Source organism: Dermacentor albipictus, chromosome 2 (assembly GCF_038994185.2).
Source record: "Dermacentor albipictus isolate Rhodes 1998 colony chromosome 2, USDA_Dalb.pri_finalv2, whole genome shotgun sequence".
Taxonomy (NCBI): domain Eukaryota; kingdom Metazoa; phylum Arthropoda; class Arachnida; order Ixodida; family Ixodidae; genus Dermacentor; species Dermacentor albipictus.
Genome location: NC_091822.1, coordinates 178,885,544 through 178,957,632, shown reverse-complemented (window position 1 = coordinate 178,957,632; position 72,089 = coordinate 178,885,544). Strand labels below are relative to the sequence as shown.

Sequence of the window (72,089 nt, the reverse complement as noted above, 5' to 3'; positions counted from 1 at the left end):
CGAGTTCAAAAGCTTTCGCTCCATGCTGGAGATATAAATGATGTGCGGCAGTGGCGACAGCGGGCAACCCTGACGAAGACCCATGATAACTGTGACAGGCTTGGACTCGACAGCTTCAAAGTGCGCCATGACGCTGTTCCCCGTATACAAACGTCCGACTATTGACAACAACGCTTCCGGCATACCCAAAGCGGCAAGGCAGTCAAACAGAGGTGCACGTGGTACATTGTCTCATGCCTTCTCGACCTCAAGGAAACAGCATAGCAGACTCTCCCCCACACCTGGCTTTTTCCGCGCACTGAGTGAGTATAAAGATATCATTCTCCAGTCGGCGACCCGAACGAAAGCCGTTTTGTAATTTCGTCATCATGTGCTCAGTCTCTGCGCGTGCACTGATCCACTCCTTTAGTACTCGGGCGAACAACCGGTAAAGAATGCTTGTGACCGTGATCGGTCTGTAGCTCTGGAGAAACTCTGTCTTGCCTCCTTGCTTGAGAATAAACGTTATGCGACTCTGCCGCCAGTCCATTCGGATCTGTGCGCCTCCAAGGATGCTAGTCAACTTAGCGGCCAGTTGCTCCCGCGCATCGCGCCCCAGGTTCTTCATTAAACATGCTGACATACCGTCTGGTCCAGCAGCTGTGCGTGCGCTAAGACGCACCAGGCCCCGATCCACCATCCGCTTGCTGACCTCCCAGCATAGCTCTGTCAACCCAAAACTACTAGTAAGTGGAGGTGCTGCAGTCGGTGTGTTCCCACGGTCCCTATCTTCAACGTTCTGTACACCAGGGGCGCCCTACACAAGGGTCACGTGCTTTTTGATGTTCTTGTGCTGCCCTCTGCCGCACGCCACTGGAAACGTTTTGGAAGGGTGCCGGGGCTTTCTCCAGTTGATTTATATACCTGCGTCCACGTTGAGTGTGCGTCGGTTGTACGTTATGTGGATCGCGATTGATTAATAATGGCTTCTCCAGGGCAGCATGTCGCTCCTGGAAGTCATGTAGTCGTGTAGGAAGGGATCAAGCCTGAGGGCGCTCAGGCACGCTGAGTTCCGTCTGCCAACGCAGCTGCCTTGAAGTTTGGTGTCGCTGATGCCTGCTCTTGCACCTCGCTTTTTGTATTCCATTTTCGCGATCATTAGATATTTGACATATTCAAGAAGTCTTCGAACGCAGCCCTTCGCGTCGTCTTGACAAAAGCGGTGCATTTGCTCGCATCGGCATCTACAGCCACAGGTGGTTGTTAGCTTCGGATATAGTGGAAACGGCACCTCACTAATATGAAATAATGTCAAAACGTAGGAAAGCATACATATCTGCGCATATTGGCCGCGTTGTTTCGCCCAGAGACCAGCCAATATGAGCGGCCGAGTCACTTAAACAACGGCTACTGTGATCCAGACACATATGTTACGGGCTGTTATTACTGATTCTTATTTTTCTTTAACTTCATCATGCTTACTGTTTGCGCGTGCCATAAAGTACCATTAGAGAAAGCTGTGCTCGGCATGGAGCGCTCACTTATAGGCCATGTAGTTCTCTCACGAAAACGCGGATGCCATCGCTGACACTGTCGGGAACTCAGCAAGGAGGTTGCTTATGCTACTGTACCGAATACACTGTCTCGTGTTTCCAGTTTGACTCATGGCTAAATAATTATTCTCTGGAATAAACAAAAATGTGTCAACTTAACAATACGTAAAGACACACCCATCTACGTAGCGAGTGCTACCGGCAGCCTTCGGAAACGGTGACCTACGTACACATGTTGGCACAGCGTTGTGTCGCCGCTTGCCGCTTATTGTGGACGCGCCGTGCGAAGTCAGCAACAGTCGATATCTAATCGCTATATTGTCACAACTGAACTATAAGAGCAGTTTACTTCGTTGTAACTGCTATTGCGACTATTGCGACGATTGAGACGAAGAGGATATGAAAAGCTTTATACAATATGTACATATAGCAGTCAATTAGGTCATTCCAGCGACTATAGGCGGCGCGACGGTAGGTCAAAATGGCTGTCTCGCAAGCGTGTGCATCTCGAGCAGCAAAGCACGTCAGGCGCTCTAGTTTCGCTGCAGACCATACTTTCTCTCTCGCTAAAGAGACGCGAGGGTGTGTAAATGAAGGCGAAGCTACATTCAACGCCGGTCACATCTTATGCTGCGGCATCAAGTCCATTAGAGACAATTTTTGCAAAGGGGAGCGCAGAAGCGTTGCGGAAAAAGGAGACGCGGACAGGAGAGACCCTCACTTGCGACTAAGTGTATGTTCAGAGACAAACCACCAGGAACGTTATTGCGCATGCGCTGTCATCGATAACTGTAAAAAAATGTTTACATTTTTGGTATATATAATATTCGCCTAACAACGGGACATGCACCACAACATCAATAATGACAGCGATAGTGTAGGTGATCGCAACAACGGCACGTGCAAGTGGGCTGACAGAAGTCATTCCAAAAAAACCTTGGGAGGGAGAGTGACAGAGGAGGTGGCGTAGAAATTTCAGCCAAGGGCGAGGAACGTAAATTCCTTATCCATGAGATGCACCAGCGGGGCATTAATACAACGCCTAGCATCAGCGTGAATTTGACCTGCCACGAGGATTTCCCTTTCGAGTCTGCCTTTGGATCGGCTTTTAATCTCGGTTTTATCGAAAAGAGGCTTACAGACATAATCCTTGCAGTGTGCAGGAAGGTGCGCGGAGTTGCTCAGTTCCTTTAATAATGAAGAATGGTCTCTTACCCTGCCATTTAGACAGCGCCCCGTCTGCCCAATGTCGAGTAGTGTCTAGTATACAACTTCGGTAGCACAGGAAGCGAGCGGTTTCGTGTGTTTTTCACAGGTCTCGTTCTTCTTATGGCCGTTTTGCAAGGGCGCACAACCAAGAAAGCTTGAGAGGAGCTGTGAGGGGGAGGTCAATGGCGTGTTTTTCCCGATCCTTTTTTAGGTTGTGTGAAATTGTTTTGTCCCTGAATATGTACTTAGTTGCAAGCGGGCGTCTTTCCTGTCCACGTCTCCTTTTTCCGCAACGCATCTGCGCTTCCCTTTGCAGAAATCATGTCAAACCAACTAGCCCAACAGCTTACCATTCTATTAGAGACACCGAGGTCCGCGTCGAATCGCTCTGCCTGCAGGCGAGTGCAGTCAAGGGCCCGCGGCACTGCGTTAACGCCGTAGTACGTGAAGGTCGCTCGTAAATGTCAATGTGTCGTTACTAGCTTTGAAACTGCTCACGGGCATGAAGCCATATATCTGTGTTTTCGCAAACACTTGGTAAACGCAAGCGCATACCGGTAACAGACGTTAGTTGTTTTTCAAGCGCTCCTGTTTTTAACAATTTAATCATGTGCAGTAAGAAACAATCTTTAGTGCATTTAGAAACGTAAACTGAAGGTGAACGGGTGTAAAACACAACAATTTAAGAAACTCGTAACGTACAGGGGTGATCACGCTCGTCTAGAGCCTGGAGCAGCGTACGGCGGAGCAAATGAACTAAAATTTAGCGTAGCTATTTGACTAACGACGAAGTGCTTGTGCCTGAACGGCTTTCACGTTTTTCCACTTGCGTTTCGAATCGGTTCTTCGTAACTCGGTACATCCCTTAAAATTTGCTTCTTCCTTGCGCAGAGCTCGGCTCGATCGCTGTAGACAAGTGGGATCACCTCCGTACGCGATTGAGTGCCATGCAAATGTGGTACGAGCTTCGTAACTGGTTCCAGTGCCTCAGGTCGTTACGCCTGTCTTGAAGCACATTTTAAAGATACGTCTGCAGTGAACACTCGCTACGGCACGGATTGAGCACTGCGGCACACTGCACGTGCGATTACTAATCGCTTCTTTTCCTCATCGAATCGTCCATGCACACCGCGAGACCGAACCGCCGAAGTGCGTCGCAGATTTCTATCACCGGGTGACTGCTTCGGAGGAGGGCCGCCTGCGTCGCTGGAATGACCGAACAGGGTACAAGTAGCGGTGCCGAAGAGCGCACCAGACCGACGGGGCCGCTGGTGGCGACTCTCTCATTCAAGCATGGGCCGGAAAAATCCCTTCGAGCGTCCCATCGTCGGCAGGACCGGTGCTGACGTCAACCGCGTCGCTTTCCTCTTTCGTCAAACGAGAAGTTCAAGCTGCGTAAAACCGGTCTCCACGGCAGGGGTCAGCTGTTCTGTGGAATTCTGAAGGCTGCCAGTGGATTGGTCACGGTGCTCTGTGTCCCCGGATTCCTCACTTCGAGCCACGGAAAGGGTTCGGCAGTTTCCTGGTATTTTGCCGGTTGTCATCAAGGGCGACCACTTCAGAAGAACGAGGTGGGGAGGGGGAAGCGTCCGTTGCAACCCATGTAGGCAGGCAGCGTGGCACAACACTGCTCATACTTAAGTTCAGATCCCTCAGTACCGGGTGCACGAACTCGACAGGGCCAGGCCTAAGCCAATCATCGCTAAACAGGATCAACATTGGCTCAAACTTCATGTGCACGGCTTGAGAGGACTGAAGCGTGGGCATTTCAACTCCGAAGGCATGCTTCGACTCAAGGCGCCGAGGTTATCGCGTTGTTCGTTTGACGGCCGATCGCGTAGGGTTCGGTCGAGCGATTATGGTTACTACGCTGAATTTGTCGGTGCCGTCGACAAGAAAACCCGTCGCGCGACGACAACTCGCACCCGTCGGTTGCGTCGTCGTTGGCCTATTAGGATAAAATAGTCTCAGCGACAGAATAGTTGGCGTCAGCGTCTTGTCGGTCTCGTATCGACCAAGTGTTACCGAGCCTCAAACGAGTACCCGAAGTCAGGCACGCACCGCTACCGCCGGCAAGAGAGGGCCGACACTGCAAGAAGACTTCGTCAGCAACGGGGTGTGTTTAACGTGTCGCCCAAGTGCAACGCGGGTCTTATCGTTAAACTTGCTAGCTCTCAGTGCAAGAGGTCAACTACGTATGCACGAAGTCCTGGCCGCTTTTAAAGCGGACGTGCAGCCACCCTACGCACGTCAAGTTTCTCCACCGACGCCAGCGCTTGTCAGTCCCCTACCGGAGTAAGGTGAGCTTTCGCGGGGAGTCACGCCCTCCGCTTATCGCTTCGTTAAGCTGCATCCCGCTCGCGTTGCACGTGGCCGCTTCTTTATTCAATTCACGTGAAAACATCAGCACTGGTTGAAGGAGGGATGTCTCTCGAGCCAGCGTTTCGACAATGCGACTTGTCATCGTAGAGGCAACCGTTGCCACGGATGCTCGATGAAAACACGCAGCCGCGAAATTGCCAAGTGCGCGTGTATAGAGTACGATGACAGAAGTCAAAATGTTTGAGAACGAGAGTGTGCTAGCCAGGGGGCGGAGGAAGGGAGTGAAGCGGCGATGTCCAGCTGATTCTTTCAAGCGGTCGTAAGAATGCAAAGTAGACAAGAGTCCGGACATGTAAGCAGGGCCTGTCAATCCCAGGGGCTTAATTTTTGGTCACAGCAGGAAGTAGAAATATACTGTATTTACAGTCAAAAACACGAGCAATAAGAAAAAATTAACAAGAAGGTTAAGAGAAAGGGAGCTGTATCAACAGACTCATATTGGAGCTCATTGCCTTCATTACACATTCGTTCCGCTTACTCAATGTCTGCTATACCGCGCTGCGCTGCTTAGCACGAGCCCATGGGTTGGATCCCGGCCACGGCGACTGCATTCCGAGGGATTGAACGCAACACATGCTCATGTACCGTACTTGGGATGTGCAGCCAGGAACAGCGGATGGCAAAAATAAATACGGAGGCCTCTACCACGCTGTCCCTCATAGTTCGCTTTTCAGCTCCTGGACGCTAAACCTCGCAACTTAACATAATGACATTTCTCACACTGCTGGTCCCTGGAAGTACAACGCAACGTTGTGCATATCTATAACATGCGGGATAACAGAGGAACGTAGTGTGAATGGTCTGTTAATTTTGCTTGCACATCGCAAGACAAAGGCAGCATAAAGACTGAGAATAATTAAATCACAGCCTTCCATATCTGAAAGCCTGGAACGTAAATTTAAAAGGACGCGCACGAGTTCAATAAACACTTACAGCCGTTCCAGATTCGTGCGGGTGAACATAACCACCTGCTGAGTCGCATTTTAATTGCAAGCATGAAATTATCATAAGAGTCCACGCTCGCCTTCATTTAAGCGACGATTGAGGTCATTTCATTATCCGAGAAATAAAAACAAGAGCTGGCCTGATGCTAAGGAATAATTATTTAGCTGGTAAATTGCTGTATGAAAACATATTTTGCCTTAGAGACATTTAATATGTGCTGTAGGCAGGAAAAAAAAGTTTGACACGCGCATTTCCCTCGCATAAGCACTTCATTTTTTTGCACGGCTTGCTCCGCGCCCTTGACTTAATAATGTGGGGCTTCGCAACGCTTCAACGGCGAAAATAATTGTTCGATACAGATCAGATGGTGTAGATGTCCTTCGACACAATGAACTTGTGGCAAACCACCGCCGTAAGGTTTACGCAGGTGGTCCGGTGGCCACAGAAAATCGTGCTTCGACACTGCACGGAAACGGAGAAGGTCAACGCGCAGTACCCTCGGTCGTCGTAGATTTTTTTTTTTTTTGTGGTAGGTGGCGTCTGCAACTGCCACCGCAGCTGGCGTTATGGTATTCAATGAAAACAGTGAACAGGCAGTGGAGTTACAGAGCCAGGAAATACCTCGGGTAACACAATACAAATACCTCGGTATATGGATAAACGAGGGCAATAGGTATATGGAAACACAGGAAAAAACAATAACAGTGAAGGGGAAGAGAAATGCAGCGATAATGAAGCACAGAGCGCTATGGGGATACAATAGGTACGGCGTCCTCCGAGGTATGTGGAAAGGTGTAATGGTTCCAGGACTTACTTTTGGAAATGCGGTTCTTTACTTTAAATCAGGGGTACAATCAGGACTCGATGGGAACCAAAGGTCAGTGGGTCGCCTGGCATTGGGCGCTCACAGGAATACTACAAATGAAGCTGTGCAGGGGAATATGGGCTTAGTTTTGAAGTGAGGGAAGCTCGCGGCAAAATTGAGTATGAAGAACGGCTGAGGAACATGGAAGAAAGATGGGCTGGGAGAGTGTTCAGGTATCTGTACAGGAAAACATTGATTCACAGTGGAGGAAAATAACTAGGAAGCTTACCAGCAAGTATGCGGCCTGTAGGGTGGGCAACACACCAACAAAGACGGTCAGGCGGAAAGTCAGCGAGGCTGAAATAATCTCATGCGTGGCAGCAATGGAAAGGAAACCTGCCATGAGTGACTACTTAAGAGGAAAAAACGAAATCAGGAAATAAACAATTTATGATAACTGAAAGGGAAGCTGATTACCTTTCGAAGTGAGATCGGGATGCCTTAGAACACGCACCTATAAAGCGAGACATAAGAAGGAAGAAGAAGCATGTGCTTGCTGCGGTAAAGCTAGGGAAACTATGGAGCATGTTTTATTAGAATGTGAAGGCGTCTACCCAGCGGTCGATTTAGGCACCACTGGCCTCCTTGAAGCCCTTGGGCTCAGCAGGAGCAGTGGAAAAGTAAACATGTCCGCAATAGGCATTAGTAAGAGGCGATTGGAGGATTGGTGGACGAAAAGTAGGGAAACGACAAAAAACGGAGACGTAGAAAAGCACAGTTAGCACTAGGGGATCAGAAAATTTGGGCGTGGGAGTTCACAGTGTTTATTTTATTTTTATTTTTTTTATAGTTTAACTTAGGTAGGACGTTGGGCAGTATAATAGCAAGAGCTTGGTGGCGCAACCCACCGCCCCGTTCCAAGGCGGACGCTCATAACATCCATCCATCTAGTGTTCCTGTATATGCTCCCGCAGGGAGCAGAGTTGCGCATACCTTTTCCGGCGCCGCTCGCACAGCTATTGGCCGAGCGCGAAAAATGACGTCAAATGATCCGCGTCGCTGCGAAGCCAGCTTTACGGGCGCATCGCCGATTCAAGCGAACTCGTCGTTTCCGTCAGTGCCATCGCCATTGCAATCAGCGGAACGTCGATCGTGCGTTGAGAGGAGCAGCTGCGGGTTTCAGGTGCGGTATTCGACGATGTGAAGTCAAGGACCTTGGTGAAGTGATACGAAACACATCGTACTGGCACTTGTATTGTGCCAGTACGATGCCAAAAATGTGTTGTCAGATTGCAGTCTGCACTGTGTGAATTCACAGTCTGCACTCTGCAAGTTTGCCATCTTGATATGATAAGCGCAATAAAAATAACCTGTTGTTACTCTTAATAGCTTGTTGCCTTTCCATTTTCTTTGAATTCTGCCCCCAAGGTTCCAAGAACCAGCACACTTGGCCTGCTGCCAGCAGCCGTTCATGCATTCCCTTCTATGAAATAAATTTGATCTAGAAGCTCTTGCATCTTGAATCTTTTTCTACTTGCAGATTTGCTGCTACTACATAGCTGATTAGTCTGCGGTGTGAATGGATCGTAAAAGTAAGCGTTGCTTAAAATGTGCGCATGTGAACATTTGAAATGCGCTTAAATCTGTGTCTGCACCGCATGTATCGAAAACGTGCAGCTGTTGTGAACGATGGTTAGTGATAAATGACGCTCTGTTAACGGTCACTGACATAACTGCAGGCACGATAGCTCTCTTGGCGACGGTCATTAATCGGCTGGTTTCGGCAGCCAAAATGCGCTAAGTGTCCAGCTTACGTGTGTGAAGTTTTAAACACTCTTTAAAACATTTCTTGCTTTCTGACAATCATAAGACAACTTAATATGCATGCTGAAAATCATTGCACCGCCTTTTGTGGCAACGTACTGCGCGTTTGCGAGCGAACTTTGGAACTGTTCGAGCCACGGGAGTATTTTATTTTGGGGAATCGAAGGCGGTCCTACCCCCTATTTGTACGTTCATGTGTGTGTTCGTATATGCGTGTTTACATAGGTACATACAAAGTTTCGGTTGGTTGGAAGCTCACCCCCTCCGACTGCACGAATGACTCATCCGAGCGTAGCTTGTATTAAGAAGTGCCCTTTGCTAAGCGCCTGCGAACAATTGGCCCTTGTAGCTCGCGACCACTGGGCGGAACACCGCGCGGCATTTGGCTCCTGCGCGCGCGAGAAGGGGCTTCGCTGCAGAGCTGGATCACGACGGCGAACCTATGCGCAACTCTGCTCCCTGCGGGAGCATATACAGGAAGACTACATCCATCCATCCAGCAGCGCCCTCGCGCGGCGCTGTGGTTGTCGATAGCGGAGTTCCAACGCGGTACGCGGCACGAGTTTCGCTGCAGTGCGCGTCCGTGGGCATTTTCTTTCAGGGGAGTTTCCCCCGTTATCAGGCTGCGCGGACGCGCGCGTCCCTTCCAAAACGTTTCGCGACTAATCCGTTAGGGCAGGGCGCATGCGCCGCCGCGCCATGAAAACGGCGGGTTGCCTTCAGGGGTGAGGTCCTAACCAGGACGAGCACATCATAACTGGATTTGTCCGCTCTTTCTGAGCATGCGCGAGAAGCAATGGCTGCGAGAGAGAAATGTGGGGACTTTTGGTGCTTAATATTTCTCTCCGCCTAGGTACTACGGGGAAGAAAGTTCTCAGCTCCGTTCGTCCCTAGCCGAGCTGGCAGCACAATCGACAGAATGCGGTGCCGGCAAGGCGAAGAAGCTGTATCCGAGTTTGTTGCGATTTTGTTGCGACGGTAGCATATTACATTTTCATAGTCGCAGGGGGATACGTTTTGAAGTCAGTTGTCTTCTCGGATGGCTTTATTGGCAAACCATTACATCGTGCCGATGCATTGTTCATTAGTGTCGTTGAGCAAGGTCAGCATACCGCTAACTTCGGGAGATTCGCGGGAACGGAAACAGTTTATGAATTCGACTGCCGTGCCGATGCGAGTTCGTTGCTTTTTTTTTTGTGGCAGTAACATATAAAATTATGATAGTCACAGGGTGATATGTTTGGACGTGAGGCGTTTTCTCGGATGACTTTCGTGGCAAACCATTACGTCATGCCGATGCATTAGTTCTTGATGTATCTGAGCATACAACACACTTGGAGATTCGTGGGAACGGAACATCTTGTACTCTGTATGTGAAAGTACTAAAACTTGCGTCGTCATGCAATCTGAGCCTTAGATCGTTGTGAGAGCTGTACAGCCACACTGGCAAAACACTATGCACTGCTGATGAATACGGAACAAATGTATGGTAAAGAACAATGGTCGTCATGCAATTTCATTGCAGTAGACCGTTGTGAAAGCTGTACAGTAACACTGATATTGGCTACGTGGTGCAGATTCGTAGCGACTCTGAGGTGCTTGTGCGCACGGCTAATTATTGAAGGAGCGCGTATTACTAATCCCGGCTGTTACGATGTCTAGCTCATATACGGGGTGCTCTATGTGGGCTTTTGTGGGTGAAACAATGGTTACCGCGTTCAAGAAATGGCACAGAGGGCGAAAAAATGGACCGCGCGCCTCTGCTAATGAAACAAGCATAGTAGAAGCGCCCAAGAGATGCTCGAGTGAGTTTCAATATCTCCCGCTAGGGGCGCCGTAACAAACGCAATTTTTTCTTACAAACTTTCTCCTACAATTACCGAAGCATGTTTATTACATAACATAGGCCATAGAATCATCATTACTTATTAGATACCGTACCTTTCATTAGTAAGTTTACCGTTTTTTGTCATTATAAACGCAAATGGCGTTCAGCATGATCGATCTTCCACGTGACCTCTGGCCAGGTTTTCAAATTTTTACCGGTATTTTCGAGTGCATGGCGGTAAGGATTCATTCGTTCGTACACTTATACTGGTTGCTTCTTTGTTGCTAAAACTGGTTTATTGCGCTTCGATGTCTCCCGTTATTTAACTTGTGGTGAAGGGACATGTTTGCAAGCGGAGATGTAAGCCCGAAAGCTACGTTTCGGTCGTGAGCCAGCATTAAACGGGAACCGTATTCTGCGACGGAGGACAGCAGTACAGGTGAGTCGTTTAATATCGCTGCCTGAATCCATCGAATATTGCTCTCGTTCACGTACAGGAGGGGACAAGTTAACGAACTAGATGCTGCATTACATATGGGCAGTCAGGACCCTCCGTTGCTTTTTGCGAAATAAACTTTTAGTTGCGAATTCGCGAAAGAGAAAGCGATATCGGAACGCGCGTCACATTTTTTATCTCATTGTAGCCGTAGCCATGTGTGACGCAGTAGCCTTATCAATGTATTTTTTTTCGGGTCCGCTTGCAAGTTGTTTCGTCCACAGAACCGAATAACACTTTGATAAACTGAAGCTAAAGTACTGAATTTAATGTATCAAACAGTTTCACGCCTGATAATTCAGCCATATTTTGTACCCGTTGGTTCCAAATGTTCTTGCTATACAGTTTGACTTACCTGAGGACATTTATTTTTGTAGTAGTGAAGCGGTGCATCACGTTCATGCAGAAAAAAAATGCATTATTTCTAATAGCTTCATGTCTTTCACGCATTTGCTTGTGAAACCAGCAGTGTGATCTCTTTTAGTGCATAAATGAGCGCACAAATGTTCTCATTTGTGATCTTAATAATACTTCAGCTGTTGACATGCATTGTAGTTAGGCAGACATCAATTTTATGGAGAGTAGCCATATTTATTTACCATGCTGCTAAGCACCCTAGAACAAACAGTGTACATTTGCATGTGCTCTGTAGTCACAAACCATTACAATGTATATGTCACACCTTTTCGCATATTATATTGCAAAATTGTGCTTATTCAATTTCTGATGCAGCCGAATTTCTGTTTCAGACATGCAGTAATGAGGACGGCACCAGTATAAAGCAACAAACTGCACGCACTAAAGAGAAGTTGCTGCTTGCTACAACAAAGTCATTGTGTGGACTTTGGCTGCTACCACAAGGTAAACAACACCTGGTTCAGGAATAAATATGCTTGATATATGCTGCATTGGCTTGCTAGTACTTAGATACATGTAATTTGTTTGTAGCAGATGATATGAACGTTTGTTCGTATTTGCAGTTCAGTATAATTGGTTCGAACATAAGAGAAAACACTACATGACTTTGGATAATCTCTGCTGTATCTCATGTGTGACTGTTCTGCCCCAACAGAGTCTGTGCCAAGCACATCTTGGTCATCACGGGAGCCCCCATCTACGCCAACAGGAAAGGGCTCAAACCGAATTCGCAAGGCTTTACACCACGAACAAAGAAGTCGTTCTAGAAGTATTTGGATGAGATATCAAGTCTACAGACGACTGTGTCAAGAGTGAAAAGAACCTTTGCCATCATTCCACCAGCACAGATATTGGTTGAGTCATGCAGGTGCCTCAACAACAAAAATTGCGTGTCTTCAGTTGTACCTGCAACCTGTGAACAAGCACAGACGACGCTGGCCAATAGGGTTCTGTCAGCTTGCCCTTCCTTATTGAGCTTCTTGGCCTTGTCAAATACCATTTGTGCCAGGCATAATTTTTTCCAATGAATGCAAGCTTTGTCATTCCACATTCTTGTTAAAGATCATTCCTCTTCCTCGTCCAAACATTAAAGGTAAACCAATTTGCTCATACTTAATACCAGTCACTCTCTAGTAGCATAACATATGTGTAGCAGTATGTTCTAATGTACGTTGCCATGTCCAATTCCTCTCCTGAAATAGCTGATGCGGCGTTGGCGTGTGTCTTGGATTAACATTTGCACTGTGTGCTATGTAGCATTAAACTTTTCTTAATGTTTCTGGCTTTCAGTACTTCCAAGGTAGAGTGGCTTCTTTCTTGATGCATGCTTTCTCATTCCTATATTTAATTCCTATAGTCACGTTCAGAGTTGTTATTCTTGCTCGACACCCTGCGTTCTTGCGCAAGCTACATTAAAGTGATCTATTGCGGAATCTTGTTTCGCTGCTGTCCGACTTGGTATTCGTCACCGTGTTACGTTTCTTGTATGTGGAAGCCTGGTCAGTTGCATTGGGAAACAGTCTCTCGAGGTAAGCACTTGCTCCTGCAGTCAGCGCAGCGACATGGACTCCGAATTTACACATACCGTGATTGGTTCTCCCCGTTCCGTCCTTTTCTGCTGCAGCCGTGTGCAAATTTTGCTTGTGCCCTTCCTCAGCCATGATTTGGCGTCAACGGAGACTATCATACGTGATTACATGGTCCGAAGTGTATGAAGTTGATATCCACATGGGTGGAAAGGCCTGCAAAAGTGGCTGCAAAATGGGGATGCCCACAAAACCGACCATGCCCATATTTGGAGAATGTGGGGCACCAAGTGTGAGTTACACATTAGCGGCCCGCGAAAGAATAAAAGAAATGTGCAGGTTAGAAAGGAGGTAAAGCTGAAATGCCGGGTACTTCATGTCGCTATGTTGGCTGTAGCAGCAGATGCTTACGTCACCCGACTGCTTTGCAACGCAAGTTGCTCATCTTCACTGGCGACTGTCAGTGCAAACAGGTAGGACGCACTGTTCAATCTGCTTGCGCTGCTGGTTGTGGCTTGTTGCCAGACCACCATGTGCGACGAAGGCAAGCACTATGCCTGCAGTCGGACGATTGAATGCGCCGTAAGCGACCCGTGTGTGTGTATGGTCACTGTTGTCATGTGGCTAATAGCCAATGTATAGTGTATACTGCTAATGCGTTATGTCAGAGGTATGCAAGTTCCACATGGGTGGAAAAGCCTGCAAAATGGTGATCCCCACAAAACAGACCATCTCCACATTGAAAGCAGGTGGTGCACCAAGTGTGAGCAAACCATTAGAGGCCCCCGAAAGAACAAAAAGAAACGTGCAGGTTGGAAAGGAGGTAACGCTAAAATGCCAGGTAGCTCATGTCGCTGTGTTGGCTATGGCAGCCGATGCGTGCATCACCCAATGGATTTTAATACAACTTACAAGGACTGTCAATGCAAACAGGTAGGACACTGTCCAATCTGCTTGCGCCGTTGGTTGTCACTCGTTACTAGACTGCCATGTGCGACGAAGGCAAGCCCTGTGCCTCAAGTCGGATAGCTGAATGTTCTGTAAGCGACCTATAGTGCGTGAATGCCCATTGTTGTCATGTGGATCTTAGCCAATGTACGGTGCATTGTCTGAACCTTATGCGGTGATTGAATGCCGAGTCTCGTTCTATCATGGGTGCCATGTTATGTTTCTTGGATGTGACGATCTGGTCAGCTGCATTGGGCAACAGTCTCGCGAAGTAACCATCTGCTCCGGCAGTCCACACAGTGACAATGACCCCCAATTTACACACACCATAATTGCTGCTCCCCATTCGACCTTTCATGCTGCAGCAGTGGGCAAATTATGCTTCTGGGCCTTCATCAGACGTGATGAACGAAAACCGGAATACGTGATTACATGAGCCGAAGTGTATGAAGTTGATAGCCACATGGGTGGAAAGGCCTCTGCAAAAGTGGCTGCAAAATGGTGATGCCCGCAAAACCAACCATGCCCATATTGAGAATGAGAGGCACCAAGTGCGAGTTATGCATTAGCGGCACGCGAAAGAACAAAAAGAAACGTGCAGGTCGGAAAGGAGATAACGCTAAAATGCCGGGTAGTCCATGTCACGTTGCTGGCTGCGGCAGCAGATTCCTGCGTCACTTGGTTGCGTCGCAATGCAAGTTACGGCGACTGTCGATGCAAACAGGTGGGGCACTGTCCAATTTGCTTGCGCTGTTGATTGGCGCTTGTTACCAGACCGCCATGTGCGACGACTTAAGTGAGCTTCTCAGCGCATCTCGAGAGGCAAGTTTTATTTCTGCTCTTGTACGAGAAGGTGCACTGCTTTTCTTCTGCCAATAAAGTTGCACGTCCTGTTCACTCACTTGTGGGTTGTTTGTTTGGGCTTCAGTAGAGGCTCTTCGGTCTCCTGACAATTAGAATGCACCAGCTACGCGGCAGCCTACGCGGCATGCCGCATCGGCAGCAGGGCGAGCACGGCGCGTACCAGCGCACGCGACCCACGGAAAGCGGCTATATTGGATTTTGTTCTAAAAAAAACCACTTCCGCTTCCTGGTTGAGCATCGCCATCTGGCGTCCGCCCCGCTAAGTTCCATGTGCTGCCGCTGCTCATTTTTGTACCACTGCCGAAGGTACACTTTCCCTTCTCTAAAGTTCGTTCTTTATTCTATGGTCATAACTGCATTTCAACGCTGCCGGTGTCGCGGTGAAGCATCCTTGCCCAGAAGGACCGTCAGGCATAACACTATACGTAGCGTACTATCGCCATCGCGTAGTTGAAGCCAAGTTCTTTTGGAAACGCGCAGTAGCCCGTATATTTGTGCTCTTAAAGTGCAAGAAAAATGGCCCGGGAATGGGGGAATGCTTGGAAACGGATGTTTTCATATGTTGTGCACGGCATTGTTTGGGATGAGACGGGTATTTTCTACGCCATGTATGTAAAAGCGAGGTGCTTTTGTTTGTAATGACTCTCATTCACAATTTTCCCACGTTTCGCCTCTACACGCATTATTCCTATAAGGTGCTAATACCAAAATGACATATGGTTGTGATTTACTTTTTTCAGCGCTGATGCCCTCCGGTGGAGCTTCGTACGGGAACTACTGCTGCTTACATGGTGCCCCAGCATTGCATGAACGTGCCGAAAGCCCGGAACGAGCATTAATATAGAGAAAAGTAAACATTTCCTCATTTCCCAGGGCGTCTTGCGTCTTTATGAAGTTGTACGTAGCACATTTTCGATGGAAACACGTAAAGATCGTTCGCCATCATTTTTACTCAATAATAAAACGATTCCGCTCAAAGACTGCGGGCGGTTGAGCAGGACAAGCAAAAAGAAAAAAAAATGGTGCGCTCATCAGCGCAGCCGGTGTAACGCGTTCCAGCTAGCGTTCAAAACGAGCGCGCCCTAAAACCGAAACCGGAAGTGTGGTTCAGGCATTAATTTCAGTGGCTTGGGGCGCTGCAGTCAATTAGGCCGCTGGACTTCGTGGGAGTGTCCGCTCTTCTTGAATCCTTTCTCCATGAGATGACGCCGAGGAGCTCACAAACCAGGAACTTGTAACTCGAAAATTCCGTCTTCTGAACGATTGAAAACAGGTTTTGCACCTAGGAATTTGTCACGAGTGCGAGTAGAAGGCATTCTGCGGGTGTCTGGCTAGGGGCCTTTGTTGTGGCCCCCTCTGTATACGTGGCCTGCCATGTGTCACGTCGGCTGAGGCTATGTCGAAATCGGTTACTCGTCTGTGTATTTGTACTTTTTAATTAAAGATTGCTAAATAATCCTCGGTAATGGATTATGGAGGAATGCTTGGACATCAGATGTGCTCGTCATACTTTATGTATGGCATTGTTGGGGATGAGTATGGTATTGCTTCTGTTTGTAATGTCGTCCATTTACCAATGTCGCGTGTTTCGCTTCTACACGGAGTTTCCCTATAAGGTCCGTGTTTCCGACTGCCCGTTTTCAACTTAGCCTCAGATGACGTGATGGTACGTCATGTATACAGAGGTGGCCACGACAACCACACAAGTAAAATAAACACTTCCTCATTTCGCAAGGCCCCTTCCGTCTACTCTATGAAATTGCTGGTTGCACCGATTCGATAGAGGCTTGTAAAGCTCACTCGGTCTTGTTTTACCAAGTAAAAAAGATTCCTCACCAAGACAGAGCGCGCTTTAGCATGAAAAAAATGCCGCGGCGATCAGCGCAGCCTTCGTACCGCGTAACAGCTTACAGCGTTTAAAACGCGCGCGCCTATAACCAAACCCGGAAGAGAGTTTCAGGTGTTACTCCTACACGCAGAATGCCACTGTCAATGCGGCCGGATGTGCGTTCTTGGCCTTCTAGATGGCTCTACAATCACAATGGACTTGCGTAACCGCTCAATGAAATCGGAAAAGTTATGATGAATTAACCGCGAGTGCAATTCCTTCGTGCCAACGTACAAGACCCTAATGGTGTACCTGGGTAGACTTTAAACTTGCGTACAAAATATTCGTACATTTTTGCAGTGACATTTGGTTGCTTTCGCTGCCATAATGGAACTTAAACGAGCGCGAAGGCCTTTTATGTTGAAAAAACGGAGAAGGTGATCGTTTACAAGTTACTTTAATTCAATAGCTTCAAATATCAACCGAAATTGATGGCAGCAATGTTCTCAATACTGTCACCTGTTGCGATTGTAGCCGTGGTTTGATATGCTTTAACATAATACTTACTATTCACCTCATATATATATATATATATATATATATATATATATATATATATATATATATATATATATATATATATATATATATATATATATATATGTATATATATATACATATATATATATGTATATATATATATATACATGAGGCGCAAACAACATGACTGCGATCGACTGCTGCGCCTGCCATTTGAGGGCATCAGATAAACTTGGCTGAAGAGCTTGAAGCCGCCTTGCCTACCCCATTTCGCCCTTCTTTTATTTGTTCCCATCATCGTGAATGTAGCAGGTTACGCTAAACTTTCAGAGAAAGAATGCTGAATAAGCGCATTTCCACATCGGTCGTCAGACTATATAAGGAGATTGGGAAACACAAACGCAGCATCGCGCAAATTATGACTGTCAATTAACAAAAAACGGTTTGATAAGCTTTCATTGGTGATTTTAGAGCCAATGGCATTCGCAAAATTGAAGCCCGGCAATCATCCATGTTGTAACCCAACAACATCTTTACAAAAGACGTTGAGGCTGCAAGTGCAGTCGTAGGAGCAACAGCGAAAGCCAGCGCCAGTGGCCGTTGCACGTGCACCACGTGCTTTCGTCATCTTTCTCGCCATATAGCAGTCGTGAATAACGACCTGCAAACTGTACATACTGAGTTACTCCCAGAGACAGATCCGACCTTAGCGGAACTGACAGCCATCGCAACCGCGATCAAACACATGCCCCTTAGTAACTCAGCCTACCCAAGAATCATATTTACCGACTCCATGGCGGCTTGCAGGAAATTGTTGCACAACGATCTCCCGGCCCACATTTCGACATTTATTCAAGAGCACCTTCAGGGTCCTCTGGAAATCATCTGGATACCTGGTCATGACGGACTGCCGGGAAATGAAAGAGCTAATCAGCTCGCCTGCGAGACTTTGAACCAGGCACCCTGCATTCCGCGACCAGCCCAGACGAAAAGGTGGGCTCCCCTGCTTCTGCGGCCATATCAAGAGGCAAGACGCAAGTTCCCCAAGCTCAGCAAAGTGCTCACCCGTGAACAGGGTGTACTGATTCGTCAGGCTCAGACAGAAACACTCCCTACACCAGCGCGAATGGACCTTCTCCGTGGTCTCTTACCTGAAGATCCCCCACCCTGCCGATATTGTGGAGAACACCCGAACACATCCCATATCCTCTGGTCCTGTGGACCACCCCCACCTCCCCTTCCTGCCCCCACAAATCTTTCCCCTAAACCCCATGCCGGGTGGCTGACAGAAGCAGCCAGCGCCGACGACTAACGGTACCTTGCGGCGTTTATCAGTGCTGCACTGAAGAATGCCGCAAGCGAGGCTCTGGACTGAGGGCCTTTCCACCATACCAACCAACATGAAAATAAAGTTTTTCTCTCTCTCTCTCTCTCGCCATCGCGAGCCCGCGAGCAAGCACGCGTGGTTGCTCGAGCGCTACACTTCAAAGTTCTGGCATTCCATGCTACCCGGTTACCTCAGGTTTCACACGTAGTACGTCCGAAGCAGGCCGCGTACGGACCGGGTTCCTCACTGTCACCGCGTCTTTCGCTTGCTGACGACAAACACTGCGGCGTTTTTGACGTCACTCTCGATCGGGAGCAAAGCCGGGACGACCGGAAACGACGATAGCCCAATTCCTTCTGGACCCGCCGAAGGACGCCGAGCCCACCACTACGGTGTCGTGCAGCGAGACCCGCTTCTGGAAGCACAGCAAGTGCGTGGCCGCCGAAGGCGCCGCCGCGCTCGACGGCAGCCACTACCACCCGGAGGCACCCTCGGGCGCCGCGTGCGCACACTTGGTCACGCACTGCCACAAAAGCAGCGTGTCGTCGTTCCGCACGTGGTTTACGTGCTGCCTTCCGGCCGAGTTCGCCAACCTGACGTGCGCCCATGTGGCACTCCCATAAACGAGACGGCGAACGATCGACAAGAGCCCGCCTCGGCGGTTCGATCATTCCGTGCTAGCGGCCAACCGCTACACGGTGCTCTGCGACTTGTTCGCCTACATCTCGGCGTACGACCGCACCGCCATCAGCGACTAGAACCTGGTCTCCGAGAGCGGATGGCTGCTGTCCGCCTCGTTCGTCGCTTACATGTGGGGAGCCGCGCTCGAAGCACTGGTCGCCAGGCAGATGGCCGACGAGGTCGATCTCCGGCTGGCCGCCCTCCTCGACTGCGGCCTGTACATCTGCTGCGTCGGCACGTTCCTGACGTTCGCCCACTTGCGCTGCTGGGAGTTTGCGTCGTCCAGGTGACCGAGTACTACCCGCTCCTCTTCGAGGTAACCGCGCGCGCCAAGCGGGCCCGGTACTGCGTCGTGACCACGGGCGCCTGGCCCCTCTTCTGTACCGTCTGCGTGTACGCCTTGGCCGAACTGAGGTGCGGCTTGGTGGCGGTGCCGGCAATCGACACGCCGGGAGTCGTGGTCCTGCCCCACCCCGCTGTCCACATGCTGGCAGCTCGCCCCGTCCGACGTGCATGGGGCCAAGAACATCCTGCTTCGGGCACGCAGCGAGAAAGAACCACGACGTCGACGTGCGGGACGCGCTCTGCTGGAAGCTACCCCCGTTCCTGCAGCCAACCAACACCTGGACCTTATCATCGAGGCTGAAGCAGGGACTTGTCGACATTGCTGATGGCAAAATAAGCACAACATCGGTTGTCTTCACCGAATTTATGTGAAGCTGTGACTGGGATTTACGGCTTGGATTGTGCCGGGGCCATAGATAATGCCGTCGCCATCTGGCCAACATGACACATCATCATCATCATAAAAACTTCATTGTAAGACTGAGGAGTTTGGGGCACGCAGGCTCCTGGGCCCCCGCACGACCCCACTGCACTTAAGCGTTTATGTTGCTTCGCTCCATAACGCTGGCAGCCCGATCAGTAGCGATGATCTGCACGACCGGGTCTCCAGAGTGCAGCAGGGTCTCCCAGTCCTCCCAGGTCTTCACGTGCTCGAGGCCCCGTGGGGGAGGATCCGCCGGGCAATGAGAAAGGAGGTGGAGAGCAGAAGCGTGAGGCTCGGGACAGAGATTACAGGCTGATGTGAGGAAAAGTGGGTGATAGTGAGAAAGAGTCAGAGGAGATGGGAGAGTGTGAGTTTGTAATCGGCGCCAAAGGGTTGCTTGTCGATTGCTAAGGAATTTGTGCGGTGCGGGGTACAGCTGACGCGCCGCCTTGGAGGCATTCGTCAGCTCGTTGAAAGTGTGCGCGCGCTCCTTCGTGAATCCCGGATCGGAGGCCGCAAGAGCCCGGTTTATAAAGAACCTCGGGATAAGCGGTTGGCGGCCTCGTTTCCAGGATTCCGGCAGTGCGCGGGCACCCAAATCAGCTCCACATGACGGGGCGGGGGTGCAACGGGGGAGTCCAATATGCAAAAAGCAGGGACGTGGACTCGGCCTCATGCGAAATTTACGATTTCAGTTTTGGAGTCTGATAAAACATACCGTGCTTCTGCGTTGATGATAGCTAGGGAAATGGCGGCTTCCTCTGCAGCTTCGAGAGAGGTGTCTGGGGGGAGTGTGTGCGTTCCAATCGGAGAGAGAGTGTGATCCACCACGACAGCGACAGCTTCATCACCCTTGCATGCTGCGTCTACCCATACGGTGTCCGGTTCCAAGCCGTAGTAACGGTGGAGTGCTGTAGCTCGGGCTCGGCGGCGCTTATCGTGGTGTTCGGGGTGCATGTTACGGGGGAGTGGCTTAATGACCAGTTCACGGTGTAAGGGTTTTGATATGGGGCGTAATGTCGGATCGTTGGTTGTTATCCGGATTCCAAGGGAGTGCAGTATGTACCGGCCAGTGTTGGTTTGGGTGAGACGGAGGTATTGTGCTTGGCGGTGCGCGTCTACAAGTTCCCCGATCGTGTTGTGGAGGCCTAATTGTATGAGTCGGTCTAGGTGTATTTATGGGAAGGTGGAGGGCGACTTTGTATGGCGTCAGTTTCACGGCGAGAGAGCTTGAGATAGGGGGTGGAGTAGAGTACACGGCTGAGTACAAAGGCGTGAACAAGTCGGCATAGATCACGCTCCCTCATGCCTCTGTGGTGGCCCGAGACCCGACGGATAAGGTGCGAGATCGCCCCTACTACCTGCCTGAGTCTCCGGAGTGTAGTCGTGTGCTTCCCATCACTCTGGATATGCATACCGAGTATCCTGACGGTTTCGACCTCTGGTATCGGTCTATCGTCCAGCTCGATGACGATGGGGGAGCAGGGCAAGTTGCGGTTTTTGGGACGAATGCACAGCAGCTCGGGCTTCTCTGGGGAACAAGAAAGTCCTACGCTAACTGCATAGTTTTGGGTCAGATTGGTGGCTGCTTGGATGGTGTCCTGTATGGCGCCAACACTGCCATGGGTAGTCCATAGCGTAATGTCGTCTGCGTAGAGAGTATGTTTCAGGTGAGGAACGGTTGCCAATTGTCGTGCTAGGGGGATGAGTGTGATATTAAATAAGAAACGTGAGAGGACGGAGCCTTGCGGGGTGCCTACGCTTTTTACTGAGTATGTGGGGTAGGTGAGCGGGCCGAAGTGAAGCTCGGCCGTGCGTGCTGTGAGGAATGCCTGAATGTAGGTGGACGTACGTGCGCCCACATTCAATGGGGAGAGTTCAGTAATGATCGCGTGATGTTCGACGCGATCAAAGGCTTTGGAGGACTGCCTTGGTGTGGCTTGGTATGAGCGGATCGAAGATGTCATGGGTGATTTGCAACATGACGTCTTGTGTGGACAAATGGGGGCGGAATCCCACCATGCTGTGAGTGTATATGTCACGGTCTGTCATGTGCTGTGCGAGCCTCGATGATACCCCATCCTCGAAAAGCTTTCCGAGACACAAGGTTAGCGATATTGGGCGAAGGTTTTGGAGTGTAAGTGGTTTGTTGGGCTTCGGAATGAAGATTACCTTTGCGTGTCGCCAGGACTGGGGGAGGGTGCCCTTTTTCCAACACTGGTTGAAGTACTCTGTGATGTGAGTAATCGATTGATTGTCCAGATTACGAAGCGTTGTGTTAGTGACCTGGTCGGGGCCGGGCGCGGAATTGGTGCGGAGAGTCATCAGGGCTGCTCTGACCTCCGCCTCTGTTATGTCGATGTCGAGTTCGGGGTTCGGCTCTCCTGTGTATGAGGGGAGAGGAGCTGGTATGCCAGGTTGGAATCTGGCCATGGTGTTGCTGCCGGCTGTAGTTCATCGGCAGTTGTGCGAGAGAAGGCGCGAGTGTTGAGCTGCTAACGCCGCCGACAGGCGGTGTTACTTGGGCGCCGAAAGACAAGGCGCTTCCTTTGGTTCGGGACAGCAAGCAGTGCGGACGTGCCGTCCCGCACGTGCGCCGATCCATGCTTCTGCGAGACCGTTTCGCGTCGCCGCCTTCAAACGCGCCACCGTTCGCGTGACCGTACGCGCGAACGACCAGGCGTTGGGATCCAGCATGGGGCGAACATATTCGCTCTCTATCCGTTCGCGGTGAGTCGGACTTCCTAGATTTGTCGCGCGCCCATCGGCATGTTTTGTGGATAGCAACTCGGCTAGCAGGCATTGATCTATGAAAGGTGCAATAAATGCCTTTGTGATTGTTTGCACTACATTGTTGTCGTTCCTTTGTCCCAGGAGCACGGGTGTGAGAACCCCACAATACTTAATAAGCTTAAAGTAACATACGCATCACAGTATGACACTAAACTAGACGTTCCCCACGACATAAGGAAGCAGCTTATTATCACACCGCTACCCAAAAGCATGCATCCCGTACACCACAGGGAAAGGCGGAAGGAAGGGGCAAGGGCTATACAGAGGCGATTCCAACGCTCTCAGGACGTGGTGTACGTCGACGCGGCAGAGTACACGACAAATCAGAATATGTCTATCGTGGCAGTAACTCGGACGGTGCACCATAAGGACAGAGGATCTCTTATAACCTACAGAACCGAGGTGGCTGAGAAATCGGCCATTGCTTTCGCAGTGGCTTCCACACTGGCCATGACAACTGTCAGCGATTCTAAAACCGCAATTTTAAATTACGCAAAGGGCCGTATTTCGCCGGAATCACAAGGAGTCCTGGCAAACTTCCGCTGTCAGTGGGTTGGCCATACCATCTGGGCGCCTGCGTACTTCTCCGTCCCCGGCAACGAGGCGGCCGACACCGTGGCTCGAGGACTCACAAGCCGAACCACTGCGGGGCGCCGCGGCTGGGGCTGACAGGGGACCGGGTGGTTGGCTACAGGGAGATAACTAACCATTACGAATTGGGGAGGGTGCGTTTTCCTCCCGCACTCCCATCACTTTATAAGCAGCTGCAGGTGGTGGCATGGCGCCTCGTTCAAACAAATCCATATCCAAATCCGCTGACATATAATACTTATTATCCAGAACAATATTCGGCCAAATGTAAATTTTGTCAAGAAAGGGGGGACCTGGATCACAGTATCTCGGCCTGCCCTCGGGCGTTCCGACAGGGCCTGGAAAGTAAGGCTCAGAAGCAGTGGGAGACCGTGTTGCTCAGCTCGGTCCCAGACCAACTTTTGACCGTCCAGCAGGCCGAGGATGCCGCTGGAGCTCAAAGGCTTCTGGCCGCCATCTAGGCGGGGTTGGGTCCCTCACCAATATGGCCGCTACACAAGTTATTTCTACCCGCCGTGGTTGCTCAGTGGCTATGGTGTTGGACTGCTGAGCACGGAGGTCGCGGTATCGAATCCCGGCCACGGCGGCCGCATTTCGATGGGGGCGAAATGCGAAAACACCCGTGTACTTAAATTTAGGTGCACGTTAAAGACCCCTAGGTAGTCGAAATTTCCGGAGTCCTCCCCTATACGGCGTACCTAATAATCAGAAAGTGGTTTTGACACGTAAAAACCCCATAATTTAATTACAAGTCATTTCTCTCTCTCATTAGATAGGCAGTGATTGTGTTGTCTCTACGCCTTCCTTCGTTTTCAGGGCGCTCCTGTTATTACCCGTGCTCTAAAGGTCATCGCCAAAGATGGAAGCACGGCTCGAGTGAATACCAACCTCACCGTGCTTAGTCCCTCGTTGCATGCTAATGTCTTGACACACTTGGCGCGTGCGTCGCATCGCATAGCCCACGAGATAGAAAGCGTTCACTTTGCGAAACTGAGAGCCTGCTAGTTTCCCCCCATCCTTTCGCGGGTAAGTCAAGTTGTGCCGCCTTCGGGTTCGGCCAGTGTCGGTGGCCAAGAGGATGCGCCTGTTGTGGCGTTTTGTGTAACACATCTGTGATTCAACTTACGCGATTAATTTTGCGCACTAGCGCGCTCGTCTTGCTGGCATACCTGCGCTGGACTGCAAAGTGAAGCCGTGGAAGAGCCGCACAAAACGACGACGCTTGAACTAGAAAAGAACGAGGAGACAAACAAGCACAGTGTGATACAAAGCAGTATGAGCCTTCGCTTCGATGGGTCCTGCGAAAAATCTTCTAATCAACTTTATTTGATTGCATATGCAGTTAGATTTTCTTTATTACTGCAATCACACGGCTGTATAATAGTGTGCAGCTAGGTTTAGCGTCTTAGAGGTTTGTTTGAATTTACGTATCATTCATAAGGGAGTTTTAGAATAGGGGCCCCAATATTTTGGGGCTTCAAACAGCTTTGCGGGTGTTAGCGTTGGGGCACGCAGGAGTGAAGAGTTTTAGAATAGGGCTTTGCGTTGGCGGATAGCGTCTTGCGCTGACAGCGCCACTACGGCGTCTAAGAAAAAACGATTAAAAATAATTAAATAAAATATTCCATTTTATGATATGAATCGTAATTTTTACTTGCATGTATTTGCGTTTAATTACAATTTAGAGGTTATTCTTCAAGCAGCAAACAATTAGTTGTGCTTAGTTTTGAGCAACAAAACCAACTTTACGTGCCTTCGCCAGCCAAGCTTAGCGGTGTTAGGCCTACGAGCCATAAAATCCACACTCGAATTCGGAATCAGCGGCGTCTAATGAATCAATCTTCATAACATACGCTAGTTGAGAGAAAGCGATAACTGCAGTCACTTCTCCTAGCTTGCGAACTTCACGCGTTACCGCGAATCGAACCCAGTTTGGTGCTAGGTCAGAGCCGTCGCTTCGATGGGTGCCGCCATGTTTGTTGACGCAAAGCTTTTGGGGCCGCTATATTTGAGCTCCCGCTAAATCGGTGAAATAGCGTTCCCAACACAAAACCCAAACGCAGTTTGCGTCTCGCGCGTGCGCAGTGGCTTCGACGCTATTTCTTTGGGGCCCCAAAACGTTTGGGGCCCCTATTCTAAAGCTCTCTATAATGTGCCTCTAAAGCACCGGAGCCACTTGTGTACCTCTCCAGCCCCAAAATATGTTGTAAGGCTTAATCCTGTCTTTCGCGTCGCGTTCCATTGTTTTTTTTTTCCACACACTTGGTTCTTTAATCGTTCTCCTTTAGCGTGCGCCGAGCGTGCAGTAGCTGTTTCAGTGCTGTTCAAGCACCTTCGGTGCACTGGCTCAATATGTCATTTTTTCTCTCTCTCTCTTCTATCAAATTATTATTTCTGTTTTTTTTTCCTCTCGCAATATTTTTTTGTTTTTTCTGATTTGTCCATTTCATCTGCCTCTCTTCAAAGCAGCCAGCTGTTGCACTCTCGTGGAGAAACAAATTTGCAGGCTTCTTCCCTCATTCTTTCTTCTCGTATCTTGAAAACAATGTAGTAGTATGTGCGACCTATAAGAGTATGTAGTATATGGCTCTCCCGTACTCTATTTCATGCAAGGCACACGCCTTTATGAGCCCTTCTGGGACTCCATGCTAGTTCTTGCCATTCTTAACAACTCAATAGTTTTTTAGCATGCTGGGCTTCCCAGCTCTTATGCAGCAAGCTTTTCTTTAATGCAAACCCTTCTTTTTGATGAAACCTACTATAGGGTGATATTTTGTTTTTATTCACGCACCCTAAAGGCCATATTACAAGAATTACACAGGGGGTTACATAACATATCGCGGTGAATAAATAATGAAAATATAGAAGCAAAAGGAGCGCCATTTGCTGATAACATAACTTGATAAAACATACTGAAAACTACACTGCAAACACTGAGAACATACTGGAAAAAGTAGAACTATAAGAATAATACAATTCTAAGCAGTCGGCACGCAATAAGTCCTTCAGTTTTCTGACAAAAGCGTCGTAGTTGTTGACAGAAACGATTTCCGTAAGCCGCTTATTCCAATGGTAAATGACAAAGTAGAATGGCGAATGACGCATAATCTTGGCACGAGCGATTTTTGTTGTACTTTAAAGCCATGGTATAATCGGGGAAAGATGCGATGGGCTGGTTGATATGAGATTCTGTGAATGGCGCAGGATTGTAATAAAGTCGGTGAAAGTGAGATAACAGGATAACAAGTCTTCGCGTTTCCAGTGAACATAAAGTCAGGCGCGATTTGATATCAGTAATGCTGGAGAAATGAGAGTACTTCCTTGATATAAACCTATAGCGACCTTATTCTGCAATGATTCAAGTTGGTGCGAATTCCAGATGATGGCGGCGTATTCTAGTTGTGATCTGACTGAAGTTGTGTATGCTAATGGTTTGGTTTTCTGATTTGCGGAATGTTATACGGGCGATTCTTAAAAATTCTCGGAAACATAAAAATTTTCAGTCTGTATATTGCTAGCAGCAAACGGAAAAAGCGACCAATTTGATCATCAATTATTTACTTTGTAATGATTAAATAAGTAAGTTTTCAATTTTTACACCTAAAGCTGATACAGGTGTGCTGAAAAGTTCTCGGTCCGACCTATTTCGAAAAGAATGTGTATAATTTTGTTGATTTAACAAAACACATACTTTCGGGTAAAAGTGCGTACATTTCTCACGTGTCTGATTAATAGTTTTTTTTCAAGCAGTTTCTTCAGCCATGTCGGAGGTGAAAGCTGAATTTTCGCCTTTTGAACACTGGGCTGTCATCGAGATTCTTTTCCTCAAGAAGAAAACTCCGAGGGAGATTTATGAAATAATGAGCGAAACCTTGAGTGGCAAGTGCCCGTCCTCTTCCAGCGAACGAATGTTGTGCGCAGTGCTATAATGTGGCATATTTGGAACCCGAGATGAGCAGCAAGGCCTAGGAGGCCTTGAACTGTTCTCCTGAAGTTGTTGATCGTGTCCACGACCTGAAACTCGGACGCCGCCCAATCTCGACTATATTTATTGCCCAGAGACTAAACACATATCCAGGGAACGAGTGGCATTCATAGTTCACGAGTAGTTGGCAATGCACACACTGTCAGCGAAATGGATGCCTAAGAGGATGTCCAAAGACCCAGTCAGGAGACTGCCTCCTTTAGTACCGACTCGTAGTAAATACGTATACTGCAATGTGTTGCCTGAAATTTTTCAAAAGAAATTTCAAATTTTATATGTTTGAGCTCAGATTAAGAGCACCATCGAGCGTAAGCACCCAAGCTCATTATGAAGCTCTTCGAGCGATCTGGTGACGACTTCCTCGACCCTAATGATCCACCTATTTTCGGACACGAAAGCAGCGGCCATTTAGAAAAGGGGTAGCATAGGAGAAGAGGCGGTCGCAGACACTCATGGCGCGAAGCGCATGCGTGGTTGAGGTAACACTCTAAGAAAAAAGGTCTAAAAGGGGTGGGAAGGATATTCCTTCTGGGGACTAACTGATTTGCCTCAACCATTGGTCCTTTTGGGGATAAATGACGTCGGATGAACTGTTACTCCCCATACGCTTACTCCTTCGAGGAGTAACAGCTGCCCTTTTCCGATGCTCCTCAAGGGAGTAACGATAATTCTTTCCGATGATCTGTAAGGCGGACTTAATGAAATTAGGCATATATACCCTTATAAAAAATTATTGAGCTGCAACAAAATGTGCCCGAAATTAGGACTCGAACTCAAGTCCTCTCGCTCACGAGACAGGTATAATTTGACCACTTCACCGGTTGACAGGACAGGATTACAAAGCAAGCTTGTTAAGCATCAGAACGCAAATGCGGCCATATAAAAGAGACTCGGCATTTTGTGCATGCAATGCAGTGAAAGTCTAACGTTGAGTGCACTTCCAACCATAAGCGACTGCGAAAAGAAATCAGCCCGAGTATTCTTACTGTGATTTAAACTGAGGCAATATATAGACGCGATGTATACGTGTATACCGAGCTTAAACGGGGCACCCGAGACGGCAGAGAAGGCGAATTTCTCTGTCGCTTAGCGTTCCCCGTTTGAGCTACACACCACTTCAGTTAAGTTCATATAACCTCCTTGGAACGGAAGGAACATAGGTACTATTGACCAATAAAACCTAGCCTTCTATCAATAACTTGCGCGTTTAATGTGTATCGCTCACCTTATGGTGCGCGCATGAAGGGCATGGCTCTTCACATTCCAGCTTTTAAATTTCACGCAATTTTCTCACGAAGAGGCAAGGTGCTGCTTTCCATGTAGTTCAATAGACAGTGCACGAACTTTGAACCACTCACGAGTTATAGACAATACCGTTTTCGCCGCATCGCTCCATGACATGGACGAAAACAGCGGAGTGCTTGGGCAGGAACTGTTATCGTTCGTCCTCCTCCGTTTCTCTCTTTCCGACCACGAACTAAACACTTACTCTCCGAAATTTGCGCACGGCACGCACATTCATGCAGTTAGTCCTTTCAGGGACGAAACCGCCCTTTTTAGGACTCTGAACGTCGAGAAGAACAAGACACCCTGCTTCTCCGCAATGTTTGGCGTCTTCGAGGGTATACAGAGATGACATCGATGAGAGAGTCAGCTGTCGAACGTTGTCGTCGAAAGCCACTGCATGAGTTCAGGAGGCAGGAAGTCCAAGGCGGTATACAATCCATTCGAGGTGACGGAGGCCCATGGCCTCGAAAACGTTTTCCGCGGTAGATGTGAGAGAAACAGGCCGGTGTAGGAGCAGAGCTTGGAGAAGGGTTTTCCTTTTTTAGAAAGTGGAACCACAATTGGTTCCTTTCATGAAGGTGGCAAGACTCTGGAACGCCAAACTTCATTGCACTCTTCGTGGAGTTGAAGTAGTGGGGAGCGGTGGAGATTGCGTAACGTTTGATACGTTATGCCGTCGCTTCGCGGGGCAGAGCGACGTTTGCGGCTTTGAAGAACGTGAGTGAGTTAACCGATGGTGAAGTTGCACAAGGCACGGATTTCCTCTCTAATATACGTTGGGTTGGGAAGAAACGCGAGGGTGCAAAAAGCTCGCATGCACCTTTCGACATCTGGCGGGGTTAATTCTGCGAGATAAGAGGGAGGAAGCGTTTGTACTGAGGCACTGAAGTTATCCGCCAGCAGTTCAGCAACTTGGGCCGCAGTGACGGGACGAGCAACAGCGATTGAGAGCGCTGCGGAGCGTGGCACTTTGGGACGAAGCATTGGGCCAAGGACGCGCCAGCACCTCAATGGGTTTCGCGGGTTGTCGAGGGTGGTGCATAAACTCGCCCATTTCTCGTTGCGGCGTTGTTTCGAGTGTCTGCGGCAAACGGCGTCGATGCGATTGTAGACAGTCCAATGATCGGGGTTATCCGTGCGAATTCCTACGGTGAGCAGGGCGCAGGTTCAGTTGTTTGATGACCGGCGCAGGGATGTTAGCGGGCACTTCACAAGTCCCCGACGCACGACTGGCACAGTCGGCGATGTGCGCGAAAAGGTCCGACGCGACTGGGGCGCACAAGTTCTCACAGCCGAGTTAGGAACAGCGTGTCCCATTTTCGGGCAGTTCGCAGTTTGTGGCACTGTGATACGAGATATAGCGGCCTGGCAGAGATAGCTCCCTTTCGCGTGTCTCTTTAAGGCCGAGAACGTCATACTGGTTCAGTACAAAGAGGAGCTCCTCTGCGAGTTCTGCGTGACGGCGGCGCGGGGAACGGACGTTCCATAGTATAATATGCGCCGCCTGGAGAAAATGTGATTGCCCATGATGCGAAAGGACTTCGTGAGCGGCTGAAGCCGGACAGGTTGTGGACAGGAGAGTCGGTTGGTGCAGTCCCAAGAAGAGCCCCGCGACTGCGGCGGCGAGGGCACCAGTCACAGCATCTTTCTGGGATTCCGTGTTGACGGCCTCCAAAGGCTGGGGCGCACGAGGTGTACTGCAGGCTTGTCGCAGGCGTCAACCAATCGGAGGCTGCGGAGCCTCCGGCTGCTAGGCCTACGATGGCCGCCCGTACGAAGGCGCCGGCACCAACGATCGTCCGAGTTCCTTGGACGCACGACGCGCGCGACAGTGTTCCTGAAAGACAGCGTTGTTACTAGTATGTCGACGATGGCACGACCGACGGCCGTGGGTTGTGGCAGTGCGACGTGGACCCGAAGCGACTTCGAACGACGCCGACTAATCCAACCTGCCCATGGACTGTATGGGTTCCGCCGGGGCTCAGTGCGATCGTCTGCTAAAACAGCCAACCGAATCACGATTACCGCAACGTCTGTGCTTGTTGTGTGTGCATTTTGTTGTGCTCAAAACGAATGGAAACATGTTTACGAGTTCCGAAGTCTGGATAATCAGCACTCGCCTATCGCCGATGTTGTTTACGTTACGCGTAGGCCTAGCGGGTCCATCGAGTTCGTAACTGGCGAGTGAACGAGGCCAGCTAAGAAACTCTGTCGAAGGAAGAGAATTTTCAGGTCCGTTTGGTGCTGCAGTGATTTAAATTATGGCACTTCTGACTTCGTGTGATGTGTGATGCGGTGAATGAACCGTGTGGAAGTTGGGTTGGTCAACCGTGGCGTGTGTCGTGTGGTGTCGGTTGACTCAAGTTTCACGGGCAAGCTCTGCGCTGTTTCCAGTGGTAAAGATAACTTCCGAAAGCGAAATACACTAGTAGCCGAACTATTGGAAGTACTTACATAATCAGCCGTGCTGCCTGTTTCAGCTGAAACTGCGCTCTTCTATTGGGCATGTGAATCCAGTTCAGTACAAGTTCACTGTACTCATTCACTCACTTCTTTCAAGTGCGTCCGTCTTTTGGGCTAGTTGGGGATAATTCGCTCGTGCAGCAATCAAGAACACTGACGCACTGAAGCATACGTGACAACGCAGTCATGTTTGAGTCAGTGTGTCCTTATAGTTGAGCACTGCAAAAAGGAATTATCTATTTGCAACGTTTGCCCTGTGTGCAGTGCATAGCAGGACCTGCATCATGCAAGACCTATGCATGTAGCAGCGTATACCACGAATGCTTCGATGCCCGCTTCAGAAGCAGCAAGTACTGAGTCAATGAAACTGTAATTGATTTTTTATCTCACTTTTTGCTTATGGAAAGTGTAGATGGTGTGAGTGCATTGTGGGGAAGGTGAAAAGGTGTCATCAGTGTTTTGTGCAGTCGGTATGCTTAGACTGCTGGAATCCCTTCTGCTTCTACTAAAATGTTTCTTGCTGCAATGCTATATATTGTAGTCAGGACAAAGATCTACTCAAAACCAAGTTACTAATGCATCTGCGCAGAATGTGTTTGATTAACAAGTTAACACTTCCACAACAACAATATGGCGATGCACAGCATATGTGCTTACAATAAATACATTCTGTAAAGGTGGACTGGGCCTACAATATCAAACTTTGTAGTAGCACCGTAAAAGGTGCTGCCATGCGTATCAGCCACAATGAAGCTGCTGCATGTCCAACCTTCTTCCTTGGAGGCACCTCTATAAAGACTGTTCGGGCCCTTCCCATTCTGGATGTAACATTTAGCTCTTCTCTCAACTTTTCAGCATATGTCACCAGCACTGTATGTAAGCACCGGCCCATCCTAGGGTTTGTGTCCCGTGTCTCCCTTTCCTGATGACCTAAGGTTTTCCAAGCACTCTACACTTCTATCATTCTGTCACGACTTGAGTACTGCTCATTAGTATAGTTCCCGTACCAAACTCGCAACGCTAAAGAACTTAAGCTTGTTCAGCGCCGGACAATACGCACCCTTTACTTCCGTCTTTTTGGTTGTCACAAGCTCATGCCAGCCTACGAGGATTGCCTCAAACCCCTCAGGTAGCACACCCTGCAATACCAGCGCAACATTGCACTAGTCTATACTGCAGGGTGCTTGACGACTCTCTGGACAACACTAATATTTCTTCAGTTCATCTGAACAAGTGGTCAGCACAGCCTGAGCCCTCATCGCGCCTCTATGGCCCGACACCACAACTCCATGATTATATCTGGCACGCAGAGCTTTCTCTCCACCCCCCTGGCGATTTGGATTTTCCTTCCTTGGAACCACACTGAATTGGCACTCCTGTGTGTTGTGCACCTGTCGAATGTGTGCGTGTGTGCCGTGCTTTGTTATTGAGCAAGTGTGTGTGCACGTGCAAGGGAAGGAAGTGTCTTCTGCATCCTGCTAATTCCTGCTCTAGATGGCGGGTTACCAGATGCTCTAACATACAGGCATCAGCCTTCTTTTTAGTCTAGTGTGCCAAGTTACCACTAAGATTATTATTATTATTATTATTATTATTATTATTAGAATCATCACTTTGACCACATTGATTGCGTTGAAGCCAGCGTGACACATAATTCAAAATATGTCTGGAGCTTTGTGGGCTTTGTCTTCTAAAAAGAGTGCCAAAGATGTACGTCTTCTTCATGAAAGTAGTGGTGTTGTCTCGAACACTGCTGATGCCTTTGCAGAAAATTTCTGTTTGCTATATGGTGTGAAATATGCTTCAAGTAACCTTCCTTCTCAGTCTGGCACAGTGTATGCTAACAGTCAATGAAAACATTGTATCCAAGTATATGAAGTGCCTTAAACTTTGCCTTAAACATTCCCTTTCTTGTGGTGTTGATGGTATTTCCTCCATAGAGCTTAACCCTTTGAGACGCTGTCTACACAATTGGGCACAGCAGGAGCGTGCATCAATAGCAAAAGCACTGATGACAGTAGAGGTATTTAAAATGTGTTTCATGCATGTTGAAACACTTATTATTGGAACTGTGCTGCAATTTCGAATAACGTGCAGAATGTTTTAACAAAATCAGTGGAGACGTCTGGGTGTTGTTACTCTGTGTCAGTATTGTTGTAGCTTCGACGGGGTGGCCGGACGAAAGGTTTACGGCATGAGGCCTAAACGGCCGGGGCGCGCAGCGCCATAAGAAAGAGCCGGACTGCTTCAGTAGGGGACCAGACAAAGAATGTGTTTTATTTTCTCGAGGGGAAGCAGGAGACAACTTGCAGCGTTTGGCGCTGAGTGGCGCCCTGACGTAAACGATCCAAAACCGAAACCAAAAGCTAACACAGGATACCACAAGTATGTTGTATGTAGCGGGTTCACTTCTTTCATTGTTTTTTACAATGTCGTGCACCAGGAATAATTTTCAATTGGCTGGATAAGTGCTTTTCAAGCTTTTCAAAACATGAAATAGTACATGTTCTCATATTTTGCGTTCCTGTAGTGAGTTTTCGCATGGAGTCGAAATTTTGTAAACTTGACAAAACTCGCTAAACAATTGAAAATTCTTAATATTTGCTGCAGCTGTACACTTTCAACGATTATGAGGATGCAAGAGATGTGGTGAAAGCAACTTTCAATCAACAGGATAAAGTGGTGTCTGAAAGGGTTCAGACGTATGGAAGCATACTTGTTACTCGTTCTCGCAAGCATCTTCAATAGTTCCCTAAAGTCTAGTACCTTTTGTAGCACTCGGAAGGTAGCATGAACATTGCCCATGCACAAATCAGGTGCTAGATGTGCAGTTACTAACTGCCGACCTATATCTATCCTCTTCAGTGCGTCAGGTGTTTGAATCGATATTTGATTCCTCGCTTTCTGTTAGTGCTAAGAGAATTTTAATAAATGAACAGCATGACTTTGTGTGCTGAAGACTTAAAACTATTTCAGACTGTCAACAGTGTTCACCACTGCATCAACTTCCAAAACGACATTTTTTCACTCTCAAACTGGTGCAGAAACAATAAGTACTCTTAAATGCTTCCAACACTATGGCATTAAGTTATATGCACAAAACGCACCATGTGAAATTTTGATACACCCTACGTGATGCTCCACTCCTTAGGGTCGATGAAATGAAAGATCTTGGTGTGTACTTCGACAAAATGCTAAGCTTTTCTTCACATAGATAATTACACAAGATGCCCTTCACACTCTTGGAATTGCATGATTTCCACTCGCCTGTTTTGTTTCTGAAATTCTGCTGTGTGCCTCCAACTACTAGAGTATGCTTCTGTAGGAGGGGGGTGCAATGAGCAAATCTAATTCTGACCTCATTGAACGCATCCAGAATAAATTGATATCTATCTTAAAGCACTACTTTGCCATTCTGGCGACCACAGTTGAGCCTTCTCAAATATACTTCAACTTGCACCTCTAGATTCAAGTCTTAATTAATCACACCTTTTGTTCCTGTATAAGGCGGTCCATGACATTGTACATTCCTTAAAGCTTCTTGATCATATGCATTTGTTTGTGCCGCAATAGTATACCAGGTAGAATTCCACATTCATTGCCTGGGCTTGTTACAAGATTGTGCTAATAAGACTCGACTCCAAAACGTACTTCAGAATTCATTTCCTGTGTTTTGTGTATCTGTAGATAATCATGTAGGATTCTCTCCCTTTTACTTTTCCGCGTTTCCTTTTTTTCCTATTTGTTTCTCTATCTTTCATTTTTTTTGTCTACTACATTCATGTTTTCTGTACATTTTGTCTCACATGGTGCTCGTTAGGTGCACCTGTACAAAGGCTCTCTAGCTGTTTCTGGGCACTACAATAAAAATATGAATGATTGATTATTATCGTAGTATAAAATTGTGCTTTTTAAGTATGTGCTAGTATACTATTTCAGTGCAGTAGCTTTTCTGCAATTAAAAAAGGGCATGAATTGAGAAGAGAGAGAGAAAATGATAAATGAAAGGTAGGGAGGTTAACCGGGACTGAGCCCGGTTGGCTACCCTACACTGGGGGGGGGGGGAAAGGGAAAGGGGGACTGAAAAATTAAAAGACGAGAAAGTCCACTGGGGATATCAGTCGGTCACTCAGTTTGGATCACAGACGCTGACTCAATCCGATATGTTTCAAATATCGCAGCAGCGCTTTTGTGGCCTTTTGTAGCTGCGATATTCGAGGCCATGGTCCCAAGATCTTGTTCAAGGTGAACGGCTTTCCATCTAGCTGATTGAGAGCTGTGCAGAGGTCTCCTTTCATCTTCAAAAGATGTGCAGTAGCACAGTAGGTGTTCTATGGTTTCCTCGACACCGCAGGCATTGCACTCGGCGCTATCAGCCATTCCAATCAAAAATGCATATGCATTGGTGAATGCGACGGCCAAACGTAAGCGGCACAGCACTGTTTGCTCATTTCGCGGAAGACTTGGTAACAGCCGCAGTCGCATAGAGGGATCGAGGGAATGCAATGGATGTTGAGTGAATTCAGGTGTGTGCCACTTTTCCAACGTCAAAAGAGTGCGCTAGCTTGCCTAAGTGTTGGGCTGCGTCGCTCCACGATAAAGGTATAGAAACAAGGGTTGCTCCTTCGTGGGCTTACCTAGCAGCTTCGTCAGCGAGGTCGTTGCTGGAGCTACCGCTATGAGCAGGCAGCCACTGAAACACGACGTCGTGTCCTTTCATGATCATGTGATGGTGCATTTCTCTTATCTTCGACACGAGTTGTTCACATGACCCGCGACGAAGAGATGACAGAAGACATTGTAAGGCCGCATTTGAATCGCAGAATATTGCCCACCGACTAGCCGGTTGGTTATTAATATAATCAACGGCACCTCGGAGGGCAACAAGCTCCGAACCGGTCGATGTTGTCAAGTAAGAAATCTTGTATTGGATGCTTAGAGATCGTGATGGTATAACCACTGCGCTTGTGGAGCTGGTCTGAGTAGAAGAACCATCCGTATATATGTGGACTCGATCAAAGTAGAAAGTGTGCAAACAATCCAGAGCTGCTTGCTTTAAGGCCAAGGTAGGCAGGTTGGTCTTCTTTCTTATCCCTGGAACCGTAAGACGCACTTGAGGTTGTTTTAAACACCACAAAGCTGAGGTTGAACATGCTGAGGGTGTGAAGCCCGATGGTAAGGAGGCACGATGGATGCTGACCTTGTTGGAGAAGTACGCCTGTGGTCATCGTTCTGGCATGAATTAAGAAAGTGCAATAATATGCTATGTGCCTGATCATATGCATTGTTCTATTAATTTCTTCTGAGTTTTAATAAGGGCTGGCTACTGTATGCAGTGTTGTGCAATAAAATAATGTGCCACAGCAATTATTGCGTGCCTTGCAGAACAAATTGAATATATCTTTCTCAGTCAAAACATCATAGCAGGCTGAAAACAATACACTGCAATTTTTCTTTTTGTAGTGACGAAGTGTGTAAAGTGTGAAAATAACTTGTTTATATATTTCTTATACTATGCAAATGAGCTGCTCCCATACATTCGAATAAGTGCTTCAATAGTATGACTTGGCAAAGGGCAACGAAAGACTCCTATTAAAACCCTCTAATTCTCAAGCTTGTATTATCTGACGGTATGTCATTTCATTAATGAGAAGAAAGGCAAACTTGATATGTGGAAACCAGTTACAATAGAACATGGCCCTTACACTGTGAAAATGTTTTGTAGCAATACACTCAATGTGAAGGCCTCCGGATCCGGTGTTGATGCATCAAAACAACCTAGAATAATAGAGGTGCTCCATGGGCTAGATTTGGCAGAATCAAGAATTGGGGGGAGACAAGATACGAATTACATACATTTTAGCTATTCTAGTTTTTTTTGTGAGTGCTACAGGTGTTTCAATTCTGTTGTGCTGATTTTCTCAGAAGCCACTTTTTCACGTTTCTCTCATGCACCAACAAGCATAATTATATTGACTGGGATGCTTTATCTGTATCTGCTTACCATATTTCACCGGCTAAAAACTAAACGTTATCGCTCGGTGCAGGACGCGCCTGACCGTAGCGGAAGTTTCGCGAATGTTATCGATGGTTCTGTCTGTTGTCGACGAACCTTGCTAATCTGATTGCATACGCGACACGAACTGTGTTGTAGTTTCTGGAAGGCGCGCGGGCACCAGCGAATAGGCTGTAACTTTCGACGACTGACGTATGCAAACCGAAGCGCTTGACCCGCAGATGAGATTTTCTACGATTACCGACATTGCTCGCCGCTATCGTTGCGATTGAGGCGGCACTATTTATTTACCGTCACTACTACGTGGAAATATTTCCAACACAGATTTTTTTCAGTTATACACATTGCACGCCTAATTCTTACATAGTTGGCTGTGCAATAAGCCACCAAAAAATGAAATGGTACAACAGTTTTTGATATATGCCATCGTCGTGCAGGTGTTTGCAAAGCGATCTTGCAGACAGACGACGTGCGAGCGCTGATGTCGATATTTTGTAGAGTATTGTTACTTCAAAAATAAAAAAAAACTGGTGTGGCAGGTGTATATTCACTATTCAAACGTGTTTTTTATGTCTAAAAGCACATACAGATCACTAACTTATTGTTTCAAGCTTAGTTTACAGCAGGCTGTTTTAGGCCGGACTTTGACGGATGAAGACAGAATAGTCCAGCAACAGTGCGCCGCTGCCGAGGAGCGAGCTTCGGCGCGCGTCGGAGCTTGTCTCCAGTGGTTGCGCGCCCTTTTCCTCCAGCCGAAGCGAAGCGACGCGTTCGCTTGCTAGCGCGCGCCGAAGCTTTCGGCGCGTGCCAGTGGTTGGGGCATAAGTCGTGGTGGATCGTAGCTTTCTCGCGCGTTACAGTGATGTAACTTGTAAATAACCGCACAGATGTTTCTGTGGGAGCAGTAATGAGCGTAGTAGAGCCCGGGCCGCATGTGTTGAAAATCTAGAAGGCAGAGCGCCTTAACAACCGCGATGAACGCAAGTGGTTGAAAGGCCGCCGGCGACAATATTGACTGACCCAGTACCAGCGCCGCAGGCGCGAGAACGTCTGTCCGACGGACCTTCAGAGTGTAAGATCCCTCGGACGATCTCGCCACTGCCACCATTTGTTAGAGTTGTCGGACGATCTACGAGCTGTAGGCCGATCTCACCGCTGCCATTCAGATGTAAGATTTGGCAATCGTAGCTGTAGGAAGGAGCTTGACTCTTCGTTGGGACTTAAGACAGCAGGATTTATTTACATGTTATTTACAGTTGAACATGAGATATATTTACACAGTCTAGCGTGACTCCCAAATGGAGCTCGCAAGATGAGCATACAGCAAACAGCTTACGAGCACACAGCTCAAGAGTACATTTCGATCACGACAACGAGCACACTCTAGCAGCCGACAATCGCTGCTTATAAACACTCCGCTCGACGTCATAGTTTGACGCCATTGCAGCTGACCCGCCCTTTTGGAGGAGGTGGGCTCTCGACTTGAAGGAGGAGGAGGGCTCACACGCACGCACACATAGGTGCAATGGTGCGGAGCCGACGTAAGAGGGGCTTCGTAGAACTCTGAGCCGACGCGGGAAGCGCGGCCGAGTAGCACATTGTCTTGCATCTTGGTCGACGCGTGGGAAGGAGCCCTCGTCAGCGTTCCCGCGGCAACTCCCCCACTCATAGCAGAACAGGGCGGCGTTGTCGTGTTGCACACAAAGCCTGCTTCATCGAGCTCGGAGCCATCCCGGGTGCCGCGACCGGGTAGCACATTGTCTGGTGTCTCTAAAAGCGCATGGCGAGGTTCCGCGAATGACCTCCCCTCGAGAACTCCCCTGAGCTGACCCCTCGCCACGCGGCTGCCGGTTATCCGCAGTTCTCTGAAGTGCGCCACCGTCCCGCTTGGATCGGAACACGTGCAGCGGGCTAAAATAGCTGCAGGCCGATCCTAACAAGAGGCAAAGTTCTGACTGGTGTTGCAGTAGTCGCGGGGCGCGGTAGTGCTGAACCTAGCGTCACAAGTTGGCGGCTGGATGTAATTATATTTATTCAATCGTGTCTTTCGCTAATTGCAACAACGTGTCAATTTTTCGCGACGGCGCCTCCAGGAAACGAAAGCGGCAAAGGGGACAATAAAGCCAGCACCGTGACTAGTCCGTGGGTTGGGGCAAGCTTCGGCCTCCGCGGCCCCAACCCACGTGCCGCCCTGCTTCCAGCTTTGACACCCCCGCTAGCCCTTGGGTGCCTCAAAAATCTTGCGCCGCCTGCTTTACTATAACCTCAGGTGCTCTCCTGAGGACTCCGTTTGCCGGTAACATGTGGCCTCCTGGTGCAGTGCTTGTAAAAAATCGAATCTATCGTCGCGACGAAAAAAGCGCCACGTGAGTTGTACAACACAGTCAGAAACTTGCCCCTTAAGTCACAGCGATCACCAAATGGGGCGTCCGTGCCCATTGCCTCACCGCGCTGGCAGCCAGCGGCGGAGCGAACTAGGGGACAAACGCATGCAACACGCGCTAAAAAAACCTTCCCCGTAGTGCCTAGGCAGAGTCATATATTCAAGGAGCTGGTACTGGGTCAGTCGTTGTCACCGGCGGCATTTCAGCCACTTGCGTTAAACCGCGGTTGCTAAGGCGCTCTGCCTTCTAGATTTTCAATATATGTGGCCCGGGCTCCACTATGTACGTTACTGCTCCCACAGAAACATCTGTGCTGTTATTTATAAGGTACATCACCGTAACGCGCGAGAAAGCTACGATCCGCCACGACTTTGCCCGCTGTTTCACCTTCTTTACCGCGCCAGCAGCCAGCGTCTGACAGTAAACAAACTCGACTCCACTCCGCAATGATGGCATGCCGGCACGTCTAGGGACGCACGCCTAGAACACGCGATAAGAAACCTCCCCCGTAGTGCAAGGCAGGGTCACATATTCAAGGAGCAAAAGCCCCCAGATTTTCTCTCTCGCGCCCACTCTTACTCGCGCCTGCGTGCAAATGACTGGCGATCCCTCAAATGTACGTCTCGTGTGATCCTTGGCTTCCGCGGCGCGCGTTTTGCGCCGCCTCCTTCGAGAGATGGCGCCACGCTTTGTGACCATGCCGGCAGCGTCCGGCGCGTCGCCGATAGTTGGGGTGGTCGTGAAAAGGTTGTGGGTAATCGTCGTATTTACTCCAACTAATCTGCTTTGCCGGTAGCCATTCCGTGCTTACATCTGCTCTCGGAGACAGAAGAGCCCGCATATTTTTTTTATATCCGAGAGTGCATTTGGAACAACCCTGAAGGCAATACATAGACGCGCCCTCCATAGGTATGTCCGTTTTCTTTTTTTTTCTACCCTGTTTTTTCAAAGCACAGATATTTACCGAAGGAGGGAAATTAAAATGCCGGAAGCATCAGCTCGCAAGCCAAGAGCGCGGCTAGCAGACGACGAATGAGCCTCTACAGTGACGTGTTCGCGCGCCGAAAAGACCCTTTCACCATACGTGTACTGCGCATGTGCAATGCTTCCAGCGATTGCCGTTACGCAGCGTTGACTGTGCCCGTGGTCTAAACGGTTTAAAGACCTTACGGCGGACACGCCCGTCACATACTCGCTTGATCAGCGGAGCTCAGCGCATCGGTGTACCAACTAACCAGTCCGCTCTCGCGAACGACAGTGCTTGCGACAGATACGGTCAGTGAAGGCATTTTATATTCATATTGCTGACGCCGTCTTACAGTGCTCCCTTTAAGAAGTGTTGCTGTTTGTGTTGTAGTACGTGTATTGTGGCCGTGCTAGAGGTGTTTTACGTCTCGAGGTAGCGCGCTGCTTATGTTGTAGCCGCCGTGCTTGTTAGTGGCTGTGGTGTCACGGGATGGAATCCCGGCCACGGCTGCACGTGGACGCAATAGCGAACGGCCTGACCTAAACGCAAAGCGATTCTAGGCCGACACCACTCCAATTTGGGGCTGCCCAATTTCGTGTAGTTCAATTATGGCCATGGCGATATAATATCAACGACTTTTCACTTCGTATGGTGCGCACTCAAGCGAGGTTATGGCACGAAAAGCAAGAACTCCCTATCAGTCTGCCGAACAGCTGTTTCCAAAGACCGGCCGCTTATATTCACTCTTCCACGTGTAATGCGACGCTACTCATTTGCGCAAATCTGTCTGGCAGCATTTTGCTGCGATTTCATGTGAGCACTACATGGTTTATACCGTACTTGAAGCGAACGACCAATGGCGGCACTATATAACTGCAGATCGAAAAAAAAACGCAGGAAGTTACGCTCTGTCGGAGGTTACTTCCAGACTATTTACGATTTTTTTCAAATGTTTTTGAGGATGGGTAAAGATAAAAAAAAAAGCGAGCACCCGTGCAGAAATGAGCAACCATTCTGCGGCAGGCACGGTGATAGGGTGGCCGTCTCTTGAAGAAACTGGTCTAACATCTGCAGAGAATTCAGCCCCTGGCGAAGCGCCGCTTGCGAATGATGTGCAGGCTGTTGGCGTCGCACAGTATGATAGGGCCACTGAAATTTTGGACAGCTGTCGCAGTGAGTTGGCAGAAAAAAAAATGGTGTACTGTCGGCGTTGTGTGACTGGGCCGTTACTGAGTGCGTGGTCGCAAGTCCCTGTCTACCGGGGGCCGAACTCTGGTTGGCTTGAAATATCAATGCCTGTATGTTTTTGAATTTAGGTGTGCTATAAAAGAACATGTGGACGCGGTTGTCAGCTTACCTCTACATGCCATATGCTCCGTTTGGGCGTTCAACCAGGTTTTTTTAATTGAACGACTTGCAGTTAAAGCGGAAGATAGCAACTTCATTCGAAACAGAGGCCTCTTCCTCATATGCAATTCATTGAAAGGTCTCCACTTATGCATTTGAAGGGGAAAAAATTTTTATGCTCGTGCTGTTGGAAATACAAAGGATTGTGCCGGAACGAATTGTACGTCATCGTCAGCCTGGTTACGCCCACTGCAGGGCAAGGGCCTATCCCATACTTCTCCCACTACCCCGGTCATGACCATCGGTTATCTTCCCTCTTCATTACATGTCCTGCCCATGCCCATATCTTCTTGATTTCAACTAAGATGCCATTAACTCGCGTTTGTTCCCTCATCCAATCTGCTCTTTTCTTATCCCTTAACGTTACTCCGATCATTCTTTTTTCCATAGCTCGTTGCGTCGTCCTCAATTTAAGTACAACCCTTTTCGTAAGCCTCCAGGTTTCTGCCCCGTACGTGAGTACTGGCAAGACACAGCTGTTATCCACTTTTCTCTTGAGGGATAATGGAAACCTGCTGTTCATGGTCTGAGAGTGCCTGCCAAACGCACCCCAGCTCATTCTTATTCTGATTATTTCAGTCTCATGATCCCGATCCGCGGTGACTACCTATAATAAGTAGATTATTTCTCTTACCACGTCCAGTGCATCGCTACCTATCGTGAACTGCTGTTCTCTTCTGAGTCCATTAAACATTTTAGTTTTGTGATTAAATTTTAGACCCACCCTTCTGATTCCCCTGTCCAGGTCAGTGAGCATGCATTGGAATTGGTCCCTTGAGTTACTAAGCAAGGCAATATCAGCGAATCGCAATTTACTAAGGTATTCTTATACTCTAATACCCAATTCTTCCCAATCCAGGTCTCCGAATACCTCCTGTAAACACGCTGTGAGTAGCATTGCAGAGATCGTACCTTCCTGTCTAACACCCTTCTTTATTGGGATTTTGTTGCTTTCTTTATGGAGGACTACGGTGGCTGTGGAGCCACTATACATATCTTTGAGTATTTTAACACACTGCTCGTCTACGCCCCGAGTCAGTAATGGCCCCATGACTGCTGAGGTTTCGACTGAATCACTCTTTCTCGTAATCAATGAAAGCTATATGTAAGGGTTGGTTATATTCCTCACATTTCTCTCACTTAACAGTCTGAGTGTGGTGTATTCTTGTGTAGCCTTTACGAAATCCTGCCTGGTTCTTTGGTTGACAGAAGTGTAAGGTGCTCCTGATTCTATTTGCGATTACCTTAGTAAATACTTTGTAGGCAACGGACAGTAAGGTGATCGGTCTATAATTTTTGAAGTCTTTGGCGTTCCCCTTTCTTATGAATTAGGATTATGTTAGCGTTCTTAAAATAATTCCGGTACGCTCGAGGTCATGAGGCATTGCGTATACAGGGTCGCCAATTTTTTTAGAACAATATGCCCGCCATGCTTAAAAAAATCTGCCGTTACCCCATCCTTGTACGTCAGACCTGCCCAATTCGTCAGTAGACTAGTCGGTATTGTGACCATTCTGACTCTGGGAACTATCCGTAAAGTTATGACTTTGTTGGTAGCATAGTTGGTCACATTTGTCTAGCGCGCTTAATCGATGCACTGCGGTGCAAAGAAAGGAGTTTCTGGTCGGTTTGGGACATTTTTGCAACTAGACAGAGCCCCAAAGTGCTCTCGGGAAATGGAGTGTTAAGCAAGCACGTTGGCAATAGCACAGCTGCTGCTTTGCTCGTGTTTTGCTTGCAGTCATGCGCTCCAGAAAAAAGGGTTGATGTGCCTCCTATTAAACACCAGGTGGTAGCTTGTGGCTCGTCCTTTGGTGCACCACGGCAATGACGCGGAAGCGTGGCCTACTTGCAGTCGTGTGGTTTTTGATAGGAAACAGGATGGCGCATGACTCTTAATCGATGCGCGGCCTAACCACGACACGTTCCGCCGCGCATGTGCACCGTTCTGAACGCGGAAGCCCTGCCTATACTCGCGGACAACATTCTGTGGCAATGGAGGGACAGCTACTCGCGCATACAAGCTGCGCCTGTTTTACCGCACCATTTGCTGTGCTTTTGGTTTCTCGCAATAGAGGCTGAATCGCCGCTGCTTCCGCGTGGACCGTTTCGCGTTCGTTCTGACGCAGGAGAAAGTAGCAAAAGTGGTCCTTTGACACTTGGTGGTGTGCTTTGTCTTAAAAGGTGCTTCTCCCTTCCCCAGTTTAACCTAAAACGCGGATGAAAATGTCAAGCGCACGGACTTGAGCATGGTTTGCCTTCGTGCTTATCTAGATCGACAAAAAGTGGTGCGCGAGTAGATACGTATATGTACTGTGGTGAGCAAAAACAAGACCACTGCTAGCGCTAGCCGAATTGCAACATTGCGCCGCCCAGCGACTTGGCGCTTGGCCTGGAGTCAAGACCCGCTCGTGTTAATCCAAAAGTATAGTACGCACTGGCATATCAGCTGGTGGTGCCCGACGCGCCCCGCTATTATGGGCGAGTTTTGCGTGAGTCATCGCTTTATAACGAGCACGGCTCAGCGTATCTCGGCCATATTACGTCGCAGCTAGCGCCATTGGTGACGGTGCGCCAACTGGACGTTACCAGCGTTACTTTACGTGGTGCCGCTACTGTGAACTCTTGTCGAGCAGTGCACGTGTCCGGCGGGGAGGCATCTTACGCGACAGTGACAGCTGTAGGGGAGGAAATCATGAAATGAAAGGAACGTTTAGGCAAGCGAGAACGCGCCTGCGTGATTTCTCGACGTTAGGTGACCCCGGCGGCCATGTTCTAGTTGATGGGATGGTACAATTCGGGACACGCTCGCCATCAAAGTGTAAGCACGCATGGTAGCGATGCGGCCACAGCGCATGCGCCCTGCAATGTTCGCTTGTGGAGGCACGGTAGCGTCAGCTGCATCTCGCGGGGTTAACCTTATCGGTGGAAAAAAAAAATATTCAAGATTGCGTGATTGCGTTAAGAGCATCAGACGAGTATAAACTCGCGAGACTCATTTGAAGCGTCAATCATTCGACTTCCTGATGCTCCTTTGGAATTTCCTGATGTCTTTCTGTTGAACACTTTTTTTGCAAGCATGAGATGTTTTCCTAATGTGCACTCCAGAACAGTTTTCTTGTGGCTGTCTCATGCCTTCCTAACGAACTTCTAATTAGCCAGCACGTATGGTAACATATTCTGATGTATCCCGATGTCAGTCGGATCTTATTTAAAGATGTTGCATGTGCCTAACTGTCTTTGGTGGATTCCCGTATGCTCGGGGTCATGAGGTTTATATATTATATATTATATATATATATATGATAGAGAGAGATAGAGAGAGATAGAGAGAGATAGAGAGAGATAGAGAGAGATAGAGAGAGATAGAGAGAGATAGAGAGAGATAGAGAGAGATAGAGAGAGATAGAGAGAGAGAGATAGAGAGAGAGAGATAGAGAGAGATAGAGAGAGAGAGATAGAGAGAGAGAGATAGAGAGAGAGAGATAGAGAGAGAGAGATAGAGAGAGAGAGATAGAGATAGATAGATAGATAGAGATAGAGATAGATAGATAGATAGATAGATAGATAGATAGATAGATAGATAGATAGATAGATAGATAGATATAGATAGATAGATATAGATAGATAGATATAGATAGATAGATAGATATAGATAGATATAGATATAGATAGATATAGATAGATAGATATAGATAGATATAGATAGATAGATATAGATAGATAGATATAGATAGATATAGATATAGATATAGATATAGATATAGATATAGATATAGATATAGATATAGATATAGATATAGATATAGATATAGATAGAGAGAGAGAGAGAGATATGGTTAGAGGGACCCCTTGCCCCCTGTGATAATGCTATCTTGCACGCAAATCTTATATGGTTGATGCACAGTGGTTTTTCGGCGACCGATCCAGATCTGAATCGATTTTATCGACGATTGATTTCCCCTTGCGTGATATAAATACATGTTATGCTGGTGGTTTGCGGCCAAGGCATAGTGCCCAGCTATTGACAGGCGATACTAGGATCACGTGGCTGCCAGCACTTCTTGCGCCAGCAAGCAGTGCCGGCAGCTACGTCCATCGTCACACTCGTCCAACCAATCGTCAAAACGATTGCAAAGCGCGCACCTCAATTGGTGGGCCTTACGCCCAATATATGGAGCTTTGGATTGGCGCTTCCGCACATCCCATCCTAGCTACCACTATGGGAAAACCAGGGACAATGCGTACTCCTGAGGAAGAAGCTGGCTACCGCGAACGTCGGAGAGAGTTCGCTCGTGAACGGACTCATCGTCCTTGGTCCGACCCCCGAGCTGTGCGCAAGAGGTGTCCACTTTAAACGGCAGCGCCGGGAGTTCCAATAGTGAAACATTTACAATATAGACTGCTTGGGAAGTTTCATTAGCATGGTGTAACACTTGGTGGAACTAAGAGCTTCGCCGTTCGACCATCTTCACGGACTGGGATGGGTGGTGGTTTTTTCCTCTAGCTCGGGAGTGCCGCTCTTTGCTCTTCAATTTCATGGCACAGCATGAGAGCAGCATTTCGGGCAAGTTGGTAATCCATTGCTTAAATGATATTCGTTAATATAAACGATGGCGTTGTTTATATTACCGCTTTTATCATTGACGCTGCATTAGGGCGCATCTACCGAACGAATAAGGCTCCAAACAAAAGGCGCATGTGCTCGAGAAACGAGGATTGCAGGAACGCATGGAAAAAAAAAACAGAATAAGGCTTCGGGCATGCTACTCCAGTCTCCAACAACTGAGACTCAATAACAACAGTCCTAAGGAAGACGAACACAGTGCATTGATAGAAGAGAAAGCTAAGAAAAATACGCCTCCAGAGTTAATACCTACAGTCCAGGAGGTGTATGAAACCGGCAGAGAAAATTAATAGGCCGTCAGCCTTAACTTTTGCCTAAAGTTGATGACCAAGTCAAAGTTGAAGACCAAGCTAACCCCCTTAGGCAACATTTCAAGCATGTGTCTGTCTGCGAACATTATTCGTAGCACTAATTGTTTTTCTTGTTTGGCAACAGTCCGCTGAACAGGCAGTGTAATGAAAGCGAATCCTGCAACCGTTCATTGAGTGTTGCCGATTTCAGGGCTTCCTTAAACAATTGTCGAGGCTCTGCTCCCGATGCTGATAGCATCACGTACGATATAAGGAATCTTCACTCTATTCAATGGCACTGCCGTTCATATTCAACACGGCGTGAATACATTCGCTGAATAAATACTTATATAAATGCATCTTTTGAAAAGCAATAGACGGGTGGAAGAGCCTCTTCGAGTGTACTTTTACCACGCCGCCTCAGTTTCCGGTTAAATGACGGCATTGTTTCCACCTCTCTGATATCACAAGCAATTGTCCTTCCTCTATGTTTTGGCATTTTCGTTATGTTGCATAGGATTTACAGCAATTGCCTACAGCATCTTATATGATCGCATCACTGTGTTTTGGTGTTTCTTCTACCATACAGCAATGTCCCAAGCGGGGGCTGCAGGTACCTCATGTAACTAGATAAATACCAACCCACTGCTGCTCATCGAAGTCCCCATATTCTTGTGAACCATGCTCTGTCTTAATGGAAATAAACAGTGCAACGTTTACGCTGACCGTAGGACAGGAAGACAGGTACAAGCGCTGCCCTGTAGTGTCCTATAGTTTGCAAGAACGTTGTGCTGTTTATTTCTGTCATGTATCTGTCCCAACTCCCCAAAATGTATGCTCCTGTGCTCTTGTTTCTATGCCACATAAGTTTTAGGCTGTTGTCCAATGTAATGCCTAGTGGAATTTCGTCATCTGTCAACCAAGCTTGTCGTCCCAACCGCCTTCAAATTTCTTTCACCTTAAAGATCACATATGTAAGCACGCTGGCACGGTCACTACTGCTGATCGGGTACACGTAGCTCGCAGAGCACGAATTTGCGAGTTCAATTTCTCGTGACCTAACTCGCGCTAACAGAAGCGGTATCAAAAAGCACATTGTGAAAAAATGACTGGTGCGCGTTGAGAAAATCCACGTGGTCAACGTTAAACCTGGTAATCCTAGTAGAAAGGTTATCCTCTAAATATCCACTCGGAGAACATGTCCCTTTCAGCTGCTGCTGAAGTGCTGATTGGCTGGGTTGCGTAACCAGCTACGAAAAAAAAAACAGGCACCCTCAGCCAATTTCTACCTAGTCTAAACGGACAGTCCACTAGGTGGACACATATAGAATACCCTCCCCCCCCCCCCCCGCACCCCTCCCTTATGTCCTGCACGGTGGCGCCTCTGATGTTTTGCGTTGTGACGTTGAAAACCCGAGCAATGAACTTACGACTGTATGTTCGACGCAGCCATGTCACCTGCTTGCGGCTTGAAACGCAAGCGCTGTCTGGAAGCTTCGCCTCAGCAGCGTCCGCTCAGGCCTTCACGCTGCATGCCTGTAATTGTAAGCCCCTACACTCTTCTGGAAGCATGAGCGATGTTTCGAATGTCTGAATTGTATTGCTTCTGATTAGTTGTTACAATAGCATTAAAATTTTGTTTCACAAGTACTTGAAGGATACCTCTATTTTTGCAACTGCAGATACAGCCGTGGAGGGTAAAAATCTTTCACCTAAAGTAAAAGTGAACGGGTTGTTAGTCTAGAGAAGGTTCAGAATTCCGCAAGCAAAACTCCATTATATGTGTGCACAACCTGCCGTGTAATTGTGACAGAAAGGGTTGCGTTACGCTCGCAAGTGAGTTTATTTTCCGCTACTAAAAGAGCTGAAGAATTTTGGCAAGCTAACAGAGCTTCAAATGTTTTAAGAACAGAGAAGTTGCAAGAAAGCTTCGGCAAATAGGCTTGCGTAGCTTATGTCCCTGAAGTTTTAGAACTCTGTAATAATCTGCTCTTCATGTGCAGTTCCAAGGCGGCTTCTGTTCAGGCGGAGCGCGTCCAGATAAACACGCTGGCTGCAGGCCTGCTGCTTCGTCCTGCCAACGCTCCCAATGGAACGACAGCACGAAAGTCCCGGCTACATTTGACAAGTTCTGCACGAAACAGACGCACAAAAGGGAACCTGCTTTTGCCAAGGCACCTAGGAAGTGAGTGGGAAAGTGGAAAGGATCGCCACGTTGTCATTGCGGATTTTTGCTACTTCACAAATTATTACTCTCATGTTATCCGAGGACTGCTCAGGGACACAATCACTTTTGAAGTTGCTTCTTACTACCTGCAGGTATGCTGTGAAGGATGTGAACGATTATATCCCGATTAAATAACCAGGTTAGGTGCTGAAAGCAATATCTGCCTGTAAGTTGACAAAGTAGCTTTCTGCTAATAATTATGGCAAATTTGTTTCGTTTATCTGAGCCAGCAACGAAAGTGTAAAAGTGTTTGGTTAGCATGTTGACGCTGGATCGGATATTTTCATGCCATATCCTGATATTCAAGGTGCACTTCAAGGGGGCTTTTTAATCGTTAGCATTAGGAGTGGAAGAAACTGTGAGTGAAGTGTGCGGAGCCGGTGGTGTGGTATAGGTTAATGGAGGATGTGAGGGCTTAGAACAGCGCACGCGTGTGTGTGTGGTGCAACTGACGGTGGTCTGCTCTGGACCCCACTGTGAGTTGCACTTCGCTCCTCGTAGGTGAAGGATGTGTCCAGTGCACTCCTGACCAACCTTGCAAATTGGTTCTAAAGCATGGATCAGGCACCTCCCAATGGGTGCGACGTAATGCTCGCGTCAATTTCTTTAGCATTGCCGTTACAACGCCACTGACATTTTTATCTCTGCCCGGCTTCTCGAAAGCTCGCATCAAGCAGACAGTAAAGGCCACTTCGATACCATTCAGCATGCATCGAGCTTTATATGCGTGAACGCTATACCTAATCCTTAGCGAGTGGAATACAATGAAAACGCATTTCCACTAAATTGCTGATTGCCGCAGAATTAAGGTGTTCACTAATGTAAAAACCACGTGACGGAGTTTTGCTGCACCAGATAAAAGGACAAAAAGAACAAAACCACTGTTAAACGAAAATACCTTAGTGCTCTTCCACTCTGTGAAGGATGACCAGCGAAGCTGTGTATGTGGGCCCCTTAATGGTGAACTGCACCTGCGCCGCGTGTCAGCCCGGCGTTGCACTGTCTTCTGTATCGGCCCACGTATGGGGTGTTTTTTTTTTTTGCGTACGACACGAAAATTTCCTTCGACGGTAGAGGTATGCGGCTTCACTGTGAAAACTGATGTCGTTTGTATCACTGTCACTGAACACGCTGAACCCACTGGCATCGATATCGGCTGGGCCCGCGTCTGCGTTGAACGCCGTGGGATGACCCGTCTTCATCTAGCAGTACTACATTCCAACTACTGCGAATACGCTGACTCGCAGTGACCGCAGCCTTACGACTGGCAATACTCGCATTGCTTGCACCACATTTCCATTTTTTTACTTATCTTGCCTCTAAATTTCAGTTGTCACGAATACGAAAGTTATTCCCGTGTGGGAGGAAAATCTTCGTTCGTTTCGGCATTCATGTTTTTGCAAAACTCTTGCTTATCCCCGAACGGACGAATAAGCAGCACGCTAGATTTCCGTGTTGAAGTCGGTGTCGACCCACGCTTGTTGGCTGCATCGTTGTCTCCTATCGCAACACCACCTTTGAACGAACACTGTCGCGGGCGGCATGCGTCAAAAGAACTCGCACGATCGTTGGTATCGGCGTCTTCGCATTGGCGTCCATGATGGGTATAGCAGCCGTAGACTTCGAAGCCTCTGATTTGCGGACGCCGTCGATGTTTCGCCACGCCTGGGCAATCTCCTAGCATCGGTAGTCGGTAAAATCTTTGTGCGTCGCCACGCATCACCCTTTTCGCCACCTACGCTTATGACGCATTACACGCATTGGCGCGTGCCGACGCATGCCCGTGCTTGCGCCTTCAGAGGTGCGCTATACCATGAAAGCGACGTTCGTGAAAATACGTTACCCCTAGTCCAGACGTTTCCTTTGGTGGACCAGCCTTCGCCTATTTTGGCTGAAACAGCCAAGATGCTTGGATAGTGACGAAGTGTTTCCACGTACGTAGTTTGTCATTTGTGATCCTACACCAATGGAGCCAGCCTGCGTTTTTGCCTCCTCTGTATATAAACGGTGGTTCACGTAACTTGAACCAAGGATTTTAAAGAAAAGTGGTTAGCCGCAACTAATTGAAAGCAACTACAGTTTGCCGTCATGTGGTTGTTCTTAACTTTACGTTTTCCTTAATTAGCTAAATAACTCGCACCAAATATGCGAATGTTTTAATGTTTGCTTTAGGGCGAAGTCCGTTTCGTTATGTTGTAGAGGGCATTTCAAAATGACCGAGCCAGCTTTTGTGGCAACGTAAATGCTGCGTGCTGTTCCGGCGTTTAAAGAAAGCCCGCGAAATGTGAAATAAAACCACGTGACTGCGCTCGTATGCTCTGGTAATGCTACGCGTTCAACCGTGCGTCCAGCGTACCTCCCTTATCAGGACGACGGTGGTTCCTTTCCGAGTGCCACCGTCAAAGATGCTGACGCACTGGGAAGCCGGTGCCTGGAGCCACGGCCGCTCAGTTCGCCCCGGTCCGCGCTCACGGTTCTTTCGCACGATGTGCGGTTGAGAGCCCTGCAATACGGTAGCGCGTGAGCTCGCTCACGTGGTTTTATTTAATATTTCGCGGGCTTTCCTTAAATGCCGGAAGAAAAATGGCCACGCGGCATGCACGTTGCCGCAAAAAAATTGGACCGGTCGTTTTCGAACGCACTTGGCCCTAAAGTGAAGTTTCAAACATTTGCAGAATTGATCTTGGCATTTACTTGCGGTTAGTTACGTTTTAAAATGGTTTGTTCGAGTTGCGGTAATCACCCCGGATAATCATAACCATATAAAGCCAACAGATAATGACATGAAAGCATCGATAAAATTGGCTGTGGTTGATAATGAAATGCAGCAAACAAAAGGGGAAATGAAAGTGGACGAAAAGATAACTTGTCGCTCGTTCCAGCCGAACCCACAGCCTCCGCATTACACTTGCATTGCACTACCAATTGTGCTATGCAGATGGGAATCAATCCGCCAACGAACCTGTGTATGTATATTTACTGGATCTGAGAGCACGGAAGCCTGATGCCCAAACCGTTAAGCGGTTTGGGCATCAGGCTTGGGACACTTAGCACGACTGTCCAGTCATAGGTCATATTAAAGAGCGATCATTTCCGGTGCTGCATCCTTTTCCAGACATTTCGCGCCTCTCTACATCGCACACGTCGAATGTAGACTAACACACTGTCGGTCTGCAGCGGGCGATTCGGGATAATTGCACGCTCTGGAATGCCTTAAAAAAACTTTCTGACAGATCCAGAAACGTTGTCGGCAAGAACCGCAGGCTGTGTTTATCACGAATAACGAAACACGTCGGCCATGGCGAATATGCTTCGGCAAACGATTCCGTGCGAAACTTTAAGCTGCCGGTTTACGCGGACCAACCGCCGAGTCGTGGGTATAGTGGAGAGTGCGCGCCTCTCCCCTCCAGCCCGGCAATGCACCGCCCATGGCCACCATTACTGTGTACGTTGCGTACTGGTCTCGCTGGGCGAATACCTTCGCATAACATTCGGATGTGCTGAGCGGTCGCGGCATGTTTGCTGCGCTGTGCACGTGCCTCATCTAATTGCTAATATACCCTTCGGTATGTCGGCGTCCTTAGGCATTCAGCTCGAGCTACAAATGGCAATGCACTTCCCTTCACTCTACCTCACAAGTTCTCCCTTCTAATTTTTTTTTGTTGTTCTTCGAAGTTTCCATGGTAGTTTTCATTTCCATTCTTTGCACCCAATTCGCTGCCTCTGTTTCTCCCACTTTCTTTTCGATTACTGCTGCTTGTTTATTTAGGCCTTCAATTGCCTGTACTTGGTTGATAACATTACTTACATTTTCCTTCATTTTCTGTCCACGCTTTCAGGTGCAGATACTTCTGCGCTTTCGCCGCTCATTTTGACCCATGTTGCTGAGCCTTTCTTAAAGGGCCTCTCAGCAGGCCACACAGCAAAATTTCGTTTTACGCTGGAACTTTTTACCTATCCTCAAGAGAGCGTTCTGCTGCAAAAATTTTCCAAATTGGCTCAATAGTAGCAAGATAGAAATATTTCAGTGTCGCGAACCCATAATTTCAGGAGCCAGCTACACCAACACCCCCTCGAGAACTTAAGGCCTTGTGGCCATAACCTTTCCTCTTGAGCTACGTCACGCAAAAGAGGCGCACATAGAAGTTCCGTGCAGCGCGCCACGAAGCTACGAGCGGCGCATCTGTGTTGAAAATGAGAGGCGGAATAGCGAATGAGCGACGAGGGCGATAACAATTCGATTAGATGCTCCTGCTGTCCCTTGGATAGCTTCGGGGTTACAAAAGTCCTGGCATGCTGCGACATGCTTCCGAGCGCACATTTTCTGTACGTGAACCGCGGTCGTAGTCTCTGTGTTCGTGCTTCGATTCGGTTATGCGTCCGGCAAGCCTTCATTGCCATGGAATGTGGATTACGTTCATGCCCGGATATGCCTAATAACTGCTGCGTGTCCAAGTGCTGGAGCAATTAGAAATCGGGGCCGGAAAATCATGCGTTCGCTTCCGCAAGATCAATGACAGAATATTGGGTGCCATGTCTAAGGCAAAGAAGAGAAAAGCTGGAGTTCGCAGAATAAGCCACCTGTTTCTTTGTAAGTAGTTGCACGAATGTTTTGTATCTCCATTGATACACTCATGTGAGGTGTTGTAAATATGTGCAATGCTTTACTTTACGTAATGAGGCCTCGAAAGCGAAATTATTCATTTAGACCCTAATATAGACTGGAATAAATACATGTGTCCCCAATGTGAAAAATGGCACACCAGTGAAGTTGTCGTGAGATGTGTTATGGTGCAGTAATAAAATTTTGTGGAACTTTCGTGGTCGCATGAAAGCAAACTCTGACGCCGACGATAAATGAAGGGAAAAAAAGCTACTCTGAAGAAGAGCGCAGCACTGACGTTTCGACATAAGCCATGCTCCCTGTCATCATTTACCCGAAATTCGTTCCCAAACCTAAGGTTGAACCATTTCATTTTTATGCACGGGTTTTTTAATAATTGGGTGCGTAAGTAGTTTTGCATAAATCTTGGAACACGAACACCCTCTGATTGCTGCAGGCCATCCGCTCAACTACGCCGAAAAGAGAATAAGTGGCCTCTGGCTAACATTGCCCGTAAGGGCTCGTTCCCTTCATTCAAACCGTATCCCCTAGCTCGCCGCCGGCTTCTTCTCCGTGACGTCACTCGCCGAGCGCTCAGGCCTTCTGTTGTGTACGTTGTGCTGGCTAGACTGGCAAGCCAGATACCCTCTCCACTTGCCCCATCTAGCCTCTACAAGTGAAAGTTATTCCTCGTGTTCTCCCGCACTGGACCTAGAGGATCGCGTGACGCATACTTAACGGGCCCCGCCTTCTTTCTTTGTTTCTCTGTTTCTTTCTTTCTTTCTTTTCTTTTTCTTTTCCGCTTTTTTTCTTTTCCGCACTTCCGCTGACGGCGTTCGCGCGCGAGCACTTCAGCAGTTTTAGATTAGGTGACGCAAGCGGCTTGCGTACGCAAGAACTAGGGGCCACGGTGCTGCGCATGCTCAGATCCCTACGTCTGGGTCTACGCAAGCTGCTTGCATTCCCTAACCTAAAGCTGTCTATTGTCTCGCTTCGTGCAGCGCACGATAATGCGCGCTGCCCCCGAGGACACTTCACTAGCGGAATAAGTCAGGGCTACACGGATACTGAGGATGACACAAGCGGATCACAAAGCACAATCCCCCGCTAGAACACGGTGGAAAACGAGTTTCGGTGTCTGCGCGCACCGATTGCACGACGTGCGGGCAAGGAGACGAAGTACACCTCTTTCGCTGTGTTGGGATGTAAAGCAAAAACACGCATTCCATTTGCGAGTTTTATTTCTGTAAGCTTTATCTCGTCTATTCAAGCAACATATTGCACAAATAGCCGATCTTGCCTTGAATATTTCTCGAAGTCGTGCCACCACGAGCAACGTCACAGTACAAACACGCGTACGCAGGCACACTACCACGTCATCCTCCGGCTTGGAACGCAGCGGCGGCGAGTAGCCGAGAAAACGGCATTCGGTTTGAAACTTCATATCTTTCCGGGGCGCGTAGCGATGTAATACTTTGCCGAAACGATCGTTATCGCGCATGTATGCGCTGCGCTTGTCAGCTCGAAATGGCCAGACTTGTGAGGGGCCCTTTAAAGACCAATTGTGCTCTGTGCTTCTGACTACGATACGAGGCCCAACCAATGTCCGTTTGCAATGCCTAATTTGTGGTTTTTACATGGGCTCCCAAAGACAACCAGCCCACCGACAGTTGGTGGATTCCAACCCAGACAATTTATCCGATTTTTCGCAAAAAATGGTATTTCTGAACGTCAGCGCTTCCCCCATTACTTCTTTGCAGATCCCATGTACTAAGTCATATATATTGTGGCCCCAAAGTGTCCTATGTTTCAGTATTACTGCATTCAGCTTCCCTTCATTTTCAGATTATCTTGGTTGGTGCTTCAGTAAGCCGTTTATGTGTACGCCTAGGTATTTATATTGCTTGACAATGAGTATGAATCGCTGTTGAATTGAGACCATGTAATTACTCTTCTCTTCAATAAAGATCAGAATTAACGGTTTCTCTGTGCTAAATTTCAAGCTTGGATTTGTACTTGTGTTGCCACACGTATTGGACGCAGTCTGTGAATTTCTTGCATTGTCCGCGAGAAGCATTATGTCGTCAGTGCGGGGAACTTCTGTTGCACAATTTGTCCATCACGCGCGTGTGATCAATTAAAGCCTAATTCGCTGTTTTCCAGTCTTCCTATGCTTTTAACATATAGCGTGAACAACAATGGAGACAGAGCACATCCTTGCTTCAGTTCTTCGTGAATTTTCTCTACTTCATTACCTTTTCGACCTACAACTTGCACTCGGTTGTTTATATATCTCTCCTAGCAGCTCCATGAAATCGTCCTCTATACCTTCGTGCTTAATATCCGATAACAATTCTCGGTCTATGTTGTCATCAGCTGCTTCAATATTTAGAAATGCCGTCGGGAAAGTTCTATTCTGATCATCTTTAATCTCTACGCACTGAGTTAGTACGAACATATCATGCTCTAAGCGTCTGCCTGGCCTGAACCAATTATATATTTCATCCAGTACCTAATTTCCTCCACTGAATTCGACAGCTCCAATTTTACGGCTTGCATTACCATTCTATATATTGACACGCTGACGAAGACTACGACGCTCTGGACTTTGCGCGTTGTCTACAATCTTGTCAGCTGGTACAATTGTTTTTTTATCCGGTAAATATACTTTTGACCTCTTTTCACCTTCTAACATTTTTGGTGGAAGTTGCGGCATCATTGTCAAGGATTTACGTAGCGGGCGCTCCTTGGTTGCACCTACAATGCCAGATCAAGGCGCGGATGCTTCGGGCACGTCGGCAACCACGCCCACCGTCATTCTAGCACAACCCCGCGACCCAGGAACCTCTTCTGGCACCGATGACACTGATGTTGAAGACTGGCTTCAATTATATGAGCGGTTGACCGCCAGCAACCACTGGGACCAGACCATCAGGCTCGCTAATCTTATATATTGCCTCGCGGGCACGGCGGGCGTCTTGTTTCAGACCCACGAGGAGGAACGCACTAGCTGGGACATTTGTAAACAGAAGCTCAAGGATTTGTTTGACAAGCCTGTTGGATGGCAGGGTGCCACCAAAAAAGACCTTCTTCGCCTGTCGAGACGTGCACTGAATCCCACCTCACGTACATCCAAGACGTGCTCGCTCTGTGCCGCAAGGTGGATGCGAAGATGTCCGAACCTAATACAGTCGCACATGTCATTAAGGGCATAGCAGATGATGCTTTCCACTTCCTCGTGTTCAAGAATTATTCCACTGTGCAAGCCATTCTTTGTGAACGCCGGCTGTTTGAGGAAGACAATAGTCGCCGCGTTGCCCACCCATTTTCCCCCCCCCTTCCAACACGGATGCTACGTCTACCTGCAACGACATCCGCAGTGCGCCCACGCCCGATTGCTCTGCCATCGTACCTATCATCCGACGCGAAATTGAAGCCGCATCTCCTGTCACTACCCGAACCCATGCCCCGAGAATTGCTAGGCCACCGTCTCATTGATCCAGTACGTCGTGCGCCAGGAATTTGCCAACGTTGGCTTGACAAACGTCTGCTCAATTAATCGGCCTGACTACACTCAGCCCAACACTGTCATACGCAACCGCAGCCTGAGTACTCCTGCGCGGTATGGCAACCCGGCCGAATGGCGCACTCCAGACGACACACCTATATGCTTCACTCGTGGCCGTATCGGCCATATTTCATGTCGCTGCCATTCCTTGTGGAATTCGACCCCCTGGCTCTACATCCCATCCCACTTCCTTCATGCTGCTCCTCGCTTCCCTCCGAAAACGCAGCCAGTAAATTCTGGCGACGCTTCTGTGCCTACCCCCTCTAGCTGCTCTCCTTCGCATCGTCGCCGCTTCTCCCAATCGCCCCCATCTCGTCAACCACTGTCCCCTAGCTCCTTCCGGAAAACTAACAGGTGCAGCACCTAGAGGTGATGCGGCCAAACCGACCAGACGCAAAAAATCCTCTTCTGACCTTGCCCACACATCGGAAACTTATCCGCGAACGTGGATGATATACCTGTTACAGTTCTTATTGACCCAGGCCGCGCACGTATGATGAATGCTCAGCTTCGGAATTGCCTCAAGAAAGTCCTCTGCTGCACCGTCGCCTGTCATCCGAGTCATCGACAGTGGTACACCAGCCCTTATTGGCATGTCTGGCTCTCGTGAGTGTCGCCGGACATCATACTTCTGTTCTATTTTATTGTTCTAGAGCACTTCCCTCGCGACCCAATCCTGGGTATTGACTTTGTCGACACATTCCGCTTTGAGAGGCTCTTCTGCTGGTGTTGTGCAACTCGCTCTACCTGCTGGTGTTGACCCTCCCGGGAGTGCTGCTGCACGGCTGTTTCACAGAGCATATCGCCTACCTCAACATGCCGTTACCTACATAAGTATTTCACCCGTTGCACCTGTAACAAACGGTGACTACATCGTATCCTCTAATGCAGATGTCCTGCTCTCGTATAACGTCGCTATTCCTCACACCGTCGATCACTACCGTTTTGGACATGTCGTGCCTGCAGCTTGTGAACTTTGGACTTTGTACACAAGCACCCCCCGCGCGGAATATCCCTGGCGCAAATCACGCTGGCTCGATGCTACCACATTTTGGGTTAACTTGTGACCGCTCCTGGTTTGCAACTCTTGCTTCGCCTCCTGTCCCTTCAGGCTTGAATACCCAAAAGAAAATTGTTGCTCCCAACCTTCCGCAACAAAGTGCTCAAGAACTACTTTGCCTCCTTGCCTTGTAATTGACCATGTTGGACCTTGGAGAGCACCCTCTAGGACAAACATCTGTCGTCAAACATCGAACACGGGTGATGCGAGTCAGATCCATCGGCGACCCTACTGCGTCTCGCATACCGAGCGATACATCATGCGACATGAAGTTGACAAGATACTTTCTCGTAACATCATTGAACCTTCTTGAAGCCCATGGGCACCCCAATGGTACTAGTAAAAAAGGACAACAGTTGGCGATTTTACGTGGATTGTGGAATAGGCAAGGATCAGATGTATGCGTTATAGGACACATCCGGCAATATCGTTACTAATATCGATGGGATAGTTCACGTGGCTGAGGAGTTCTATAGAGATTTGTACAGTACCAGTAGCACCCACGACGATAATGTGATAGAGAATAGTCTAGGGGAATTTGAAATCCCACAAAACGCCGGAAGGAGTAAAGAACGCCTTGGGAGCTATGCAAAGGGGGAAGACAATGGGGAAGGATCAGGTAACAGATTTGTTGAAGGATGGTGGGAACATTGTCCTAGACAGTCGTACCACTCACCCGCCTCCTTACCAGCAGTGAGCCGATGCTTCAGCCGCCAGGGGTCATGTGACACCTGACGAACACTTTTCAGCTTGGTCGAAAGAAGACGACGCTCTGGACTTTAAGCTGTGTCTACCATCTTGTCAGCTGCTACAATTGTAAATATACTTCTGACTACTGTTAACCCCGTGACATTATCACGGACGTTACTGTAACTGGCCTGCACAAGCTGGTCTTATCCTTATAAACTTTACCTTTGTGGATGTTCATTTCATTTTCATGCCATCTGCCGGAATTTTCTTGGTTCAAATCACTTGCTCTATGGCATTAGTCATCAGTACCTTGCTCTTAGGACGGAGCTTTTCTTTATTAGCCTTATTGGAATTTAACTGGGTCCTGCTGCCGTATTATTTGGAACTATGTCAGGCTTCTCTGTTGTTGCTGGATCTGTTTGGCACGAAAGAAAGGGTAGTTCAGACAAAGTCATACCTCACAACGTCTGTAATGTACGCCAGCGCATCGTCAACTTCGTAGTTGTTACCGTCTTCAGCTCTTGTAGCTCAAACTAAAACTCGCAAACGGCTATGAGTGCTGTTATGTTGTTCAAGAATCTTTTTTTGGGCGCCTTTGTCCCTGATGTAAATGTAATTCACCGAGCGTTCGCTTTTGTATTTAACTTTCTGTTGCACAAGGTCACTCGCCGCACTTTTTATCGGTATTTGTTCCAGCTAAGCAGCAACTCTTCTGCGCGTAATCCCAACTTTTCGCTTCTCCTTGATCCCTAGACGCCTGCTTACGCTCCTTTCAAGCTAGCTTTATTTCCTTGTTCCATCAGTTACGTGGTTTCCCCTTTGTGATTGAGCAGTTTTTAGGCATGTCTGTCTTATCTCCTTCCGTGTGACGTCCACAACTTATATTCTGACTGCTGTAGGAAAAGCCTCTTATTTCTTCTGTTCATACAGCGAAGCTGCTTACCTGACGAGCCTGTAAGGATGAGCCGTATGTGCGGTGTCGCAGGGAGGGGGTGACTATCTGGGCTAGGTAACGCCATTAAAGGGGCCAAAAAAGGCAACGAACTATAGTACGGCGCAGAAGAACGGACACGGCATTTCACGGCACGCCGCACCTGCGCAGTAGGGGGAGTGCACCCGCGCTGGCAGCCGTTGCTGCCGCCTGCGTGTGCGGTCATCTGCCCTCAATGCAACACTGCAGCAGTTGTGCGAAGAAAACACTGAGGTGTGCGTCGCGGTTGCCGCCGTGCTGTGTGATAACCGGATTATGCATTGCAGAGGTAGATCACTGCAACAGTTGCAACGCCAGGATAAATGGAATCTAGCCGAAGAACAAGCAAAGTACGAGAGGCGCGAGTTGCAACCTCCTTCGAGTTTCACCGGTGCAAACTCCAGATTCAAGATGTTTCTGGCCGCGGAGTTTGGCATAGTTGCTCTGTCTGCGATCGACAGCTTCGATGGCTAATGCGCCACCATATGAATGGGTCAGCCCGAAATTTCTCTGCTTGTTATTTGCTGTTCATTTATTTTTAGGAATTCTGATGCTATTGGTTCGTGCTTTGCGTTAGTACCTCTCGCAAGATTTGAAGTTAAACGTCTACGATCGCTACCACGCGAATTTTTCCATGTTAGTCTGTTATCATTTGGTCTAGTTTTTAGGCCATTTCTGACGCTACATGACTGCCTGTTTCCGCATTGCCACGTTACCTGTCCATGACTTCTTTCCCCTTCATCCCACAGATTTAACATTAGAGACCCATTGCAATCAGTATGTCCGTCAAAATCAACTGTGTCCGTTCATAGCTCCCATCGCTTCTAATGCAATAAATACCCTACCCGCCGCTGTTGCTTAATAGCTATGGTGTTCGGCTGTTACGGACGAGGTCACGGGCTCGAATCCCGGCTCCGGTGGCCGCATTTCGATGGGGGGCGAAATACGAAAACACCCGTGTACGTGTCTCAACGTCTAAACGGGGCTGCTACATTTTCGCTAAAGTATATCCCATGAACTTTGGGCGCATAGCATACACAAGTGGACGTTGGGCGCATGACCTTTGCAAAAAGGCACAAAGGCCCACCGCAAAGATTCTGTAGCCACGTATGACCACGCGGAGCTCGAACTAACAATATGCAGACAGCTATAAGGGATGAAGAGGGTAAAATCTTGGAGGAAGACGATGCGCTGTGGTACACCAGACATACGTAATGCTAACTTCGGCATAGAGAAAGCCTAGTTCAATGTTCTAATACTTTTATACATCAAGCGTCTTAAAGGTGCAGCTCGTAAACCTGCGTGCCGTTGTGCCACAGGAGTCTTAATGTAGAAATGTCTTGAACAGTGAAGCCACTTATTACTTAATGTCACCAATTACGTGCAGTGCACCGAGTGTTGTCGTTCGCGTCAGGCAGCCATAAATGAGGACCAGCAGAAAAGATCCGCCTTTGATGGCGCTACTCTCGTTGAATGAATGCGCCATAGGTTAGCAGAGCACGATAGGCGAGCACTGCTCCGTTCTCTAGAACACGTAGCAGGCTTTCGTCGTGGATCGGTTAACGCAAGCACTGGCTGTACTTGAGGGATTTGTTATCGCGACGAACTCTCTGCGTGTAGGCTTCATGTGCTGATACTGTGAATAACATTTATCATCGTGTAGTTATATTTACATATGACGTGTGCTTTTTTTTTTCAGGACAGGACGGGGTGCGGATGCTCTGGTGAAGATGGACCCAAAGGGAGAAGGTGGCTATCACTACGTTTCAGTTACGATTATCCCTTCTACGTTGCAACAATGAGAAACACATACAGAGACGCAGGTTTTAAAGCCAGAAATTTTTTTTGCAACGACTCATGCTGAAAACATGCGGTCAACTTGTTGAATTAGAAAACATTAAGGTTATTCTTTAGCTGCGCAGAATCTTTATAAGTTGCTTGTGGGAGATAGCACAATTCGAACCATTGATACAAAAACGCTGTATAGCGGCTTTTACTTTATTCTTTCGTAATGTCTCACAGAATTAACACAATTACGCTAATTATCATTTTGATTTATTCCTTTACTTCACATAAGCTTGCGAGTTGCGGCTAGTGAGTCTGCACAGCTCATCGACTCGGGACAAATTCTGAGGATAAGCAAGTTTGGAAACACCAATTTTCAGACTGTCTGATGAACTGCATTGACGTTAGACTTATTTTTGAACTTCAACGTACAAGACGGTATTCTGTCGAAAGTAAGTTTTACAGCAAGTTTTACAGCGCACATCTGGACATCGGTGCAATCCTCAGAATTCGTTCTAAGTCTTGCACACCGCTAGCTGCAATACGTAGATTGAAATGTGCGGCAATGTGAATAATTAAGACGTTATTATGCGTAATTATGGTCATTTTTATTTGAGTATTTCAATTTCTCGACGCAATACCACCTCATGGAGTAATTTCGATTAATGATTAGCATAGTGTTAGAGGCCACAGGGAATAATATACTCAATATACAGCAATGATATACTCACTCAGAAAGCCTTGTAAAAGCGTTATTGCCTTCACAAATCCTGTTTTTATTGAACTCTACTCACTCTTGTTCAACATGATTTATCTCCTCATGTAATATGCTGGGTTCCTGGACATTGAGGTGTCGAAGGTAATGTGCTTGCCGATGATATCGAAAGGTATTAATTGTTCTGCTGCTCCCCCTGCCACAGATCTGAAGGCTTTCCTGCGAAACAAACTGCGACGCCACTGGCAACGCTTGTGAGATGCTGAAACGCGCAATAAGCTTCACGTGATTAAGCCGAAGTTGGGTTTCTGGCCCCCAACTATGAAAACACTAACAGATGTCCTATTCACTCGAGTCAGAATAGGACACATATTTTGCACTAATAACTTTCTCTTGACTGGTAACGCGCCCCAACGTGTGCTAGATGTGACACGCTGACCGTCCTCCTCGTTTTCCTGGAGTGAGGGGAAGCCGAAAGAGGAAGAAGCATTTTCCTTTTGCTTACCGCTATTGCGTCCCTCTTCATCCGGCTATGTTCGTTGGTCAAGAACAGCTTTTCAAGAGCAAACAGTCCTCGCTATCTTGATGTTGTCCTACATGTTATAAGCCCAGTAGTTTCGTAGCACTTCCTCTTTCCAGATGATGCCGCTTGTGTAGTCGTTTTTTATAGCGCATACAATACAGTTCAATCCTTATTGTGCATAAATAAAAAATACAAATAGCGGGCCTGCAAAAGCCAGCGCCTCCAGGCCCTCATGTTTCAAGGGCACTGGTGGGGTAGTAGTGCTCAAGCCAATGTTAGCGTCTTACGTATTTCGTATATCGCATTCTTTCGCAACGCATTTTAATGCTCATAGCACACGTCATTAGTCATTGCCATAATGTTATTACACACAGATTTTACGCAATTTACCGGCCATGTTTAGGCCCCTTTACAGCCACGTCACATTAATTTCATAGAACTTATCACACCACTTCGACCTCATTAACACTGGCATGGTGCTGTTTAGCTATACCTGGCGCTTCCGCCACTAAAGACCACACATTCAGTCAACGAATTTGTTTTGTTTTTTTTTTCATTTAAAATGAAAAGATCAAGCCTTCTGATTATCCGAAGCAGATATTCTAGGCCGTGAATGACATTACAAAAGTTGAATTACAAAAGTAAGCACTGTTTTCAACTATTCACTTTGGTTGTAAATATTGCTCTCAATTCTCTGAAGAGCACCTACAGAGACACTAAAGCGGGCAAGATAATGCATTATAGACTGTTCCGAACGGAACAGCTAGCTTGGGAGTTCGGATTTTGCTAAACACTCGTAAGCATTGCTACAGTACTGAGTAAGTCGTGAAATTGTATTAACTTCATGCGCTTTAGTTTCTTTGACAGGTACAGTTTACAAAACTGAGATCTGGTTTGGTGCAGAGTTGTAAATTTGTAAACATTCTGCATAATCTGCGACATTAATATTCGGCAACATTTGGGGAAAGCATGCGTGGTTCTAAATCAACTCTGTATCCCCTGTTGCTGGATACCTAGATGTATGGTTGGCACGAAGAAATTCGAAAAGTACACGAACGAGCGTCGTTATCAGCAGCAGTTTATTTTACGCAAAAAAAAACTACACTTACGAGTGCACGCTTGCGTATCTTATCGTACAAGATGCACCTGACGCGGTGTCGAATCTCGGATTTGACTCCGACAGAGGAAACTCAGTGGCATACAAAGAAAGAGACGTACCGCGGACAACACTTATCACCATGTTTCTTAATATCAAATGCTCAAGTGTTTCTCTTGCGGCAGAGTTCCTGCTCCTGCCCAGAATTCGTACACTACCGAATTGCAGCTCCCATCCACGAGTGTTAACATGCATCACCAATTGTGCGCAGTCAGTCTAATTCAAATTCTACGCATGCTCCCTCATTTTGAATCGCGCAGTTCCCTGTCTGCCCAACATAGCACTTGCCACTAGACAATAGAACCTCATACACCACTTCTGTGCAACATTGCGTGAATGTCATAGAATGTCTCTTGTGGTTTCCTCCTTTTTACGTCATCATAGCAAATTGGAAAATGTATTCTTGAGCTTGGTAGGGACGGAGAACACAACAGGGACACCGCGTCTCCGAACGACTTTCTTGATCTTTTGGGTAATCTTGTACTGAGAGGGCACAACTTCAGACTTCATATTTTTCTTGTTGGGTCTCCGTGCAAGTCCAGCTAGTTCTACGTTTTACAAGCTTCTGTAGGGGCGTTTCAGTAAGTCCTACTCATGGAAAATGAGCGAAGCAAGAATTCGAAAACTAAACGAAATTAAATGTCGCCAGGAGTTCTTGATGGCAGGATAAAGGCAGTTGCCAACAATCGGCTTTTGAGTCTTCCAACATGCAAATCAATCGAACAGGTCCTTCTCTGTCGCCAGGTAATAGGCCCAGCTGATTTGTTTGCTAAAAAACTGCAGCTTGATATACTTATAAAACTTAATATACTTCATATACTTAATAAATATACTTCATAAACTTCATAAAACTGAATAGAGCCGGACGGCGGGAGTTCGTGTGTATAGGGCATGTCTCGGTGATGTCTAAAACAGTTGAAATCTACGCAACCATAAATATTTCTGAGATTCCGCTTCTTAAATATTAAAACATTATGCACATATAAAAAATGAAATACTCCTTGTTAAAATTCTTCTCGAAATAACGGCCGAATCCCTCTAGCGAGTGGGGACCTGTCCACGTCGCCTCCTTGTTGCCTTTCTATGCCCATACGTCTACATGTATACTTATCCATTCTACGCTCCAAATAAACTTGATTAGTGAGACATAGCTTGCAATTTCCTTGTAATGGCTATAGCATGACATCTAAGAAACAACCTGCCGAACACAAGGCTGTGATAGGCAGTTGCTAGAAATTAACTATCTCCCAAATACCGCAAACTTCATTGAATTCAATCAAGCGATCGTGTCCCCAGGGAATTTCTGCGCTTTTATCTCCAAGCCAAAGCTTAAAGGGACACTAAAAGCAAATACCAAGTCGGCGTGAATTGTTCGAGTACAGTCCCAGAAACATCGCAACGCTTTTTTCGTCCCAAGATAAGTTTACGAAGAAATTACATCTGAAGGGTGCGAATACCTTTTTTAGAAATTAAAATCTCCGGGCACCCAACAGGGGAGTCGTAACGTTGCATGCGCCGTCAACACAGTTTGCTGCCTCCGGTGCGTAAATCGGCGCCCGACAGACGGCGGTACCGAGCCAAGACACTGCGGTGGATTCCCCGCGCCAGCTGCATGTCGGTCACGTCGCGTAGACCGTAGCGGGATGCCCGAACATCACATGGAAATTGAATTCTCTGCCACAGCAGTTTCGTGAGCCAGAAAAACCATTGCAGCACTACGCGATAACGAAACTACTGAAACACGAAAGTGTCGACGTTGCGGACCCGCGTCGTTTTCAAGGGGCATTTCGATGAGCTCTTGTTCTGAACATGAAATAGAACTAGGCAGCTCGCAATTTAGTAATACACCATACAAGGAATATTTCGGCAGTGAGTGGTTGAGTGCTAGTCACAAAATTTAAATGAGTGCTTTCGTCATCGGGCAAGTACTCGAATGTCCCGTGGGAGTCTCTTATGTCATTTACCTCAACGTCTTGATGATTAAGGCTCTCGTCACGATAATATTGGCACCTTACATATTCTCGAGCACTGATCTATCACTTTAGCTTGACGTAGCATTTGTCTTTAGTCTCCTTTTACTAAATCGGCTGTAGTTCGCAGTCGTGTACTGTGTGTTGGGTCGCCAGCTCTTTGTTGGAACGCTGACCTAGCAGTTTTGCGGACGGAATAAATGTGCTGTCACCCTGATCGAATAACTGGGTCCTACATTAAGTTGCATGTACAAGCACTGCTACAATACATGCTCTTCTGTTCCTTTCTCCAATAGCGACCACATCGCGTACGCCCGGCGGGTTGGCCCCTCTCAAGCTGCCGGACTACTCTTTCCTCTTCAAGAAACCATGCTTCTCCCCTCTCTGTTCCGACCCCGACGCTCATTTTCAGTGTTGGCCTGTAAAAAAGTCTCGCAGGTTGTAGCAGCCACCTCATGGCGGAACCCTTTTAATTGACATCCGTATGCTTACGTGTTTTTAAGTCATTTTAAGAGCGATGTGATTTTATACCAGATCCCTACCTGATTTTTACCTACGTTTTTACTTGCCCGATGCCTATACCTGATTTTACACATGATGTTGACGACGGCTATTGAATTTCTTCTGGTTTTATTGTACTAACAGTCATGAGGTGGCGGTAAATGCTACCTAGCGTGCAGCATTCCTGTTTGCGTACCGTGCAGGACGCAATGATTCCAGTCGTGGGAATGTGGCGGACAGGAACTTTTGACCATATTACAGCCGGTAGATAATCTCTTGATGCGCATGTTGCTCTACTCGTGGGTGCGGCGCGGCAAAGATGCATGTCATCGTCTCCTGGCGTTGTTTAAAGCTAATATAGCAAAAAGTCTTCCATAGAATACTATGACTTGATGACGCTTCACTATGCGTCTTCCTTTCGGGACTTTGTGGTGTGATGCGAACTCTGCGGATGTCTAAGCCTCTGACAAACGCTGTTGTGCTTGCGTTTTAAGTAGAGCTGAAGAATGCTACGTAAAACATTCTTATGGCATATTTCAAGAATTGCTCTTGGTAGGCTGCGATCGTTTTCCTTCCAGAAGTCAGCCGTGCTAATTTTTCCACTCCTGGGCTCTTAGTGTGGCTCATACGCTACCGTGTGAAAACGCAAACAGAAACCGTACCACTGATCAGAAAAATATCTGTTGAATACTGCAGTGGTCAGCATTTTCTGCTTGTTAATTGCCTTACCGCCCATGTGCTCTACTCTAGTGTGACAATATGAACGTGCTTCTAATAGTACAACAGAAGTTTGACATCTCATGTTTGACTGACATTCCCAATGTGTAACTCGAGAAGTAAGCGTGGCATTTGTGGTTGACTTAGATCCTTTGAGATTATTGCTTCCCATGTGTCGTATACTTGTAACCACCTATGCAATTGCTTTGAAATAAACGCAAGTGATTGCGAACGTGTCTGCTTTGTTCCTTTTCTTTTCCTGGACAAAAGTTGCTTCCCAAAGACAATGGGTCATTAAAAACGGATTTCAACTTCACCAAGTGGTGTAGCTTAACTTCCACTTCCTTTGCAAAAAAGTATCGTAAATGTTGCTACCGATGTGCTAAGCAAATCAGTTGTTAATTATCACTCTGCAAGACCGCTCGTGCAAGACCGCTCGTGCAAGACCGCTCGTGCAAGACCGCTCGTGCAAGACCGCTCGTGCAAGACCGCTCGTGCAAGACCGCTCGTGCAAGACCGCTCGTGCAAGACCGCTCGTGCAAGACCGCTCGTGCAAGACCGCTCGTGCAAGACCGCTCGTGCAAGACCGCTCGTGCAAGACCGCTCGTGCAAGACCGCTCGTGCAAGACCGCTCGTGCACTTCGTGTACGTGGTCAATATTCTACCAGGGTTCCACACTACGGTGTACCTGATAATTAGATGGTGCTTTGGATGCGTGAAACCTAAGCACTGGTTTTCGTTATCATCGCAATGTGTAATATCTTTAGGATAGTTTTAAGAGCCAAGGATATAAGCTGGCGTAGCGTCGATTAATACCGATGTAACACGGGACTACCAATACTCCGCACATAGACCATTCAACTTTCAGAGACGAATTATTTCAAGGGAGGTGGGTGAATGCCACATGGTTTCCACTTCAGCTCTTAGCAGAAAGCGCCACATATCCTTGGCGCTTGCGTTGCATCGAAAGAAAGGTTTAAAAATCGCCGTTCGAGCACTCCGTACAGATGGTTAACCAGCGAAACTGAAACGTGTGGCCCCGGTGTTTATCACTGCATTAATCCGAACGGTTCATTTAGCGATGGCTTGGTAGGCTACCGGATTCTCGGTGCGCAGTTGCCGATTCCACTCGGCTGCACGAGCCTGTTCTTGTGCCCGGGCTGCTGCATCGTCACGGCATCGACGAGCTCGTTCCCGGTTCTGCTGGCGGCGTTCCTGATCGAAAGCTGCCTGTTCCTCAGGAGTGGGTATGACGCGTGGCCTTTCCATTTCGGAGCCGGAGGGAAACTGCTGCGAGCGCAATCGGCTGCGATGGCGAGTAACGACGTCACTATGGCGCAGCCAATCGCGCGCCTCTTTTCGCTTAAGCGCTGGAGGAGTTTTCGGCCTACAGGTGACACACGGACGGACGAATCAGCTAGCCACGTTTGCTTGATATACCCTCAGGGCCGAAACAGTAGAGATGGGGGTGTGAAACAATAAATACAAAGAATAAGATCGCTGAATGAAAGCAGCATGTGAAACATAAATCAATGCATGATTAACACGGCTTTTATAAAAGGAGGTACGAAAATTGGATGTAACATACAAGTTCGCTATTACCAAATAAACAATGAAACTAAATAAAACAAGATTGAACATTAACATAACCATAGCAGGTACAAAAACAGGCTCTATAAAATATTAGCCATGGGGTTTTTAAGTTTCATGATTTAGAATTTTAGTGACATTTTCGGGAAAGTGATTCCACTCGTAAGGTGTGCGTAGGAGGAAGGAAAGCGACAATGAATTCCTTCTGAAAGAAGGTATGCCGACCTTATTAGCATGGTGTAATCTTCGGTATGTGCAGTGCAGTGACAGCAGTTCTTTGTGTAATTCTGGGTGACGAAAGATTTTATCGAAAAAAGAGCTCTTTCGCGGTTCTGCTCGCGGCGTTACTGATCAAAAGAGTCCTGCTCCTCAGGAATGCATATGACGCGTGGCCTACGCGTTTCGGATCCGGAGAGAGACATCTGCGAGCGTAATCCGCTGCGACGGAGAGCAACGACATCAGTACTGGCGTAGCCAATCTCGCGCCTCTTTTCATACATATGCATGGGGTTGCGCCGGAGGAGTTCTCGGCGTACAGGCAGCAGACGGACGGGCGAATCGCCTAGCGATTTACAGCTTCGATGTAAAAATGAACCTAACTGCGCCTTAGAATGAATTTACGCCTTATTTTATTCTGTAAAATGTGTTGTAATTGTTTTTTTAGTTATGACCAAACAGCGCGCTTGCACAGCGTCTGTAGGTAGCAGTAGCCAAGTGTAAATGTGGTAAAAGCGAAGTAAGACGCAACAGTGACGGAGGAAAGAAATTCTGCCGATCGCACTCACCGTAGGAAACAACGTTGTGCGAAGCACACGGTCGATACAGGCAGCTAGCTATGCAGCATTGTTTGGGGCTCCTAAAAGCGTTACCAGGTTGACTAGTGTGTTTTTTGCAAAACCGATGTGTTATGTGTGTGACGCGCGTACAGTGAAATATATTTGACCCGAGTGCGCGCGTTTCACGACGGCAGCAAGTTGAGGACGACGGTAACAACGATTGCATGGTTTCTACGAACGACCCAATTAATGTGAAAGAGGGGCATGGAGAACGAGATGGGTAAGAAAATGCAGAATATAAATGTTCGCTAACGGCTGCCCGTGGTATCACTTGGAGGACTCAAATGGGTGTCTTGACGGCCATACTGCAGTTCAATCTGAAGTCTCTGTCCTTTTTAGCCATCCGAAAGAGTGGCATGGTGCAAGGCTGCCTCGTTCAGCCTTGGCCGAGCCGTGATGACGCTGCCAGGGTGGAAGTTCCTGTAGCGTTTTCGTACTCGGACACTGTGCTCCAGGAACGAGCGCGCCTCTGTTTAAGTGGCCTGCTAACGACGAGAAGGGCTGTCAATGTCCGGTACGAGCTTTGGTAGGAAAGAGGAGCAGGCGCGATGTTGTGCGCCGCTCAGAAATCAATGCTCACGGGAAACTTGATTTTCAGACGCTGTTTTAAAAGGTGCAACCATCTCCCGGCACGTGTGCTGCTGAGGTGTCATGTGCAACATGAGATTGTTTTTTTAATATGTACGTTTTTTTTCGTTGCGCTGGGAAGTGTGTCTGCATAAATGTGTTCTCTTTGCTATTGAATGATCACGCCAAGCTCGACTCTCAAACACCCTTGCCTTTGGTGTGCAACGATTAGTTGCCTATTCTCACTAATCTTGTGGTTTCATCTAGGTTACGTCGCTCTGTTCGCACCCTCTTCCGCTTTCGACAATCGACCGGTAACAATGATTGAATAAACTTTGTGTTTTGATCTTTTCACAAAGCGTTTTGTGGGCAATGTATCAAAGAAAATATAGTTTGTTCATCTAATTGCTATCCTTAGAATATGAATGTATATGAATGTATCTATATGCATCTTTCTATTTATATTTCCTAGTCTTGTAGGTAATTATGTCTGCCCGGCATGAAACGACCACAGTCTGGTCTGCAGTATGTACTAAAGAGAGAGAGAAAGAGAGAGGGAAATAACGTTTATTTGCACCCGCAAATAGAGTACCGAGGAGTCAGTCTTCCTGTTTTTCCAGCTTGCTTCTCACTTTTCATCTGGCTGATGCTTCTTGGAGCTCAGCGGCGTCAATGGCCATGCGGATGACTTCTTTTTGATCCTCTTCCTTCTAGCTGGTCATTAATGTCTCCCAGGATTGTCTGTGCCTATTTGGTTTATTTTTTTTTCTAGGACACGTCCATATGTACTAAGTAATTTTTTTGACGTGTGCCACCAAGCTCGAGCGCACATGGCATGAGGGAATGAGACGCAAGAATCAGATTACGAAACTGGAATAAAGATGCAACGACAATAGCAGTATCCCGAACACGATCATATCTATACAATCATCGGTCCAAGTTAGTACACAACTTGGTCCACTGGTCATAAGTTCTTGTCATGGCAATGACATGTGGTGCATGCGCGTATGCATGTCACGAGTTTATCTAATTCATGTCACGCTATGACATTCATTGGAATCATGCAGTGGCTTGACATAGACTTTGGCGTTCCTGCCAATCATTTTGTGACATACATGGCATGAAATGTCAGTAATGTAATTCATATGATTCTATATCATTATACTGATCTCAATTACAATATTCATGACATGACATGATTGTAATTCATGTCGGTTTCATTTTCTTGCAAGTTATATATCACGATATCTATAATATAAATGAAGTAACATGATATGCATGCATGTCATGACATCATTGTCATGAAATTGTCAAAATGACAGGAGAGGATGAAGTCGAGGTTATTTCTTTAATGTATGTATTAGAACATGTGTGGTGAGACATGCGTGCATTACATAAGAATGACCCGCAATGACGTGCTGATGCATGCATGGTCAGTAATGTCATGTCATGCAATTGATGCCATTCATGTCATGCCATTCATGTTAGGTCATGCACTCCTGTCGTGTAATTCATATCCAGATATATACCAAATTATTCCATATACATCTAGTCAGGCACGTACCCAGGGGGGGGCCCGGGGGGGCCCGGGCCCCCCCCGAAATCAAATGGCATACACCCCCCCCCCCCTCCCCAACCACGCCACCACTCCTCACACATTCCTAAAGCGCCGCCAGATCAATGTTGAGACTTGGCAGCTGTTCATCGGTCAGCATTATGCTGCCTTTTTCACTCCTTTTAGATGGTGGTAGTTATCGGCATCTCTTGTAATGTGAAGGACAGTTTTCTCATAAATTCTGCGCCGGCGCGATTAACTTGAGATGCGTTCAGTTGTCACCATCTATTCAACCGTCACGCGCATAGCTGTTGCTTTTGTTAGT

General features: G+C 47.7%; 1 protein-coding gene across 1 annotated transcript; it reads left to right on the top strand.

Annotated features, from left to right (window-relative positions):
* Positions 1-40,563: 40,563 nt before the first annotated feature.
* LOC139056341 (uncharacterized) lies at positions 40,564-67,448 on the top strand. The gene is made up of 5 exons (XM_070534500.1): positions 40,564-40,715; positions 48,181-48,275; positions 48,735-48,916; positions 61,549-61,598; positions 66,295-67,448. Exons 2-5 carry the CDS (start codon positions 48,183-48,185, stop codon positions 66,441-66,443), a joined length of 474 nt encoding a protein of 157 aa, XP_070390601.1. The 5' UTR covers positions 40,564-40,715; positions 48,181-48,182; the 3' UTR covers positions 66,444-67,448.
* Positions 67,449-72,089: the final 4,641 nt, after the last annotated feature.

Coding starts and splice junctions, on each gene's coding strand:
- LOC139056341 (XM_070534500.1), top strand. CDS start 48,183: ATGTCACCTGCTTGCGGCTTGAAACGCAAGCGCTGTCTGGAAGCTTCG. Junction 48,276..48,734: donor CACGCTGCATGCCTGTAATT/GTAAGCCCCTAC, acceptor CTTCATGTGCAG/TTCCAAGGCGGCTTCTGTTC. Junction 48,917..61,548: donor TTTGCCAAGGCACCTAGGAA/GTGAGTGGGAAA, acceptor TTTTTTTTTCAG/GACAGGACGGGGTGCGGATG.